Source organism: Vigna umbellata, chromosome 5 (assembly GCF_029865625.1).
Source record: "Vigna umbellata cultivar VRB3 chromosome 5, Vumbellata_1.0, whole genome shotgun sequence".
Taxonomy (NCBI): Eukaryota; Viridiplantae; Streptophyta; class Magnoliopsida; order Fabales; family Fabaceae; genus Vigna; species Vigna umbellata.
Window position 1 is genome coordinate 1,075,984 of NC_142169.1, and position 72,089 is coordinate 1,148,072.

At 37.4% G+C, this 72,089-nt stretch overlaps 2 protein-coding genes, 1 long non-coding RNA gene and 1 pseudogene across 3 annotated transcripts; 1 reads left to right on the top strand and 3 right to left on the bottom strand.

Moving 5' to 3' along the window:
* Positions 1 to 21,765: 21,765 nt before the first annotated feature.
* Positions 21,766 to 24,719, bottom strand: LOC148197497 (uncharacterized). The gene is made up of 3 exons (XR_015786572.1): positions 24,496 to 24,719; positions 24,174 to 24,383; positions 21,766 to 22,241 (listed from the first exon to the last, which is right to left on the bottom strand). It is a non-coding gene; the product is annotated as an uncharacterized LOC148197497 (long non-coding RNA).
* Positions 24,720 to 26,138: 1,419 nt separating this feature from the next.
* Positions 26,139 to 26,633, top strand: LOC148197498 (uncharacterized). The gene has a single exon (XM_088092080.1). It carries the CDS (start codon positions 26,139 to 26,141, stop codon positions 26,631 to 26,633), a length of 495 nt encoding a protein of 164 aa, XP_087948206.1.
* An 11,231-nt stretch (positions 26,634 to 37,864) lies between these two features.
* On the bottom strand, positions 37,865 to 40,373 carry LOC148197499 (uncharacterized; annotated as a pseudogene).
* Positions 40,374 to 62,116: 21,743 nt separating this feature from the next.
* LOC148197500 (uncharacterized) lies at positions 62,117 to 63,064 on the bottom strand. The gene has a single exon (XM_088092086.1). The coding sequence runs from the start codon at positions 63,062 to 63,064 to the stop codon at positions 62,117 to 62,119; it is 948 nt and encodes a 315-aa protein (XP_087948212.1).
* Positions 63,065 to 72,089: the final 9,025 nt, after the last annotated feature.

Genomic DNA, 72,089 nt, shown 5'->3' on the forward strand with positions numbered 1-72,089 from the left:
TCGACAAGTGTGACCGAATCGTATCAAGTAATAAAACTAGGTAAGACCAAGTATCGTTTTCCCAAAGGACTCACGGCCTAGTTAGTTATATGATTTGTTGATTATTTGAGACTTGTAAACAATTGATTGTAGGTTTAAATGCAAAAGACAGTAATTAAACATGTATGCATGAATGTTGATCAATGGAAAAAAACAGAATACAAACACTTCAATGAATTAGATGGATGAGTATATTGTTGGGGTTATCAATTTCATCTTATCCACTCTCATATATTTTTAGGAATTCATCATTCTTTTCATCAATGCTAACGCCACTCTCTAAATCACCTTGCAAGAAGGCCTATCCTTAATTACGAGTTCATACAATTCCTAGCATTCCTAGTAATTAGTTCTAAAGTGCAGGAGCTTAAAGGCAACCAATATGCTATTGGGAGAAATTCCCCGGATCTAGATTTCCCCGTACGTTCCCATATCGACAAAATCAATAATGATGGCAATGAATGAGTTAAACAAAGCAAGCAATAAGCAAAGAGGAAAAACCCTAACTAAAGATGAAAGAAAGCATAAGTCGTAAAATAAGATGTTAAAACAAATTCCATATATGAGAGTTTCACAAGACTACATTGATTCCCCAACAACAATACAAGGTTTAGTTCACCATATTCATGGTGAAACTAGATGAACAATAATGAAAGAATGAAAGATAGAACCCTAGAAAGACGAGGAGGTAGCCTGAGCATCCAAGATCTTCCTTCAAGGGGTGGAAAAGTGAGTGTTTGCTTCGTCTCAGCCAAAGATCCAAATCCTAGGACGTCCTAAAGCTTATATACTATTCTAAAATTACAGAAAATTAGGCCCAAGCCCAAAATAGTGCCGTTCAACGGTAAACTACCACTCAGCGGTAAGTGCGTGAGTTGTTTTTCTCCCCTGAGCGGCCTTTTCACCCCTCAGTGGAGCCAACGTGACTGCCTAAGTGCCGCTCAGCGGTAAACTGCCGCAGCGGCAGTTGCGGCTTCTCCTTTTGCACTTTTTTTATGTCTTTTCTGATTCCATCTCTATCCTTCCTCACTTCTTTCACCAAATTCACCTTAAAACCTGCATAAAACATTGAAATCAAGCATAAACCTATCCAGCTCTCTTATTTCTAAAATTATACCCAAAAGCATGATTTCAAGCTAGTTTCTAAGTGTTACATGTTGCTTTTAGTATCAATTTTAAGCATGATAATAACAGTTTTTCAACTGTTATCAACAGAGTCACTGGTAATGAAGGTAATGATGATGCACCTGCTAAGGTGATGTTGTATTTTCCTATAATACCTAGGTTCGAACGTATGTTCTCTGTTAAAGAAGATGCAAAGAACCTTAAATGGCACTCTAACGAAAGAAATTGCAATAATCTTCTTCGACACCCTGCTGATTCACCACAATGGAAAAAGATTGATGACAAATTCCCTGAATTTGGTGCAGATCCAAGAAACTTAAGGTTTGCACTCTCAACTGATGGTATGAATCCTTATGGAAACTTAAGTAGAAAACACAGTTCATGGCCAGTTATGTTGATGATTTACAATCTTTCTCCTTTGTTGTGTATGAAGAGAAAATATGTGATGTTGTCCATGATGATATCGGGTCCTAGACAACCTGGAAATGACATTGATGTTTACTTAGCACCTTTAATTGATGATTTGAAATTGTTGTGGGAAGAAGGGGTCGACGTGTTTGATTCACATGTTCAGGAATAGTTCTGTTAGCGTGCAATGTTGTTTTGCACTATAAATGATTTCCCAGCGTATGGAAACTTGAGCGGTTATAGTGTTAAAGGTCATTTTGCATGTCCCATATGTGAAGAAAACACTAGTTACCTTCACTTGAAGCATGGTCAGAAGACGATATATACAAGACATCAAAAATTTCTTCCTCGTAATCATCCTTATCGTAGATTGAAAAAAGCATTTAATGGAAGTGCTGAGGATGAGGTTGTGTACAGACCCCGGAATGGTGAAGAGGTGTACAACGAAGTCAAAAACATTGACATTGTGTTTGGAAAACATCATAAAAGTACCATTGCAAAGAACATTTGGAAGAAACGATCAATATTTTTTAAGCTTCCATATTGGTGTGAACTTGATGATTGACATTGTATTGATGTGATGCACGTTGAAAAAAATGTTTGTGACAGTGTCATCGAAACTTTATTAAACGTCAAAGGGAAGAGCAAAGACGGAATAAAAGCAAGACAAAATTTGGATGACATGGGAATCCGATCTGAGTTACATGCACAAATAATAGGAAGACGCACCTATCTACCCCAGCCTGTCACACACTTTCCAAAAAAGAAAAACAAAGTTTTTGTAACTGTTTAAGAAGTGTGAAGGTTCCGCAAGGTTATTCTTCAAATATTAGTAACCTTGTGTCTATGCAAGACTTAAAGCTAGTTGGTTTAAAGTCTCACGATTGTCATGTATTGATGTAACAATTGTTACCTATTGTTATTCGAGGCATATTACCTCCCTCTGTTAGGGGTATTCTGACACGTCTGAGTTTTTTCTTTAATGCCATTTGCAAGAAAGTTGTTGACCCTCGAGGTTTAGATGAATTGCAAAATGAGGGAATAAGACTACTATGTCAATTGGAGATGTATTTTCCACCTTCCTTTTTTGACATCATGGTACATTGGAAGGCCCGAGCACCCAGGACGTGTGCGTGGAGTTCCTGGAGCGATTGGTCTTCGTGACTACTTTGGCCCTACATAGAAAACCCCCCCATCAATGAGTCAGGAGACACTAAGGCAGATGGATCTTCAGTGGGAGGAAAGACTCAACCAAAGCATGAGATCAATGGAGCAACGATTCATGGCGCAGCTACAAGAACAAAAAGAAATACAAAGAGCGCTTGAAGAAAAGCTGCATTCCATGACGCAAGGCAACATAGGGGCCGCTGAAACTCCCACACCACCTCGTGTCAGCACTAGAGGATCATGCTCTGCTGTAGACCCCACTCAGTATAGCGGTCAATATAAGATGTTGGTTGATGGGGATCCCCACGCATTGTGGCTGTCGGACGAGTGCTTGAGGGAGGGCAAACTATTCATGGTGTTGCCATATTACCCTAGCACGTGCGTGTGACCATTGACGAGGTTTAGGATCCCCAGGCTCAGGTGCCTGTACCCACTCCAGAAATTAACTTTGTGGGGGAGGCCATAGGATCATTTATTGCCTGGCCTAGAGCATTGATCATGTCCCACATCGCTACTCCACAGGTATAATGTCTTTTTCCTTAGTATTTCTATGTTTATTCTTCAAATAATTGTTGATAACTCTATGACGTAAATTCTTATCTTTAGTTCACACGTCCTCAGAAGCAGCCAATTCATGATACAGTCATACATGAAGATGATGAGATGGCTGAAGCGGAGGATGATCCTCTATCAAAGCTAATGACAAAATTACCCAGATTGAAGAAAGCACCATTAGAACTATCTTGGGATTTGATATTATTTGGTCTTCCCCCACATGTGCCAGTTTATATCACATTCTCTGATGCATTGGAGGTGATTGGGGGAGATAGGATGTTGAATATTTCCATCATTCAGCTGTGGTGCATGTAAGATAGTCAATTTGGTCTTTCATATTACTTTTATTTACATTGTTATAGTTTCTAACAACTTAACTTTGTTGTTTTGGGTATATGGACACAATCGTTGTAGACCAAGGTCGGTCTTCCATGTACGGATTTGTTACCTGATAACGGTTGAAAAACCGTAATTTTTACGCTTAAATTTGATACCAAAAGCAACCTTTAAGACTTAGAAACTAGCTTGAACTCATATTTTTGCTTTAGTTTTGAGAATAAGAGAGTTGAAAGTGAATTTAATGGTTTTGTGCAAGATTCCCTTGATTTTGTAGGCTAATTGAATGATTTGAAAGAAGAATTGAAATACCAAATGATTAGAGTGCTGAAAAGTCAACCAGAAACCAGAAAAGTCAACCAGTCAACCAGAAAAGTCGACCAGTCAACCAAAAAAGTCAACCAGTCAACCAGAATGCTGAAAAACCAACCAGAACGCAGAAAAAGTCTGACCGAGTGGCGCTGAGCGGAAAAATACCGCTGAGCGGCACTTTTCGGGTGTCGAAATCACCGCTGAGGGGCAAAACAGCAGTTGGGGGGCAAAATGGATCATGCGCTAGTACCGCTCAGCGGTAAAATACCGCTGAGCGCCATTCTAAGTGGGCTTGGACCGGTTTTCTTTTGTTTTTATGGGCTTGAACTAGTTTTATGTTATTTTTATGCCCTATTTAAGGACTTGCACGTCCTAGGGTTTGTATCTTTGGCAAAGACGAAGCAAACACTCTCTCTTCCACCCCTTTGAAGGAGGATCTTGGATGCTCAGGCTACCTCTTCACCTTTCTAGGGTTTTATCCTTCATTCTTTCATTATTGTTCATCTAGGTTCACCATGAATATGGTGAACTAAACCTTGTATGTTTGTTGGGGAATCAATGTAATCTTTTGAAGCTCTCATATATGGAATTTGTGCTTGCATCTTAATCTAAGATTTATGCTTTCTTTCATCATTAGTTAGGGTTTTTCCTCTTTGCTTAATGCTTGCTTTGTTTAACTCATTCAATGCATGATTATTGATTTTGTCGATACGGGAACGTACGGGGATGTCTAGATCCGGGGAATCTCTCCCAATATTATATTGGTTGTCGTTAAGCTCCTGCTAGGAATTGTATGAACTCGTAATTAGGGAGAAGCCTTCTTGAAAGGTATTTTAGAGAGTGGCATTAACAATGATGATTTGAATGTTGAATTCCTAAAATATATGAGAGTGGATAAGATGAAATTGACCCCCAACAACATATTCATATATATATATATTTCATTGAAAGTGCTTGTCATTTGCTTTTGCCATTGATCAAAACCTCATGCATACATGTTTATTTTCTGTTTTGCATATTAAACTTCAATTATTTCGTTCTTAAGTCTTAGCTAATCAACAAACCACATAACTAAACTAGGCCGTGAGTCCTTTGGGAGAACGATACTTGGTCTTACCAAGTTTATTACTTGAATGATTCGGTCATACTTGCCGATTGTAAAACAAGTTTGTGACATCATATTTTGGTGATCATAAATTTGTCCATCATTACCCCAGACCATTTAATCGTCTGGTAACACAGTTCAAAACAAACAACATTATTTGCAAACATGGATGGATGAGTCAAAAAGAGACGTATACCTTGTGCCATACATTAAGGGGTAGGTGTTGTTATATGTGGTCAGTTCATTATTATAGTTTCCTTAATTAGTTAACTAACTATTTGTGATTTGTGATAGGTCGCACTGGCAGCTGATGGTCATCATTCCCAAACAATGTAAAATTTTATGGTTTTGTTCGTTGCACAGGAGGATGAAAAATGACTTGAGAACCATGCTTCAAGGGTAAGTGTTTCTCCAAAAATGAGTTTGAATTTGATGTTCACCTTCAACTTTTATGATAAATATAGTCATATTAATTATACTTTGTGTTTTCTATCTGTACAGAGTTATTGGTAAATCTCGTGGTCAACTGGTTCAAATTTTGTATCCAAAGGTTGTAAGTCATTTATAGTTCTAATTCATTTTCTATGTTATTGAATGATCTAAATTCTTAACTATTTAGTTTGTCATTTTAGTGTAACCAGTAGCTAGATTCATGGGAATGTGGCTTCTATGTGATGTGTTGGATTAAGACTATCATTCGAGCTGTCATTACAGATGACTAGAATGAGGTAATGATGTATACCTTGAATACATTACAAATCAAATTCATCTTCAAACATATATGAACCATAATGAATCTTTCTTGAATTTTGCAGCGCTTCAAGAGTACATCGCCTATTCCAGAGGACACAATTAAACAGATAAGGTAGGAGTGGACTGCTTATCTTCTGCAAAGATGGAGTTAGGAATAGTTTTATTTGTTGTTGACATTGCTTAGTTTTAGTTTAAGTTTTATCTTGATAGTTTTGGTAGTAGATTATAGTTTACATTAAGTAGAACTTTGTTTATATGAAACGCATATTTATATTATTGCCAATTGTTCTGGGAAAATTTTCTGCTTTGGAGGTGTGGTTTTATTGCAAAAATAAATTAATTTTTTAAAAAAATACGCCCAGTAGACGTTGGTTAGTGCACTGTCGGATGTCTACAGATGTCTGGCAGTGCACAAACGGACGTCCAACCCCAGCCCCTACCACAAAACAATTCAGGCAGGTGGTCGTTGGGGGTACACCACGGACGTCTGTGTAGACGTCGGGGGCGGGAGGAGACGGACGTCTAGATACATGTCCGATGGTGTACACCGGACGTCTGGACAGGCGTCGGGCCTGACACATCGGACGTCTATACACACGTCCGATGTGGACCCCCAGACGTCTGAGTAACGTCACCCACAAAGACGTCGGGGGATCATCGGATGTCAAAAGGCCAAAAGAACGGACGTCTAAAGCCCTTTCTGCACTAGTGACAATTCCTAGCGTCCCTAATAATTAATTCTGAAGTGCAGAAGCTTAACGGCAACCAACCCTCCACTAGTGCAGAAAGGGCTTTAGACGTCCGTTCTTTGGGCTTTTTGATGTCCGACCTCCAACGGACGTCTATGCGGGTGACGTCTATGTAGACGTCCGTTGTGTCAGGTCGCACGTCTATATAGACGTCCGTTGTGTCAGGCCGGACGTCTATATAGACGTCCGCTGTGAACATCTCGGACGTCTATACACTACTACAGAAAGGGCTTTATTAGACGGGTTATTTAGGGTTATTTAGGATTACGGGTTTTGGATGTTTGTTTGCGCACTGCAACACGTCTGAAGAGCAGATTCGAAATGAAAATGGAGGGAGATGGAGGAGTAAACAACCTAAAACGTAGGCCAAAAAACGCCGCCCAAGAACACACAACAAACTGCACCAAAATGCACCGAAAACGATTTTTAATCGGTTTAAATGAAAGATATTTCATCACTGAACAATTTAATCGGAATAAAAGTAAGATTAAATGATCCAAAACAGATAAAAACCAACCTGGAAATGCAAGGCGCAGAGAGAACTCTCACGGGTTTTTCAACCGTTATCAGTTCGGCGAAGGAGATGACGGCGAGGATGCGGCATGGAGAAACTGGCAAGAAAGGGATCCGCGATTAGGTTTTCCTATGCTTGAGGTGATTCTGGGATTTCGGTTACTGCAGGTGCGAAGGAGAGCTTTGATGGAGGTTGGGCAACGACGAGAACGTGAGAAAATGGGGTTTTGTTGTGTGGTTGCAGGTTGGTTTGACGGGCTGGCATGGTTGCCGGATGAAGAAACTCGTGCAAGGATGGTGATGAGTGTGGTGCGCGACAGCGGCCTTGCTAGTCCGGGATGGATATCTGCGTGTGAGTGGCAACCTCGCGGCGGTTGCCGGCACGGTAGAGACGACGACAAACGAAGGTTGGGTTGCGCGAGAATGATGGGGGATGTCTGGTGACGGAGCGGTGCGGCGGCACTAGGGTTTTAGTGAGTGGAAGATGATGCTCATGTGTTAGGGCTGAGGTGGCGTGTTCTGATTGGTTCACTAGTGAGTGCAAGGATCAGTGATGTGGCATCATTTGAGTGGTTCAATATGTTAGTGGTGGACTGCCACGTGGCATTATCTGGTGAAGTTTGGCTTAGGAGGGGTATGGGTAGGGAAATTTAGGTGGTGTATTTAGAATAGGGTTACTGTTTGGCTTTGTATTGGGCCTGGTTAAGAGAAGAGGGGTGCATGTTGGGAAATTGGGAGGTGCAAGGGTAAAAGTTGCCTGTTTGGCCCATCTGTACATTATTTTCCAAATAAAACCTGATTTTGGGCCTTGAATTGCCATTTGGACCAATAGAACTTACAATTTCAGCTGCACAAATAAATGTAAGAACATCCAAGAATATTTTATGCGCTAAAACTCACTTTTTACGTCTCTTTAATTCTCAAACCCAACAATTCCAATCACCACAAATCCTCTTTAAATCAATCATTCAAGCACATGAATTTCATCAAAAATTTAATTTTAAAGCATAAATGTGGGCATAAATATATACTCATGACTTCCCTTTGTTGACTTTAGATTCTGGGAAGTACTTGTTTAAAAACTTTGCAACCACAACTTCCCATTCAGTGAAACTATCTTCTGGAAAAGAGTTCAACCATAGCTTAGCATTGCCTCCCAATGAGAAAGGAAACAAGCTAAGCTTGATTGCTTTATCCTGCACCCCATTAATCTTTACAGTGCTGCAAATTTCATTAAAGGTAGTGAGATGCTCATATGGACTTTCATGCGATAGCCCATTAAATTGGTTGCTCTTGACCAACTGTATGAACGCCGATTTCACCTCCATGTTTGCAGCATGGACCCTCGGCCTTGCTATACTGTTAAAATGTTGAGGGCCAACCACAGTGGTATAATCTGCAAGAGTGCGTCTACCATTATTCTCCTCTGCCATATTTTCAGTGCTTTGGTTACACCTTTTTGGTGAAGGTTGTAAAAGTGTTTCTGGAGGAGGGAATAGTTCTCTAGATGTATGGATTCTTGTCCTCCGTCTACTCTCGTTCAAGCCTTCAAGAAGAGGTCTGAATTTTTCTTTCTTCTAGTCCGAATTGCTTCCTGCATACACAAGAAGACAAGTTCCTAGAAACAATTGTTAGCACAAAAAGATATAAAAGATAAAAAAAAAGATAGAAGATATAAAGATAGAAAGATAAAACAAATAAAATAAAAAAAAACAAAAAGATAAACTTACAGATACAAAGATAAAAAGAATAAAACAAAATGATAAAAAAAAATACAAATCAAGTCAAAGTTAATCAATAATCAAACAAATAGACTAGTTAAATCATGAGTCCCCGGCAGCGGCGCCAAAAACTTGTTAACCCTCGGCAAGTGTAACCGAATCGTATCAAGTTATAAAATTGGTAATGATGGAATCCTACTTGACTTAGTTTTCCTTTTGTATTTTTACTTTTCCTAGCTTAGCTCTTAAGGAGTATGGGTTACTATAAATATCCAACTCCTCTCTTGTATTAGGACTTTTGAGATTAATGAGAATTAAGTTTTCTGAAATAGAAACAATTCTCTCTTGAAAGTCAGGTTAGAGAGTCCAAAGACTCCCTCTAGCCACCTTCCTTGCACACTGCCTTATTCTCATTTTCTTTGAATTCCACTGTGCTCCATTTATTTCTCTCGTTTCCTCGCTACTATTCTTCGCTGCTACCTCACATCAGCACTCCAAACTGCCTACACCTTCAGCAGCCACGCGTCCTCTTTCGTATCCTCATCAGCACATCACTCTTCACTTATTTTTTCATTCACGTTTCTCTCTCGAGAATGTTCTTCATCATCACCAACCATTCTTCATCACAGATCCATTTCTTTGCTTCAGTAGGTCTCAGATTCACCAGTTTCTTCATCCTTATTCCACTGTCACCGAATCATCTGCACCTTTGGTTAGGGTTTCTTCATCTTTCATCATTTTCTCTGATTTTAGCCGATTAAAATCACTCTTGATTCGTTCCAAACCTTTTCCACCGTTCAATCTTCATTTTGAACCGATTAATCGGTTAGTATTAGGTTTCCTTCCATTTCTAGGGTTTCTATCGAATTTAACCCTCTAGTTCTTGTTCTTCTTCGAGTTTTTGTTTTTTCCGCTGCGTCATCTCTCTGGAGGAAGCTTCGAGGAGTCCGCGTCGCGCCTTCGTCGGCCTCTCCTCGGGCGTTCGTCCATCAAGTGGTATCAGAGCTCAGGTTCGAGCACGCTTCAGAGGTAAGTATCTCGGTTCGTCTCTGTTTCGAGTTGTCTTCTGTTCTTGCGTTTCGAGTTGTCTCGGTTCATCTTATTTTGTCTCGGTTTGATTCTATTCTTTGAGTTTTGTTTCATTTGATTCAGTCGTGTTTTTGTTTGTCTCGCGTCTCTAATTTCAAATCGTGTTGATCTGTTTAGCTTGTGAGTTGTTCATCATTTTCCTTTAATGTCTTGATTTGTTTTTCTGATTTGAGTTGTTGCAAATCTTGTTTGTGTTTCGTGTTTTGAAGCTCTTCATATCTATTTCGGTTTCCAAGTTGCGTTTCCTGTGCCTTGAGTCTTATTTCATTTTAATTCGGTGAATCTTCTTATTTGAGTCTTTTAAGTTTTAAAATCCATTTCTGTTTTATCTATGTCATGTTACTTTGTTTTAATTGTCAATTAAATCTGAGTTTAACTGATTCAATTGAATTTTTGCTTTGAGTAAGATCTGTCCATCATCATAAGCAGTGACATTCAATTGAATGAGCTTGATGACAGACTTCAACAGCAGTTTTAATGTCATTTCATTTATCTGAAGCTGTTGAGTTTTTGATGCTGACTATTACATGTAATTGTATTGCACTTCTGAAATTCTGTGAGCTGAAAGTTGAATCTGCTTGTGGATAGCAAATGCACACCAATTAAGCTATGAAATGTTGCATTGAGCTTGGGTGCAAGATGCTTACAGCAGCATCAGTCTCTAATTTGGCCAGCTACACCGAACTGGTTTTCTTTGAAGTATGTGTTAATGTTCTTGAGTGTGTGTCTATTCAGCTTAGTATTAGTTCATTGCTAAGCTTCTAGTTTCATCAAATTCTAGAGTCATATTAATTGTTGCTTCCAATCATTGTAATTCTGAATAAATAGAGTTGGTGGTATACTTGAGCTATTCTAATGCACAATTTGCTGTTTAAAAGTGAAATTCCAGTTTCTGTGATAGCTGCTGTTTTTGTGTGCCCTATTCTAGTATAAACCAATTTTATTTGACATATTCAAGGTGTTATAAGGGTCAGATTTGAGAATTGCAGCTAGAACGAATTTCATATTTTCAAAACCACCAGGTTGTGTTTGTTTTGAGCAAAGTTGAATCAGTATAACTGAAATTTGTATATGTTTGGGTTTTATACATCATATTGAACTGTGAAAAGAGCTTAAGGTCTGTGAATTTGTTTAAAAAAAAAAACAGGTTGTGAAAAGTGTAATATACAAGTAAAAGGCAATTGGACCTGTGCAGTTCAATATAAAGGTTCCAAAATCAGAAGTGAAGAATGTTGCAATTTGAGTTGATTTAATTGAGAGTTTTCTTCAAACAGTTTAGAATGTCAATACTAGAATATTGATTTTATATTCTGATTCAACTTGCTTGGTTTTTTTCTTGTGTTTTTAATCTGTTCTAGATCCTTTGGTAGGTTCAGTTTGTGTACTTTCCTCTTAAAAAAAAATTTTTGTTTCTTGCTTGTCCTGATTGGCTATCTTAGTTTTGTCTAATTCATATGTTCATTCTGTTCTGCTGTTCTTTAATTGAGCTTTTGTTTGCTTTTATTCATCTGATCTAGAGTTGTCTTAAGCAATAGATCTGCTGTGCTGTCATTGTTTTGTGGTTGTCCTGTTCTGTTCTGGTTTCTGATTTTGACCTTAGCCTAGCCATTCTTGATTGAGAAGCTTGTTACACTCTGGTTTCTGGAATTTGAAAGAAGGTTTGTGTCCTTCCAAACCTTTCCATTTTGAGTGCTTTAAGCTTTAAGAGAGACTGATTTTTGTGAGTTTTTGTGTGGCTGCATCTAAGAGCCAAATTTCTTGTTGAGAGTGTGTTCTCGTTTAAGTGCTGAAATAAGTTTTGAACTTGAAATGTGCTGACCATTCAGTTGTGCAGTTTTTGTTCTGATTAACATTTACAGGGAGTAAAGTTGTTCAAAAGCAGTTTGTAAGTGTGGGAAGTCTAACACAAGAGTACCTCAAGTGGAGCAAAAGGAGCTTGGCTACCTGCATAAACTACACCAAGCTGAATAGGGAGTCTCTTTATTCTATTGTGCAGTTTCGTGTTAGATTTGTGCATGACTAAAAATAGTAAATCATATTTGCTTGAATATTCTGTTTGGATATCATATGGTTTCATTTTTTTTTCTTAACATGCGCAAACTGTTTCTTTATGTTAATTCAGACTAATAAATTGGAAGTTGTACTTGTTGATTGAAAGCTGACATGATCTTTTAAGGGTTCAGCAACACCAATGCAGGGAGAAAGTCTAGATTAGGGCTGGGATTTGTTTTCTGTGTTGATAATAATCCAATCTGAATTGTGCTGTTATCAATTCTGAATTTTTATTGTTTTTTCTCTAGGATCTTGGTGTATAGATAAACTGCAGCATTGAGTGGGATTTGGGAGTGCAGACCAGAACCTTCACTGATACAACTATAGCACCTCAACAGAGTATAGATTAAGCAACCAGAGGTAGAAACACTTCTTGTGGGAGTGTTGAACTAAAGGGAGTCTTTCACCTTAAATTGCTTCTGTTTTAGTTGAACTATTCCTGTTATAGCTTGTCTTTGATTAGCATAATTTCAAGTGTTGAATCTGAATCTGAATCTGAATCTGAATCTGAATCTGAATCTGAATCTGAATTGGAATTGTTCTGCATTGCATTGGATTAATTTGATTTTGATTAGACTAGGGTGGTTGTTTAATCAGTTTGGTTTCAGCGTAGACTTATATCCTTTTGATTCTGGTATAATGACCATTTGCATGTGTCTAATGAAATCTGGTCTGATTTTGTTGGATTTATGTGTGCAGAGCTGATGTGAATGAATCATTACTTGAGCAGAATATTACTGAAGAAACAGTAGCAGAAACATCTCAGTGTGGAGCTTGAAACAGGCTAGAAACAATCATTCAAATAGGGAAGTTGTCTAACTTACCCTTTGTTGTGAATTGCTATTCTGTTTTAGCTTGTAAGTGATGTAAATGATAATATTGCATGAATATTCTGTTGATTTTGGTTGAAAATTAACTGTGCAGAATACTTGGAACAATTTGAGAGCAAAAACAATTCTATTAGCTGTCAGGATCAACAACTGCACACGTGAAGGCCAGAGAATAAAAGGGAAGTTCTTACTGTTATGTGTTTTCATTGTGCAATTTGTTCTAGTTAATGAAATTTTGATTGCAGCTCTGTGCATTTACTTTTGTAGGATTGAACTGGCCTGGAAAATTCAAGACAAATTGATTCTAGAAGCAACAACAAAGTTGAGCAACAAAATGGAGAAGAGGACCAGGACCGTAGCATAGTTTGCTTTCTTTGTATTTGATTTGTTCAAATTGTTTGTAATAGGCTGGTGTTAGCCACTGTTAGCTTTAGCTTTTGTTTTGTAAAAGGGCCTTTTATAAAGTCCAAGTTCTTTGGAAGAGTCCTTGGTGCTCTTTCAAACTCTTGGCAACTTTACTTGCTTTAATTTTAACATAGTTAGTCAGGTGAGTGTGTCTTGTTAGCCAAAGCTACAAGCCTCACCATAGGAGTAGACTTTAATATTGATGGTGTGATTTGTGTTTCACGTTTAGGGGTGATTTAGGCTAAAAGGGATTAAACTCTAAGCCTTATCACATTAGAGTCCGAGAGTCTAGTCTTTTAATTGTGTTTAATTGTTTGTTTTTGAGTGGTGTCCTTTGATTTTAAAGGTGATTTTAGTTTAAGGGGTAATTAGTTAGTAACCTAAGACATTTCTGGCAAGGCAAGACTTGGTACTTAAGCAGCTCTTTAGCTCACCTCTCTTACCTGGGACTTGTCTAGGTGAAAGTTTTTAACCCTCTAAATTAAGAAAACTCTTAAAAACAAAGATGTCTTCTTATAGTTCATATAGGTCTTCTAGGTTAGATAAAGTTGATGAAATGTTTAAACAAGCTAGGAATCTTCCATCATTTGGTAAAGACATAGGTACATTAACATACCTAGCTTGGGAAAAAGAAATTGATAAAATAAATCCTTGGTTTTGTGAAGAGAGTGAATATTATGTTCTTAGTATATATCTCTCTAAGTTAGAAGTGCATGCAAGAGAGTGGTGGAATGAAAGACAATATCATGTTAGGAAAGGTAGAAAGTCCTCCATACATGATTGGCATGATTTAAAAGCTTGCATGAGAAGAAAGTTTGTGCCTTCAAGCATTAAAAGAAACCTAGAACTAATTAGGGATTGCATTAATGATGGAAAATTATTTCTTGAGAGTTTAAATGATCATGGGTTTCTTCGTAGAGAATTAGAATTTAGGGCAAGACTTAAAGAGATCAAGGATAAGAAAAGAGAAAGAGAGATTGAGAGAAAAGAAAAGGAAGAAAAGAAAGAAGAGAAGAAAGAGAGAGAAGAAATAGAGAAAAGAGAAGAGAGAAGAAGAGAGGAATTAAGAAGAGAAGAAGAAAGAGAGAAGAAGGAAAAGGAGAAATTGTTCCTTATGACAAATCCTATTCTTCCAAAGACCATAAAACTTAAAAGGGAAGGTTTCCAAATCTTTACTTCTTCTCCAATAATTGATTATTTTTCAAAACTTAACTTCTCTTTCAAACAAATTGTCATCTCATATTCTATGCAAACTTTTTCAAAATATAACAATTTAAATCTTGAATTATTCAAATCTTTTAGGAAAGAAATAACTCAAGATGAAAGTGAATTTGGACTTCTAGAATTTCCAAATGTGATAACACAAAATATTAGAAGTCCTTATTTCCTTGTTTTTATAAAAAAATTCTTTCTTGGATTGGTATTAATTGAAAATATATTTGATGTTTATTGTAGATTTGTGTTTGATCCAGGAGGAAGAAAAAGTTAATATAAAAGAATAAGGCCACTCCAAGATGGCCATGCTCCCAAAGATTGTGTGGAGTTTCTTCATAAGGCGATTGCCAGATTTGAGGACAAATCTTTTCTTAAGAGGGAGCGCATGATGGAATCCTACTTGACTTAGTTTTCCTTTTGTATTTTTACTTTTCCTAGCTTAGCTCTTAAGGAGTATGGGTTACTATAAATATCCAACTCCTCTCTTGTATTAGGACTTTTGAGATTAATGAGAATTAAGTTTTCTGAAATAGAAATTATTCTCTCTTGAAAGTCAGGCTAGAGAGTCCAAAGACTCCCTCTAGCCACCTTCCAAGCACACTCTCTCTCCCTTTCATTTTTCATTATCACCGTGCTTCTCTCAACACGCAACATCGCTCCCATCCGCGTCAGTGGCTTAGCACACGCGTCCTCTTTTCCCTCGCGCCTCAAACACGCACATCCACATTTCATTTCTCGTTCCTTCACTCTCGCAGAATCGTGCCTCTCATTTCTTTCTCTCGCGCATCCATCCACGTCTCAGAGCGTCTCACTCTCGCTCTCGAGAGTTCCTCGTCTCCAACCACAGATCCACACTCCATACGCATCTTCGAAGGTATTTTATCTTCGTTCATTACATTACCACATCTTCTTCTAGGGTTTCCACTTCCTTCCACCATTTTCCACCGTTCAAACACCTTAATCCCTTTGACCTTCACTTTTCACCGATCATCCGAATCATTTGAACCGATTAATCGGTTTATATTGAGCCTCATCACCATTTTAGGGTTTCTTCGTGTCCGATTAGTGTTTCCACCGATTAAAACCTAGATCCTAGGTTTTCCAGTGTCCGGTCTCCGTTTTTCCCTTCAATCTCGAGTTTCTTATTCCATTCCGCTGCGTCTTCATTCGTCGGAGAAGCTTCGAGGAGTCTGAATCGAGCTCGCACAACTTCAATCGACCTCTCCTCGGGCGTTCGTCCATCAAGTCCTCTCTTGTATTAGGACTTTTGAGATTAATGAGAATTAAGTTTTCTGAAATAGAAACAATTCTCTCTTGAAAGTCAGGTTAGAGAGTCCAAAGACTCCCTCTAGCCACCTTCCTTGCACACTGCCTTATTCTCATTTTCTTTGAATTCCACTGTGCTCCATTTATTTCTCTCGTTTCCTCGCTACTATTCTTCGCTGCTACCTCACATCAGCACTCCAAACTGCCTACACCTTCAGCAGCCACGCGTCCTCTTTCGTATCCTCATCAGCACATCACTCTTCACTTATTTTTTCATTCACGTTTCTCTCTCGAGAATGTTCTTCATCATCACCAACCATTCTTCATCACAGATCCATTTCTTTGCTTCAGTAAGTCTCAGATTCACCAGTTTCTTCATCCTTATTCCACTGTCACCGAATCATCTGCACCTTTGGTTAGGGTTTCTTCATCTTTCATCATTTTCTCTGATTTTAGCCGATTAAAATCACTCTTGATTCGTTCCAAACCTTTTCCACCGTTCAATCTTCATTTTGAACCGATTAATCGGTTAGTATTAGGTTTCCTTCCATTTTAGGGTTTCTATCGAATTTAACCCTCTAGTTCTTGTTCTTCTTCGAGTTTTTGTTTTTTCCGCTGCGTCATCTCTCTGGAGGAAGCTTCGAGGAGTCCGCGTCGCGCCTTCGTCGGCCTCTCCTCGGGCGTTCGTCCATCAGGTAAAACCAAGTATCGTTCTCCCAAAGGACTCACGACCTAGACAGTTATGTAATTTATTGATTATCTAAGATTTGTAAAACCAATTCTTTGACATTTTAAATGCAAAATACTGAAAAGTAAATATGAATGTATGTATTGATCAATGGGCAAGAAGAAACAAAATACGTAGTTTGAAATATATGAATGAATATGTTGTTGGGGTTTATCAATTTCATCCTATCCACTCTCATGTATTCTAGAATTCATCTTTCCTCATTAATGTTAATGCCACTTTCTAAATTACCTTAAACCCGATGTCTCGGCGAAGAAATCCTATTCATAATCACTAGTTTACAATGTCTTGTCTCCCTAGCAATTACTCATGCATTATAAAGAACAGAAGCTTAAAGGCAACCAACCATCATACTCTTACGTCTAGGTTTATACTAATATTGGGAGAGATTCCCCACATCTAGATTTCCCCGTATGTGTCCATATTGATAAAATCAATAATCATGCAATAGAATGAGTTAATTAAAGCATGCATTAAACAAAGAGGAAAAACCCTAATAATTAATGAAAGAAAGCTTATATCATAAAGAACAAATTCAATACATGAGAGTTTCAAAGGATTACATTGATTCCCCAACAACAATAAAGGTTTAGTTCACCATATTCATGGTGAAACTAGGTGAAAAACAATGGAAGAATGAAAGAATAAACCCTAGAATTTGAATGATGGAGCTTCCACATCCAAAATCCTCCTCCAAGGGGTGAAAAAGTGTGTTTCTGCTTCGTTCCAGCCAAAGATGTCTAACCTAGGTCGACTAAAACCTTATATATTATTCTAAAAATTACAAAAAAGTAAGCCCAAGCCCATAAAAATGGCGCTCAGCGGTAAGCGCGACACTTCAGTTTTGACGCTCAGCTGTATTCGCCCCTCAGCGGTGACTACAAGACTCAAGAACGCAACTCAGCGGTAATTTCCGCTCAGCGGTACTCGTGTCTTCTCTTTTGTGCACTTTTCACTTCCTTTTATGATTCCAACTTCTTCCTTCTTCACTTATTTCATCTAATTCATCTTAAAACCTGCAAAAACAAGGAAAACCAAGTATCAAAACCCATCCAACTCTCTTATTTCAAAAACATAAACAAAAGCATGATTCCAAGCTAGTTTCTAAGTCATAAAGGTTGTCTGTAAGGTCCATTTTAAGTATAAAAATAACAATTTTTCAACTGTTATCACTAAGCCAGTCATCATCAGTAATTCTTTGCTTCCTGAAGAAGAAGAAAAGTTGGTGGAAATATTGAAAGCCAAGAAAGAAGCTATTGGGTGGTCAATTTCAGATCTCAAGGGTATAAGTCCAACTTACTGCATGCATAAAATATTTATGGAGGATGAATATAGACCAAGTTCTCAACCACAGAGAAGGTTAAATCCAGTGATGAAGGAGGTGGTTAGAAAAGAAGTATTGAAGCTTTTGGAAGATGGCATTATATATCCGATCTCTGACAGTGAATGGGTGAGTCGAGTATAGGTAGTGCCAAAGAAAGGTGGGATAACAGTAATCTATAAAGAGAAGAATGAACTTATTCCTACTCAGAATGTTACTGGGTGACAAATGTGCATTGATTATAGGAAGTTAAATAAGGCCACTAGGAAGGATCATTTTCCCCTTCCTCTTATGGATCAGATGCTGGAAAGATTGGCGGGTCAGGCTTTCTATTGCTTCCTAGATGGATATTCTGGATACAATCAAATTGTGGTAGATCCAAAAGACCAGGAGAAGACAACATTTACGTGTCCATTTGGTGTATTTGCTTACAGAAAGATGTCATTTGGGTTATGTAATGCTTCAGCTACATTTCAAAGGTGTATGCAGGCAATTTTTTTGGATCTCATAGAGAAGTGTATTGAAGTCTTCATGGATGATTTTTCAGTATTTGGAGATTCATTCCAAAGGTGTTTGGCGAATCTAGATATTGTCCTCAAGAGATGTGTTCAAACGAATCTTGTGCTTAATTGGGAGAAATGTCATTTCATGGTAACAGAAGGAATTGTGTTAGGTAACAAAATTTTTGCTAGGGGGATTGAAGTGGATAAAGCCAAAGTAGAGGTCATTGAGATACTTCCTCCACCAACAAATTTGAAGGGAATTAGAAGTTTTTTTGGCCATGCTGGGTTTTATAGAAGATTTATTAAAGACTTCTCAAAGATTGTCAAACCGTTGAGTAATTTGCTGGTTAAAGATGTACCATTTGTGATGTGATGAATGAAGAATGTTTAAAAGCTTTTGACATCTTGAAAAGCAAATTGATCTCAGCCCTAGTGATTGTAGCTCCAGATTAGAATCGAAATTTTGAATTGATGTGTGATGCCAGTGGTTATGCAATAGGCGTTGTGTTGGGTCAGAGAAAAGAGAAAGTATTTCATATTATCTATTATGCTAGTAAGGTTTTGAATGAAGCTCAATTAAATTATGCCACCACAGAAAAAGAATTTCTTGCTATTGTGTATGCTTTGGACAAGTTTAGACCTTATCTCATTGGGTCTAAAGTGATAATCTACACAGATCATGCAGCTATAAAGTATTTTCTAACCAAGTTAGATTCTAAGCCGATATTGATTAGACGGGTGCTCTTACTACAATAGTTTGATGTGGAGATTCGTGACAAAAAGGGAAGTGAAAATGTAATAGCTGATCACTTATCTAGGTTGGTTAATAGTGAAGTTACAAGCAAGGAAGCTGAAATCTGGGAATCTTTTTCAGATAAAACACTCATGTATATCCAACAACGGTCGTTGTGTGCTGATATGACTAATTTCAAAGCTGCAGGAGTAATTCTAGAAGATCTTAATTGGCAACAAAGAAAAAAAAATTTACATGATGCCAAGCAGTTTATCTGGGATGATCCTTATTTGTTCAAGATTGAAGCTGATAATCTTATGAGGCTGTGTGACAAATGAAGAAGCAAAACGAATTCTCTGGCACTATCATGATTCACCTTATGGGGGACATTTTAATGGAGAAAGAATAGCAGCAAAAGTTCTCCAGTCAGGATTTTATTGGCCTACCCTGTTTAAAGATGCTCATAATCATGCTAGAAATTGTGATAAATGTCAAAGGACTGGGGCTATTTCAAGATGTCATGAGATGCCATTACAAGGCATTTTAGAGGTTGAAGTCTTTGATTGCTGGAGTATTGATTTTGTGGGACCCATTCCACCATCTTTCAACAATAAATATATATTTGGCAGTGGATTATGTGAGTAAATGGTTGGAAGCTCTGGCTTGTCCCATGAATGATGCTAGCACTATGATTAAATTTCTGAACAGGCAGGTTTTTTCAAGCTTTGGAACTCCAAGAGTACTTATTAGTGATGGAGGATCTCATTTTTGTAACTTTCAGCTTGCAAAAGTACTCAAACATTATGGTGTTAGACATAAGGTGGTTGCACCTTATCTTCCACAGACAAATGGACAAGTTGAGGTGTCTAACAGGGAGATAAAGAGCATTTTAGAGAAAATAGTTGCTCCATCAAGAAAGGATTGGTTATAGAAACTGGATGATGCTTGATGGACAAATTTATGATCACCAAAATATGATGTCACAAACTTGTTGAACAATCGGCAAGTATGACCGAATCGTTTCAAGTAATAAACTCGGTAAGACCAAGTATCGTTCTCCCAAAGGACTCACGGCCTAGTTTAGTTATGTGATTTGTTGATTAGCTAAGACTTAAGAACGAAATATTTGGAGTTTAATATGCAAAATAGAAAATAAACATGTATGCATGAGTTTTGATCAATGGCAAAAGCAAAAGACAAGCACTTTCAATGAAATATATATATGAATATGTTGTTGGGGGTCAATTTCATCTTATCCACTCTCATATATTTTAGGAATTCAACATTCAAATCATCATTGTTAATGCCACTCTCTAAAGTACCTTTCAAGAAGGCTTCTCCCTAATTACGAGTTCATACAATTCCTAGCATTCCTAATAATTAGTTCATCAAGTGTAGGAGCTTAACGACAACCAATATAATATTGGGAGAGATTCCCCGGATCTAGACTTCCCCGTACGTTCCCGTATAGACAAAATCAATAATCATCCATTGAATGAGTTAAACAAAGCAAGCATTAAGCAAAGAGGAAAAACCCTAACTAATGATGAAAGAAAGTATAAATCTTAGATTAAGATGCAAGCACAAATTCCATATATGAGAGCTTCAAAAGATTACATTGATTCCCCAACAAACATACAAGGTTTAGTTCACCATATTCATGGTGAACCTAGATGAACAATAATGAAAGAATGAAGGATAAAACCCTAGAAAGGTGAAGAGGTAGCCTGAGCATCCAAGATCCTCCTTCAAAGGGGTGGAAGAGAGAGTGTTTGCTTCGTTTCTGCCAAAGATACAAAACCCTAAGACATCTAGGTCTTTAAATAGGACATAAAAATAATAGAAAACGGGTCCAAGCCCAAACAGATCATAAAATCGCAGAAAACTGGCCCAAAACTCATATGGTTGACTTTTTCCGTATTCTGGTTGACTTTTTGGTTGACTGGTTGACTTTTCTGGTTGACTGGTTGACTTTTTTGGTTTCTGGTTGACTTTTCTGATTCCATCTCTCTCCTTCTTCACTTCTTTCACTAAATTCACCTTAAAACCTGCACAAAAACACTGAAATCAAGCATAAACCTGTCCAGCTCTCTTATTTTTGAAAATATGGATAAAAGCATGATTTCAAGCTAGTTTCTAAGTGTAAAGGTTGCTTTTTGTGTCAATTTTAAGCATGAAAATAACAGTTTTTCAACTGTTATCACAACCCCAAACTTAGAACTTTGCTTGTCCTCAAGCAAACGAGATGTAACTCAATCTTCAACCAATTCATATGATGGTTCACTCATTCAAAAATCCTCTTTTTCAAGATAAGTAACAACTTCACTCAAACTTATGACCAAGAGTTCAATCAAGATGTGCACATGCTTTAGTGTTCACAAAGTCATTTAAATTCCAACAAATGCTATTTTTCATGAATGATCAATCAATTAAGCATGGATGTTCATGTGCTTATGGAATATTTCCTCACTAGGTAAAGTGTTTCACTCAACACACAAGTGTATAAGAGGTAAAATGTTTCACTCATTCACTCCACTATCACAATGTTACATGAATCAACTTTGCCTTTCATTTTACCACAATCAAAAACATTCACAAGCATGCATCATCACAAGGACTTTTCAATGGCTTATAATGTGGCTGGGCTAACAAGAAAATTGGTTTTTCTGGATCACAAAATCCTTGAGTTAAGAGAATCATAACATCACAAGCATGCATCATCACAAGGACTTTTCAATGGCTTATAATGTGGCTGGGCTAACAAGAAAATTGGTTTTTCTGGATCACAAAATCCTTGAGTTAAGAGAATCATAACAACACAATTATTCTTATTCTTCCCAACTTGCCTTTGCATTTGCATTGAGCTTTGCTTCTTTTTCTTTTCTTTTCTTTTTCTTTTTTTCTTTGCATATTCTTACTTTTTAGCTCTTAGCTCAATGCTTTTCCTTTTTCATGTTTTCCCAACAACCCCAAACTTGAACATTTAACAATACCACACAAGATCTTCTACTTAACTCTAGGGGTGGGCAAAGTATACTGCACTGCACTATACTATAAAAATTTGCAGTTAACTATAAAACAGTTCTCCTAAACTAAACTGAACTAAAAGTAGTTCGGGTGAACTGAACTGCACTGGTTTTTAGTCCACTCATAGTACAGTGCAGTTCAGTAAACTAATTTTTAGTTTACTTATAATGCATGCAGTAATCTTGTTGCACATCACTGCTTTTCATTCCAAACTGAGTAATCCTGTTGCACATCACTGCTTTTCATTCCAAACTGGACCAGCCAACGAACTGTAAAAAGCATTATGTTTTATTAGGCTAATACAAATAAAACATAATAAAACATTATCAATGTAATGTAATCCAAAGAAGAATTTGTTCATCACCTGCAAGCTGATTGCAAAATCAATCATTGGGATTGAGACAAACAAGAACAGTAAACTTCACGTCTACTCTTGACATTCAAAACAAGCTAAACAAATTCAGAAATTCAGAAATCACATCACTACATTGATGAAAGTGTTGTGATAAACTCTGAAAACAAATTCAGAAATTTCCAAGAAGGTGTCTGGAAATGGGATGGCAGAAGTAATTCACTTACTTAAGATCTGGAAGCTACCAGAATGATAAAAAACAACTATTATTTCATTTACTTTAATATTGAACTACAACTAGTTGAACTAAAAGATTAGTGAAATGAAAAATCCTCTGATGGGTTAAATGCTAAAACAGAACTAATGAACTGGACTGCTAAAATTATATTATGCAGAAACTAGAATTTCCAATGCATACTCACAAGCCAAACATAAGGATTTAACAATTGAGCAATGAAGGGTAAGGTGCAACGAATATAATTTAAACTGTAACATATTACTAACATAGCAGTAAAGGTAAAATAAAGAACTATAAACAATGAGAAAAAAATCCTAACCACATCAGGAAATAAAGGAAACATGGATATACTTGAAGAATGATTAAAGTAGGGGTCTAATATTGTTGTATTAGTGTGAGATATATCTAGAATTTTGATAACTTGTCTATTAGTTATTGGTACTACTGTCATTTCATCACAAACATCAACCATTAAAGGGTCTCATCATAGCACATAATTCTCTATATTGTGCAGCATCAAGACAAGCTGTGAATTACATTTTCTAAAAAGTTCTCCTTCCTTATATATATGGTTTTTTAAACTCTAACATCATTTGTGATTTTCCAATTTGTTTTCACATTTTTCTTTCAAATTAGTGTTCCTGTTAAACATTTTTCTTTACCAAGTGAAAAATATAAATAGTTGTGCAGTATTTCTTTCTTATTTGGCTCATGTATATATCATGAGTTTCTTCTCATTTAGTTCCTCTAAATATAAAGATTTTTCTACCTGGTCTCTGGTGTAGAGAGATCAAATGAAATTTTTGTAACATTTAAGAATGATCAAATGAAAAAAAAGAGTTAAATTATATGCATGGAAAGCTTTTCACACATATCTAATAGGAATTTATCCTATTATCACGTCATTCTATTCATTAATATAGTGTTATGACATGCTAAATTCCTACTGAATGCTTATGCTAAAAAATTTACACTAAAAATACAGTTAAACACCAAAAATCAAACATAAGACTATCAGAGGAATCATTTCGGTAACAAAACATGGCTGAATCAAATATGAAATTAGTGATTTTTTAAAGGACCAAATGATATTATTATACAGGATGAAGTTATCCAGAACATGATTGTCAAGATGTCCATTCCTAAACATGTGACATGTTTATATATAAGGAGATATGAAATGTACATATGCCTGTTGTGTTTGTTGTGTTGTGACTTTTCTTGCAAGATTATATATTCCTGTGTGATAACACTGAAAGAGAGAAGTGGGTGTTTACCCCGGTAAAGTTGAAGAAAATGGCTTTATCTATTACCTGCTCCTAACCTCTGAAAGGCCATGTTGGTGTCTGCTAAATCAATGATAAATGATAATGCTCAAATCAATGAATTTTCATTCTACATTGTATCAACAAATCTTGTTAACCATTCCAATATACCACAAAGATTTATTAGCACAAACATTCCAATATAAGCATAATTTTTTAGCTAAAGCAAAGATCATTCACAGATACAATGACTCCACAATAAGGTCTTAAAACAAACACTCCTTTATAATGCAAGAAAGTCATAACATATATCCCTTTTGAAAGGGAAAGGGAAAAACATTATTACCTTTGGGTTGCACAGTTCCAGCTAAAGGAGAAGTGTTACGGCAGAGTGTGGCAAAGCCTTCGACAGTGAACCTTCGACGGCGGTGAGCCTTCGAACGGCGGCGAGCCTTCGAACGGCGGCGAGCCTTCGAACGGCGGCGAGCCTTCAACAGCGGCGAGCCTTCGACTGTTCAAAAACTGAAAACTCTATTATCTTCTAATCACCATCAAACTGAAAAAGAACCTAGAGTAATCAAAACTAACCCCACAGAAAAACTATTATACAACATTTTTTATAGAAAAACTAAAGGAAGGAAAAATGGAAGGGAAAGAAAAACCCAAACCAGCGAAACAGCTCCTCTTCGAGTGACTTCGCACCAGCTTTAAGCAAATGTTTTGTTCGCGCCCCTCAATCATCCCCTTTTGTAGCTTCAATCTTTGTAGGCAACCTCTGGTCCATTGAATCGAGCCTCCTAGTCCATCATCGCGAAGTAACCATGGAACTCTCTTCCAATTTCTCTCAATCCTCTCGAACCCTAGCTTCAAGGATTTCCAATTTGGGAGTGAAAACTGTGGTTCACAGTTAACTGCATAGAGTTCAGTTTGTTTTAACTGAACTGTAAAATAGTTTAATTAGTTTTAGTTAAAATAAGTTTAGTTTTTTTAAGTATAATATAATTCAGTTAATTGTAGTTTCAGTACAGTTTTGTGAATTATGCCCAACCCTACTTAACTCAAGGTAAAGATTTTCAATCAAGGGTTTCAGTGTATGCTCAAGGCTAAGGGTTCAAAGGATAGAACACAAAGTGTTCTCTTTTAGTGGGCTAACTTTATGAATTTGGCCAATAAAAAGGGTTCCAACAAACGGCCTTGATCACATGATGCAAAACAAGCAATTGATTCAATCATAGAAAACCTGGGCAAAGTCATTCATGCTTTCAAAGTAATAGCATTCAATCATACCAAAAACTCTGGAGCTCAAAACCTCACATATAAGCTCATTCACATTTGACATACACATCCTGCTTAATTTCACAATCACAATCATGATAACCTGCATTTGTTCACAAAGCTTGTGAATCACCTGTATAAGCATTTTATGTGCACATCTATCTCAACATCAATCAATCACTAATCATCATCAAGCATTACTTATCACACAATCACAGTTAATAGCAAACCATCATAACAAACCATGTTTCCAATAGAGTACATCAAACCCTAATCTAAAACAAAAAATAAATAAGTTTCGAAAACTTAAACCAACAAAAGCATAAGTCCTGCTCTAGTTATGATAGCATTCATCAGTAAATGCTATCTCAACTCCTCATCAATCTGAGCTGTCCTCTGTATCTTCCTCTTCTTGGATCTTATAGTCTTAATTCTTTTTGCCCGATGAGGAGGCCATCCCTGCATCAAACATAATTCACAAAACCAAAAGATACATTGTTAAGCATTAGTAAACCACAATGAAGAAATCAGCCCCTTCAATGATGCCTGAGCATCCAAGATCCTCCTTCAAAGGGGTGGAAGAGAGAGTGTTTGCTTCGTTTCTGCCAAAGATACAAAACCCTAAGACATCTAGGTCTTTAAATAGGACATAAAAATAATAGAAAACGGGTCCAAGCCCAAACAGATCATAAAATCGCAGAAAACTGGCCCAAAACTCGTATGGTTGACTTTTTCCGTATTCTAGTTGACTGGTTGACTTTTTGGTTGACTGGTTGACTTTTCTGGTTGACTGGTTGACTTTTCTGATTCCATCTCTCTCCTTCTTCACTTCTTTCACTAAATTCACCTTAAAACCTGCACAAAAACACTGAAATCAAGCATAAACCTGTCCAGCTCTCTTATTTCTGAAAATATGGATAAAAGCATGATTTCAAGCCAGTTTCTAAGTGTAAAGGTTGCTTTTTGTGTCAATTTTAAGCATGAAAATAACAGTTTTTCAACTGTTATCAATGCTCTTTGGGCATATAGGACGGCAATGAAGACATTTATGGGTTTATCACCTTTTCAGCTAGTCTATGGGAAAGCATGTCATTTTCTAGTGGAGATGGAGCATAAAGCTTTGTGGGCTATAAAATTTTTGAATTTTGATCCCTCAAATATTCAAAATAAACGCAGAAGGCGGATATTGGAGCTTGAAGAGATGCGGTTGCATGCTTATGATTCATCGAGGAGCTACAAAGAAAAGGTAAAATTTTATCATGATAGGAAGCTGATAAAAAGAGTTTTTACACCAAGGCAGCAGGTGTTGTTGTTCAATTCACATTTGAAGTTGTTTCCTAGGAAGTTGAAGTCAAAGTGGTCAGGACCATTCACAATGAAGGAAGTGTGTCCTCATGGAGCAATTGAATTGGTAGATCCAGCTGCCCGTGATCCACAGAGAAGTTGGGTAGTGAATGGTCAATGTCTCAAGCATAATTTGGGAGGAGAAGTGAAATGTCTCTCAATAGTTATCAAGCTGAGGGATCCATGAGCTTATTGGGTCAAGCTAGTGACGTTAAAGAAGTGCTTACTGGGAGGCAACTGATGAACAAATCTTCAATCCCCGAAAACGGAGTCAAAAACTTGTTAACCCTCGGCAAGTGTAACCGAATCGTATGAAGTAATAAACCTGGTAAGACCAAGTATCGTTCTCCCAAAGGACTCACGACCTAGACAGTTATGTGATTTATTGATTAATTAATACTTGTGAACAAACAGTTGTAAGTTTCAAATGCAAAAGATTGAAAAGTAAATATGTATGCATGTGATGATCAATGGGCAAGGAGAAACAAAACACGTGAATTGAAATATATGGATGAATATATTGTTAGGGTTTATCAATTTCATCCTATCCACATTCTTGTATTTAGGAATTCATCATTCTTTTCATTAATGTTAATGCCACTTTCTAAATTACTTAAAACCCGATGTCTCGGCGAAGAAAGCCTAATCATAATCCACTCTCTTGTATTTAGGAATTCATCATTCTTTGTTGGCTTTCAATATTTCTACCAACTTTTCTTCTTCTTCAGGAAGCAAAGAATTACTAATGATGACTGACTTTGTTCCATCTTCTTCTAGAAAAACATACTTTAAATGTGATGGTAGCATTTTTAATTCTAACTTTTTTGGTTTGACTTCTTCTTTAGTATCAATTGTTTCAAACTTAGCATGTTCCACTGGAATCTCCTTCAATGTCTCCAAATCCATCATACATTCATCAATCAATTTTTCTTCTTCTTCATTTAAATCTTCACAAGCATCAATAAGAATTTTCTCCACTGGAGAAGAATAACGTACCATCCTTTCTTGCACCATGCAAACTTCATCAAGTATATCAAATTGAAAACATGCTTTGTCATCTTTTGGATGTGCCATGGCTTTAAATACATCGAAATTTACTTCTTCATCTTGAACTCTCAATTTGAGCTTACCATTATCCACATCAATTAAAACTCTGGCAGTCTTCATAAATGGTCTCCCAAGAATGAGAGGTACATCTCCATTTTCCTCCATCTCCATAATAAAAAAATCCACTGGAAAAACGAATTTGTCTACCTTGACCAGCACATCTTCAACTACTCCATAAGGATATTTAAGAGACCTGTCCGCCAATTGAAGTGCCATTCTAGTGGGTTTGAGCTCTAAGCCCTCAATTCTTTTAAATACAGAAAGCGGCATCAAACTAATGCTAGCTCCCAAATCAATTAGAGCTCTTCCAACTTCCAAATCTCCTATAGTGCATGGAATAGTGAAACTCCCTGGATCTTTAAACTTGCGAGGTAATTTGATGGGGGAAGTGCATACCTAGAGAGAATATACTAAATGTCATTTAAGAAATGGAAGAGAAACTAAAAATGGAAGAGATTAGAGAAAAGGAAACTTAGGAAATGAAGATGCGCCACTTGAACAAGCTTCCAAGATAAGCATCATGAAGAGGACCACCACTTGCTTGAGCAAGATAAGGCCTGCCCAAATTTGGGACTTTATTGACAAAATTCTATCTCAAAGAAGAATGCAAGATTGCAATTCAACTCAAATTTCATTCAATGCAAAGGTAAGGTGTCTACAAAGAAGAACCCCTAGGTTGCTTATATAGCTTTTGGAATGACTTTGATGATGAGTTTCAAGAGATGTGGGACTTGGAAGGCTCCAAGTTCTGTCCAGCAGCAGCTGCAACGTCCCTAGGTGCATGGGAGCCCCACATTGCTTAATTATCTCATTCCAAAAGGGTTTATAAGCTTCCTAGTTCTCCTAGAGTTCAAAAACTAACACTAGCTATGCTTCCTAACTCCTACACGCCTAAAAATGCTCACTTTCTCTTCTATTCTTTTTAAGACCAAGCTATGGAAAGTCCCACATTGCTTACTCTTAAAGAGAAAGAAGAGTTTATAAGCAATTATTCACATGAACTAAGAGAAAGAAATCAAAAGGCAAATACACGCCCAAAGGAAACCTATACTACTCTTTTTGTGTTTTTGTCACTTTGAAACTCTTCACTACTTGACCCATTTATGATCATATCATCCCCCCCAGGTTGGAGAGGATTCGACCTCGAATCTTGAAAAGCCTGCAACATAGAGAGATTTAGTGACTTATTTCGTGTATAAACCAAAGCAGCTCCTCTTGGATCAAATGTCAATCTGCAAAAATCATTAAACATTTTGTGAATGAATTTATGTTGACCAATCAATGTATATAAACAAGTAATAGTAAAAGAAAGTCTCCTGATATTTTTATTGCATTTAGTGGTGAAAACTAGGAGACCATTTTTAGAGAAAAAATTATTTTTGTCTTGAGTTGAATGGACCCAAAGGGGTAACACTAACTCATGACATGTTTCATAAATGTTTATGGAATAGTTGGAAAGAAGGAAAGAGGGAGGTGAAAAAGTTGTGCAAAATATTTTTGGAACAAAGAAAGAAAACTTAGTAAAAGGAGAAAAGTAGAAGGATTGAAAAACTCCCCTGTCATGGTTTAGATCTATTTGAATGATGGGAGTGGATGGTGCCTTCAGTAACACTTCCTTTTTGACTAAGACGTTGTCCTTCTCTATTTCTCTCACAAGTTCTTCTTTTTCTTTGTTTTCTCCCTCCTCTCTTTCTTTTCTCTCAGTCTCTTCTTTTACTCTCTCCTCTCTTTCTTTTCTGTCGTCATTTAAACAAGTAAGCATGACCTTCTCTTTTTGGTGAAGTTGCTCCAGCAGAAGTGAGGATTGAAGGCAGTGGAATGATGAATGGAATCATGAGCAATGTTGAATATGGCTCACGAGAAGCAGTGGCAGCGGACGAAGACGTGATTTAGCAGCAGCAGTATAGTCAATGCAGTGGAGGCAGATCTGGATGCAGAGATGGATGTAGAGATGGATGCAGAGCTCTATGGTGAGTGGATTATCTAACTCAGAAAGCCTTCACTGGAAGGAAGCTAGAAGGAGAAGGAAAGCTCAATAAGAGGTGACTTTTGGCAGAGTTCTGGTTGCTGGAAAAATGCATCAGCATAGTAAAACTCCATGTATTCAAAAGTGAGCTACAAGCTTTGCTTATGAGATTTTTATAGATCAATCTCAAAGCTTAAGCAAGCCTTTACACGTTTCTTTTTAGATCTGAAATGCTAACCATGTGCTAAATGTGTGGCTTCTAGAAAGCCTTATGAAACACGTGAGTTTTACATGTGGAGAGAAAAACTTTACTAATGCCACCCCTTAGAAGGATAAGCACACCCCTTCTTGTGTGAAAATGTCCATTTTACCCTTCTCCATGTTTTGGCAAATTTGTAACATCTTCTTGTTCTCCAATTTTCCATCCAAAAATAGCAAATAGTATTTGACCTTGGGGAGAATACTCATCTTGGAGCTTTTTGGCCATCCCTCTTGTGATGGGTCCTATGGTGCTAGACCTTCTTGTATCATCCCCTCCCTCTTGAGAAGGATTTGTCCTCAAATCCAAAAGGTCTTCATCTTCACTATCAAATCCTGAAAAAGGTTTAAGATCAGATACATTGAAAGTAGCATGAACACCATATTCAGGAGGAAGATCAAGTTGATAGGCATTGTTATTAATCCTCCTTATCACTCTAAAAGGGCCATCTCCTCTAGGATTGAGTTTGGATTTTCTTAGTTGAGGAAATCTTTCCTTTCTAAGATGAACCCAAACTAGATCACCTTCATTGAAGATTAACTCTTTCTTGCCCTTGTTGTGTTGCTTGGCATATTTCTCATTTTGTTGTTGAATTTGATTTTTAACCTTGTGATGTAATTCTTTGATAAACTTAGATTTAGATACCCCATCTTGATGAACAAAATCAATAGAATTTGGAAGGGGTATTAAATCCATGGGTGTCAAAGGATTAAAACCATAAACAACTTCAAAAGGAGACAATTTAGTAGTTCCATGAACTACTCTATTGTAGGCAAACTCAACATGAGGCAGGTACTCATCCCAAGATTTGTGATTTCCTTTAAGAACTACCCTTAGTAAAGTGGAAAGAGATCTATTGACTACTTCAGTTTGACCATCTGTTTGAGGATGGCAAGTAGTAGAAAAAGATAACTTAGTCCCTAATCTAGACCATAAGGTCCGCCAAAAGTGACTAAGAAATTTTGTATCTCTATCCGAAACTATTACCTTAGGTAACCCATGAAGTTTAACCACATCTCTAAAGAATAACTTTGCAATGTTGCTTGCATCATCTACTTTGTGGCAAGGTATAAAATGAGCCATTTTGCTAAATCTATCTACCACCACAAAGATAGAATCAAAACCCCTAGAAGTTTTGGGAAGACCTAACACAAAATCCATACTTATCTCTTCCCAAGGGGTGGAAGCAACATTCAAAGGAGTATACAGTCCATGAGGCATTGATTTAGATTTAGATTCTAAACAAGTTATACACTTAAAGCAATGCCTTTGAACATCCCTTCTCATGTGAGGCCAAAAGAATTTTTCTTTCAACATGCCAAGGGTCTTTTCTACCCCAAAATGTCCCATTAATCCTCCCTCATGTGTCTCTTTAACAAGGAGTTTTCTATGTGAACCTTGAGGAATGCAAATTTTTCCTTCTTTAAAAAGATATCCTTCTTTCACATAGAATCCTCCTTGAGGTTTATTGAGACATTCCTCATAGATATGAGCAAAATCAAGATCTTGTGAATATAATTCAAGAATGTTATTAAATCCAAGAATTTGAGCTCCCAATGTGGCTAATAGATTAATTTTTCTTGACAAAGCATCAGCCACCACATTGGATTTTCCTTTCTTGTATTTAATAACATAAGTGAATTGTTCAATGAATTCCAACCACTTAGCATGCCTCTTTTGTAACTTGTGTTGACTCTTCAAATACTTAAGTGATTCATGATCACTATGAATGATAAACTCCTTGGCAACAAGGTAATGTTCCCAAGTTTGAAGAGCCCTCACAAGTGCATAGAGTTCTTTGTCATAGGTGGGATAATTACAAGAGGCACCATGAAGTTTTTCACTAAAGTATGCAATTGGGTGTCCTTCTTGTAATAATACTGCACCTATGCCAAATCCTGAAGCATCACATTCTAGCTCAAAAGTTTTGGAAAAATTTGGCAAAGCTAGAATGGGTGCTTGTGTGAGCTTCTCTTTGAGTAGCTCAAAAGCTTTTTGTTGTTTATCCCCCCAATGGAATGTAACATCTTTTTTCACCAACTCATTGAGGGGTGAAGCAAGACTAGAGAAGTTAGGAACAACTCTTCTGTAAAAGCTTGCCAACCCATGGAAGCTCCTTACTTCTCCTACATTCTTTGGAGGAGGCCAATCTTGGATGGCCTTTATTTTTTCTGGGTCCACATGAACCCCATTTTTGGTGACCACAAATCCAAGAAATATGACACTATCAACACAAAAGGTACACTTGTCAAAGTTTGCAAACAATTTGTGTGTTCTAAGAATTGTTAAAACAACTCTTAAATGATTTTCATGAGTTTGCAAATTTTGACTATATACCAAGATGTCATCAAAGTAAACAACTACAAACTTCCCAATGCAATCCCTAAGGACATGATTCATAAGTCTCATGAATGTGCTTGGAGCATTTGTAAGACCAAAAGGCATAACTAGCCATTCATATAATCCAAACTTGGTCTTAAAGGCAGTTTTCCATTCATCACCTTCTTTAATTCTTATTTGGTGATAGCCACTTTTTAAATCTACCTTTGAAAATATTTGTGCTCCATGCAATTCATCCAACATATCATCAAGCCTAGGAATGGGATGTCTATACTTGATTGTGATGTTGTTGATAGCTCTACAATCACAACACATGCGCCACTTCCCATCTTTTTTTGGTACAAGTAACACTGGTACAGCACAGGGACTTAGACTCTTTTGAACTAAGCCTTTATCTAGCAACTCTTGGACTTGTGTCTCAATCTCCTTAGTTTCTTGGGGATTTGTCCTATAGGCTGGCCTATTAGGAAGAACTGCCCCTGGAATGAAATCAATTTGATGTTCAATTCCTCTTATGGGTGGAAGCCCTTTTGGAATTTCTTGTGGGAATAGATCATCAAATTCTTTCAAAAGTTTTTGAATGGATGGAGAAAGAGTTGAAGTCTTTGAATCACTAGATGTGCATGTAAGTGTCCCTTGACAAAGAAGAAGATATGAAGGTTGCTCAACTTGAAGTGTATTGATTAAAGTCTTTTTGTTTAAAAGGACTTCATGTTGAGTGACCTTAGGTGGCACACTTGTTTCTATACCTCCCTTTCTTTTTGACTTTTTCTTTTGATCATGTTCTTGCTTTCATAAAATCTTCATTTGTGATTGATCCTTAGCCACTTGGGTAGGAGTCAAAGGATGAAGCACAAACTTTTTGTCCTTTTGATGGATAGTGATGGTATTGGTTAGACCATGATGGATAGTTTGATGATCAAATTGCCATGGTCTCCCCAATAACACATGACATGCTTCCATGGGAACTATATCACATAAAACTTCATCTTTGAAGTTCCCAATGGAAAATGCCAACTTCACTTGATTCTTGACTATTATATCCCCATCTTCATTTAGCCAATGAAGTTTATAAGGTTTTGGATGGGGTATAATATCAAGTTTCAACTTCTCAACCAACCTTGTGCTACAACAATTGCAACAAGACCCACTATCAACAATGAGAGAACAATGATTTTCCTGAATTTTACATCTTGTGTGAAAGATGTTCTCTCTTTGTGATATATGTTCAAGACTTGGTTGGTTGCTAAGTATCCTTCTCACCATGAGAAGTTGTCCATCATCAGCATATATTTCCTCTTCCCTCTCTTCTTCCTCACTCTCACTTGTACTAGTTGGGGTGTCACTTTCACTACTATAAATGTCCTTGCCTTTCAAAATAATGTTTCTTTTTGTAGGACATTGAGTAGCTACATGACCCCTTCCTAGACATTTGAAGCATTTGATTTCACTTGTTCTTGTGTGTGAGGGTGTCTCTTTCTTGGGTCTCTCTTCTATTTTGGCTAGAGGTTTAAATGGCTCTTTTTCTTTAAAAATTTTCTTTTCAAAAGTAGGTTGAACTTGAATTCTTTTAGAAGAAGATTTTCTCAAGTTTTGTTGTTCTACCTTTATACACATTTGAACAAGATCATTCAAATCTCTATAAGGTAGAAGTTCAACCCTATCTCTTATGTCAAAATTGAGCCCACTTAAAAATCTAGCTAAAGTAGTTTCTGGACCTTCTACTATGCCTGCCCTCATCATATACAACTCCATCTTTTGTCTATATTCCTCAACTGTCATAGACCTTTGTTGTAACCTTTGGAGTTTATCCATGAGTTCTCTATTGTAGTAGGAGGGAATGTGTCTCCTCCTAAGGGCAGACTTGAGATCATTCCAATAGTGGATGGGAGGGGCTTGATGTCTAAGCCTCTCTTGGACCAAGGCGTTCCACCAATACATTGCATACCCTTGAAAACTTAGGGTAGCTAGAGAGACCTTCCTCTCTTCACTCACTTGATGGCATTCAAACAATTGTTCTACCTTCATCTCCCAATCAAGATAAGCCTCTACATTGTCCTTCCCATGGAAGTGAGGCAACACCACATTGACTTCTTTAGGGGGTGGGGGTGCATGAGAATTTCTCCTATGCCTTCTAGAAGTAGAAGGCTGATGAGGGTAATAATCACCCAAACTCATAGACATCCCTCCCTCTTGAGAGTTTTCACTCTGGCTTCCCCTAGACTTACTTTTCCTTATCATTCTCAACTCATCTTGAATAACAGCATTTTGAAGCTCTCTATTGGCTTTCTCTTCATTCATTTCTCTTCTTATTTCCTTGAATTCATTAACTAAAGTTTGAAGAGAAAAATGTTCTTTTTCACTATCACTAATCCTAGGAGAATGCCTTCTAGACATTATGATGGACTTAAATGTTATTCTTGAAGTAAAGACTAGAGCTTTTCACTTGAAAGCAATATTCCAGGTAAGGGAGGTGATTCACTAGGAATGCTTAAGTACCAGGCCTTATCCTTGCCAAATATGCTTCTAGTTACTTACTAGAGTCCTTAGATCAAAATCACTCTTAAATCCACTTAAGTCTTAAAGACAACAAAGAAAACACAAAGCCAAGAAAAGACACAGCCTAACTCTAAATTCGGACCCCTAAGAGAGCTTCCTATTCGCACAAGATATATGCTATCTAGTTGAGAATGGGACAAGCAATTAAAGTGAGGTCTCCTAGGTGAGGCTTAGACTTTGGATCTAAGACACACTCACCGTCTACCAAATTTAAAGTGATGAGACTTTTAGTCAAGTTAGCAAATGAGGGAAGAACACTTATGAGCTCTTCCACTTCACTTGCTTGAAATGGCCAACTTACAAAATTGAAAAAGAAAGTAAACACCAAAAATACAAAGGAAACACAAAATTTGGGAAAACAAGGATGTGGTTGAATGTGGCAGCTTTGGTTGCTCTCAAACAAGTAATGAATCAGCTTGGATTCATGCAATTCTCTCAGCTGCAAGTGAATTATGCTGCTGTTGCAGCAACCAGTTTGATGCAGACCAGTGAAGAATTTGGGTCTGCTGCACCAAAAAAATCAGCCTCAAGGTTGATCTTTCCTTGCTCCAATCCACTCCCTAAAATGCTACCAGTGTTGTAGGACCACCTGAGATAATTCTGCACCCAACAAAGAGCTCATACAGACCACCAATGATCAATTATTAAGCCAGAAAAACAACACTGCTGCTGCCATAAAACTGTTAAACCAGAATGCACAACTGTAGTTTTATCAAACAGCTTATGTGCAGGATTTTCAAACAACTTAAATCAATCAATTAATCGGTTTCCCATGAATGGTGGCACTCAAAATGAACTTAGGAAAGGATCTAGAGTAGATTTGAAAAGCAAGAAACAAAGATAAGTTGCAGCTTTGATCAATTTCGAAACCAAATGTAAACTAGGCAAAGTGTTTGATAAAATGCCTAGAAGAAAGCTGAAAAAAAATGTGCATCAGATTTTAAATTTTGCTTGGCACTGGTTCACACAGCTTTTTACAATGCAGTTTATGGTAAGATTTGAATTGTGCACTTCTTTTAATTCAATTGAACCAAGCTTTTGCTACCAATTCTGAACTAAATTTGATGCAGTAATTCAATCAAGCTTTCAAATTAAAATTCTGCAACTATACCAGAAAAAGATACTTAAAAAATTGGTGGTTTGAATGGTCATTTTGCACAAACAAATCTGGACTCTTAATTTTATGATTTGAGCAAATTTGTTTTACCAAATATGACTTGTGCAAACTGCCAGCAGAGGCTAAATGCTTTTAAATCAAAATTTGACTATTGCAGTTGCTATTTCACACCAAATTTGGCCAATTCACCATCCAATTTTTTAGCAAAAGAATCAAACTGATATGTAATCAATTAAAATGACTCTAGGACAGCAAATCAAACTTAAACAGACTCTAGGAATGACTGAAAAGATATCCAAATATGAATTCTAATCTGGACAGATTCAAAATCAAAAAAAAATTCAGAAACATCAATCAAAGATAGGTGCAGTTCGGTCAAGCTGCTTGAATGAGTTATGGATTCTGCAGAATGGTGCAACCAGATTGATTGTCTTGGACAATTCCTTGTTTATATGGTATGCACACATCACATTACAGTAATTCCATTATCACCAATGTTTAACTTCACACGGTGCATTTCAGAAAACACATTTTAAATCAGATTCAAACCAGATTTAAATTCTGCATTAACGGGAACTGCACTGTGATGGAATTCAAGATGCACAAGCTCATTCATCATTGCTCATCTCATGTGCTTCTATTGAAAATCCAATCAACACAGCAGATTTATCCCAAACCAGTTTCAACTCAGAAATTTGACAAAATAAACCACAACACAGTACTAGACATGACAGAATTGGATTTCTAAATTAAAAGACTCAAAGCAATGGAATGAACCGATTAAAATGATTAACAATAAAGCAATTAAAAGCTGGAACAAAGAAATCAAACATTGGAATCTACTGGAATTAAAATTGCAATGAAACAGTGTGCACAGAATGAAGACACGAAAGGAATGTTGATGACATAAAAAATTGACTTAGCTGGAGCGTGATGCAGAACCTAGGCTCTGAATACCACTTGATGAAGTTGCTCCAGCAGAAGTGAGGATTGAAGGCAGTGGAATGATGAATGGAATCATGAGCAATGTTGAATATGGCTCACGAGAAGCAGTGGCAGCGGACGAAGACGTGATTTAGCAGCAGCAGTATAGTCAATGCAGTGGAGGCAGATCTGGATGCAGAGATGGATGTAGAGATGGATGCAGAGCTCTATGGTGAGTGGATTATCTAACTCAGAAAGCCTTCACTGGAAGGAAGCTAGAAGGAGAAGGAAAGCTCAATAAGAGGTGACTTTTGGCAGAGTTCTGGTTGCTGGAAAAATGCATCAGCATAGTAAAACTCCATGTATTCAAAAGTGAGCTACAAGCTTTGCTTATGAGATTTTTATAGATCAATCTCAAAGCTTAAGCAAGCCTTTACACGTTTCTTTTTAGATCTGAAATGCTAACCATGTGCTAAATGTGTGGCTTCTAGAAAGCCTTATGAAACACGTGAGTTTTACATGTGGAGAGAAAAACTTTACTAATGCCACCCCTTAGAAGGATAAGCACACCCCTTCTTGTGTGAAAATGTCCATTTTACCCTTCTCCATGTTTTGGCAAATTTGTAACATCTTCTTGTTCTCCAATTTTCCATCCAAAAATAGCAAATAGTATTTGACCTTGGGGAGAATACTCATCTTGGAGCTTTTTGGCCATCCCTCTTGTGATGGGTCCTATGGTGCTAGACCTTCTTGTATCATCTTTGGCATCACTTGATGAGGAAGAAGAGCTATAGGTTGGTGAAGTTAAGGAAGAGGTAGACTCATTAGTCATAATTACTTCACCCTCAATGCATGTTGCCTTTTTGGTGGGGCAGGCAGAGGCTATATGACCATGTCCTAAACATTTAGAACATTTAATGTGACTTGGTCTAGAAGGAGATTTAGGTGGGGAAGAGGAATGGTTAGAAGAAAAATGAGAAAACGATTTGTTAGTGGGCTCCTTAGAAACATCCGTGTTTTTATTCTTTGATGATGAGGATTTGTAGAAAACATCTCTTGAAGATTTGGAAAATTTGTTTTGACAAGCTTCTTTTTTCAAGAGTTTCTTCTCTACTTTCATGGCTCTATGAACCACTACATCTAAAGTCTCATCAACATGGAATTCAATTATATCTTGGATGTTGCTATTAAGTCCACTAATAAATCTAACTATTTTTGCATGATCATTTTCTTTAAGGTTAGTATGATGTAGGAGCACTTCGAGCTCGCGAGCATACTCCTCCACACTTCGTCTACCTTGAGTAAGCCATTGGAGCTTAATCAAGAGGTCCCTATGGTAGTATGGAGGTACGAAACGTTGGTACAAAATGTCCCTGCAATGTTCCTATGTACTCGCGGGTGAGGCCATGGTTAAGTATCTCCTATTTAGCCATTGTTTGGTGTATCCCTCTAAAGCTAAACAAGCTAACTTTACACGCAAAGGTCCATTTACACTATATAAATCAAAAATTTGGTCTACTTTAGCTATCCAATCTAAAAAAATAGACGGCTCGACTTCCCCTTTGAAAGTAGGCAAGTTCAACTTTGGTAGTGTAAGGCCTTGGTCCATAGCTTTATCTTCTTGATGCTTCTTTGGCGAGGGAAGGTATACATTTATGGTTCTAGCTTCTTGCTTCTTCTTGTAGGAACCATGATCATGACCATGAGATTGCTTCCCTTTAGCCTTTGTTTCCGCGTTTAACCGTTTGCTCATAGCATCAAGTTGATGTTGCATTTGTTGGAAGGCCTTCATCACATCAAACTTGCTAGAAGGACTTCCATGGGGGCTATCGCCATGAAATGAAGCACGACTGGAACCTGCAGACATGGTAAGGCAACAACCACAAAAAACTAACACCAAAAACAGGTTAGAACCAATGAAAAATCACGGCAATACAGCAGCCACAATTCTGGTCACGGTTTCACTCAAATAAAGCAATGAAATGGTTCAAAACTCACGGCAAGTGTCTCAAAGAAAAAAGGAAAGGGCAGCACCCTTCTTTTAAGATAGTAAAATGTTTCACAAGTCCACTTTGAGAGCACCAACTCAAGTCCAAAGCAAATGGAAAGATGTACAATCCACCCTCAATGCAAAGGAGCCAAATCAAGACAGTCCATGGTAGAAGCCAAAAAAATGAATGAAAACTACAAGACAAATGAGGGAAATGGAACCTAAAAATCAAGAAACTTGGCACACAATAAGGAGGCAGCAATCTAATGAATGTGAAGAGACAAAACAACAAGAAATTGGAGTCAAAACAGTGGCACAAAATGAACAAGACAGCAAAGAAAATTAACACAACTAAGGAGCAAAATCACATCAACATGCTACGCATACATGAAGAGCAAGACCGAATTAATGCTGGAAATAATTTTGGCAAACCTCAAACCAAAATATTCTGTATTGGAAATGAAAAAGAGGCTCTAAATGAAGCAATCAAACACACCAATCAATGAGAAAACTCTCGGCCAAGCACACCAAACAGCAACCAATTTTTTTTTGTTGATTTTATTTTGATACAACAAACAGCACTTGGTAAAATGTCTCGGCCAAGCCACTTTAATGAAGAAAATGTGTTTGATTGGAAGCACATTTGTAATGGTTTATAGCCTCTATTTATACAGAACAAATAAGCAAGGTTCACACGCTTAAATCCAATGATGATCAAGCTCAATTCATCATACAAGCAAGGAGATGTAAAAATACTCTTAGCTATGCAATTTCAGAAAAATACTCTAGAAAACTCCTAAAGAGGAACAAACATATGACTCAATTCAAAGCTAATAAGCAAGAAAAGACACATACAATCCAGCCAAGACAAGAAATTACAGCTGGAACAAACAAACAAAAGGAAATAGGACACCTACTTGTTGAAGACCTCCAATAGCATTGTTGCTGTTTGATGAAAAGTCTACTTGCACAAGGCTCTGGACAGCCACGGTTTAGTCCCTCAAAGCATTGATTTGAAGTGTTGATTCCTTGCTTAAGAGTATTGAGAGGGTGTAGCAACGTCCAGGGAGCAATTACAGCCACCAAAATGTCCAAACAGCCAACAACAAAGCAAAACAGTGGAGTATTAATTCAACAGCAGAAAACTGGATGAACACAGTGGAGAAAAAACTTTACTGGGAACAGTACAGAACGAATTTGAGAAAAGTAAAAATTGTTCATGAAACTAGACATCCATACGAAACTAGGAAAAAAAATTTCATGGAAAACGGACAAGAAATGAAGCTAAACTAAATCATACAAGTTGACTGTAACAGGGACGCAGAAGCTGGGCGAGACAGAAATTGGCTCAGCGAAAATGAACATTTCTAAGCTATTCTACTCTAGCATGCAATTCCTAAGAGATCAAAAACCTAAGGCTCATGATACCACATGATGGGGAAGTGCATACCTAGAGAGAATATACTAAATGTCATTTAAGAAATGGAAGAGATTAGAGAAAAGGAAACTTAGGAAATGAAGATCCGCCACTTGAACAAGCTTCCAAGATAAGCATCATGAAGAGGACCGCCACTTGCTTGAGCAAGATAAGGCCTGCCCAAATTTGGGACTTTAGAGACAGAATTCTATCTCAAAGAAGAATGCAAGATTGCAATTCAACTCAAATTTCATTCAATGCAAAGGTAAGGTGTCTACAAAGAAGAACCCCTAGGTTGCTTATATAGCTTTTGGAATGACTTTGGTGATGAGTTTCAAGAGATGTGGGACTTGGAAGGCTCCAAGTTCTGTCCAGCAGCAGCTGCAACGTCCCTAGGTGCATGGGAGCCCCACATTGCTTAATTCTCTCATTCCAAAAGGGTTTATAAGCTTCCTAGCTCTCCTAGAGTTCAAAAACTAACACTAGCTATGCTTCCTAACTCCTACACGCCTAAAAATGCTCACTTTCTCTTTTATTCTTTTTAAGACCAAGCTATGGAAAGTCCCACATTGCTTACTGATAACAGTTGAAAAACTGTTATTTTCATGCTTAAAATTGATACTAAAAGCAACCTTTATACTTAGAAACTAGCTTGAAATCATGCTTTTCTTCATATTTTTATAAATAAGAGAGTTGGACAGGTTTATGCTTGATTTCAGTGTTTTTGTGCAGGTTTTAAGGTGAATTTGGTGAAAGAAGTGAAGAAGGAGAGAGATGGAATCAGAAAAGACATCAAAAAGTGCAAAAGGAGAAGCCGAAGTCACCGCTCAGCGGCAGTTTACCGCTGAGCGGCAATCAGGAGCTTACGGGAGGTCCGCTGAGGAGCAAAATGGCCGTTGAGGGGAAGAAACGACTCACGCACTTACCGCTGAGCGGTACTTTACCGCTGAGCGGCACTTTTATGGGCTTGGACCTAATTTTCTGTAATTTACGAATAATATATAAGCTTTAGGGTTTCCTAGGGTTAGGTATCTTTGGCCGGAACGAAGAAAACACTCTCTCTTCCACCCCGTTGAAGGAGGATCTTGGATGCTGAGGCTTCCTCTTCACCTTTTTAGGGTTTTATCTTTCATTCTTTCATTGTTATTCATCTAGGTTTACCATGAATATGGTGAACTAAACTCTGTATGTTTGTTGGGGAATCAATGTAATCTTTTGAAGCTCTCATATATGGAATTTGTGTTTACATCTTTTATTTAAGATCTATGCTTTCTTTCATCATTAGTTAGGGTTTTTCCTCTTTGCTTAATGCTTGCATTGTTTAACTCATTCGATGCATGATTATTGGTTTTGTCGATATAGGCGCGTACGGGGAAGTCTAGATCCGGGGAATTTCTCCCAATATCATATTGGTTGTCGTTAAGCTCCTGCACTTATGAACTAATCATTAGGAATGCTAGGAATTGTATGAACTCGTGATTAGGGAGAAGCCTTCTTGAAAGGTACTTTAGAGAGTGGCATTAACAATGATGATTTGAATGTTGAATTCCTAAAATATATGAGAGTGGATAAGATGAAATTGAACCCCAACAACATATTCATACATATATTTCATTGAAAGTGTTTATCTTTTGCTTTTGCCATTGATCAAAACTTCATGCATACATATTTAATTTTCGTCTTTTGCATATAAAATCCAAATATTTCGTCTTTAAGTCTTAGCTAATCAATAAACCACACAACTAAACTAGGCCGTGAGTCCTTTGGGAAGAACGATACTTGGTCTTACCAAGTTTATTACTTGAACGATTCGGTCATACTTGCCGATTGAAAAACAAGTTTGTGACATCATATTTTGGTGTTCATAAATTTGTCCATCATGTATGCCTAGCATGTTGGTGTGATTTACTTCTTAGTTGTGTCAATTTGTTTGCTGTTGTCTTGTTCATTTTGTGCCACTGTTTTGCCTCCATTTTTCTTGTTGTTTTGTCTTCATAAAATCATTAGATTGCTGCCTCCTTATTGTGTGCCAAGTTTCATGATTTTTTAGGTTCCATTTCCATTATTTGTCTTGTAGTTTTCATTCATTTTTCTTGACTTCTACCATGTGCTGTCTTGATTTGGCTCTTTTGCATTAAGGGTGGATTGTACATTTTTCCATTTGCTTTAAACTTGAGTTGGTGCTCTCAAAGCGGACTTTTGAGACACTTTTTTTAGACACTTTGCCGAGAGATTTGAGCTTCTTTTCTTGTTGTTTTGAGTGAAACCGTGTGCTGCTGTTTGGGCCATGATTTTTGGCTGTTTCTAACCAGTTTTGTGTGTTAGCTTTGCTGTTGTTTGCGTTGTTAACATGTCTGCAGGTTCAAGCCGTGTTTCCTCCAATGGAGCTAGTCATCACGGAAGTGCTTCTAGCAAATTTGATTTGATGAAGGCTTTTCCACAAATACAACATCAACTTGACTCCATTAGTAAACGGTTGGACAAGGACGCGAAAGCAAAAGGGGAGCAACCTCATGGTCATGATCATGGTTCCTACAAGAAGAAGCAAGAAGCTAGAACCGTAAATGTATACCTTCCCTCGCCAAAGAAGCATCAAGAAGATAAAGCTATGGACCAAGGCCTTACACTACCAAAGTTGAACTTGCCTACTTTCAAAGGGGAAGTCGAGCCGTCTATTTTTCTAGATTGGATAGCTAAAGTAGACCAAATTTTTTATTTGTATAGTGTAAATGGACCTTTGCGTGTAAAGTTAGCTTGTTTAGCTTTAGAGGGATACGCCAAACAATGGCTAAATAGGAGATACTTAACCATGGCCTCACCCGCGAGTACCTGGGAACATTGCAGGGACATTTTGTACCAACATTTCGTACCTCCATACTACCATAGGGACCTCTTGATTAAGCTCCAACGGCTTACTCAAGGTAGACGAAGTGTGGAGGAGTATGCTCGCGAGCTCGAAGTGCTCCTACATCGTACTAACCTTAAAGAAAATGATCATGCAAAAATAGTTAGATTTATTAGTGGACTTAATAGCAACATCCAAGATATAATTGAATTTCATGATTATGAGACTTTAGATGTAGTGGTTCATAGAGCCATGAAAGTAGAGAAGAAACTCTTGAAAAAAGAAGCTTGTCACAACAAATTTTCCAAATCTTCAAGAGATGTTTTCTACAAATCCTCATCATCAAAGGATAAAACCAAGGATGTTTCTAAGGAGCCCACTAACAAATCTTGTCCTCATTCTTCTTCTAACCATTCCTCTTCCCCACCTAAATGTCCTTCTAGACCAAGTCACATTAAATGTTTTAAATGCTTAGGACATGGTCATACAGCCTCTGCTTGCCCCACCAAAAAGGCAACATGCATTGAGGGTGAAGTTGTAACACCCCAATTAATTTAAAGGGTATTACTGGTAGTAAAGACTAAATTAATTTGTTATCTGATATAAACAATCAAACTTTATTTCAATTCTTCCAAAGTACAATTCAAAACTTACAAACTTTAAACAATATAGTCTTCACCACTTAACATAAATTCGAAATTAAACTTATAAGTCTTACACAACATATTTTTCCAATGCAAATTTATTCTTTTTATAAAAAGCCCTGAAAGTTTTTCCCCGCATCTCTCTCATCATCTCTAAGCTTTTTCAACCGCATCTGCAACATTATCTGCTCACATATAACATGAGTTATATGATCATAGCACAAACAAATAAGGGTAAGCCAACCATATCATACAATCATTAAACTTACTTATAATATAAATGATTCAATCATGTATTTCTGCAATTTATAAATACCATTATCCCGATGTTATTAATTCATTTTTTTTCTTTCTTAACTTCTTCAAAATCATCTTTCTCATTTTCATAAACCTTACAAGTATACCATGCTTACTCACGAAGCCTTATGGTCAGACCGATCTCTGCCTGCTTCCTTAAGCCTTACCTGTATACTATGTCTTACTTTCTGAAGCCTTATGGTTAGGCATCTCTCTGCCTGTTTCTATAAAACTTACGAATCATATGTTTATGTCAAAGCCTTATGGTCACACCACTTTCTGCATGCTTTCATAAAACTTACGAATCATATGTTTATGTCAACGCCTTATGGTCAGACCACTTTCTGCCTGCTTTCATAAAACTTACGAATCATATGTTTATGTCAAAGCCTTATGGTCACACCACTTTCTGCCTGCTTTCATAAACCTCGGGTGTTACTTTACTCATATCAAGCTCTCATGGTATAAACCCAACATACTACAGTAGTAAACATCATTTCATAAGTAATGATTTCTTATATCCACTCCAACATTTAATAAAATCAACAATTCATACCCTCTTATCCACCTAACTCAATCATGTTCATTCTTTAATCATAAATTGACAATAACCCATTTTGGTGTCAATAAATTAAACATATTACCAGATATCATACTTCATATTATAAACTCATTTTTCCCATAACGAGTATAACTCAACAGATTTTCACCAATCAAAGGTCATAGATCAGCCAAAATACATCAACATATCTTAGGAACTACATATTAAAGTTTGGGCTCAATGTAACGGTAAATGAAATATATATGAAGTTTTTACCATGATAACTCAAGAACAAAAATATAGTGTTCATCATACTTTTTAAATTTTCGAAATTTATTTCTCAACACAGACTTCTAATTACAAATCCGAACGGTCAAATTATAGTAATATATCTTAGGAATCATATATCAAATTTTCAGGTTAATCTAACGGTCAAATAGAACAAAATCTATATTTTACCGACAGGACTCAGTAACACAATAACAGGGCTAATTAATTTACTCAAACATGCAGAACTTATTTCTTCAAGTATAGACTCTTAATTAATGATCTGAACGGTCAAAGTGAAGAAATAGGTCTTAGGATTCATATATTAAAATTTTAGCTAAATCAAACGGTAAAAACAATTAAAAGGAATGTTTTACCATAATAACTCGAAAATAAGAAAAAATATAATCATGAAAACTAAATTTACACAAGTGAATAGACTTGCCCCATAGATGTAGTGTCTCCATGTCTTTAATGCAAATATTACTGCTGCAAGTTCTATGTCATGCGTTGGGTAGTTCTTCTCATGCGCCTTCAGTTGCCTAGATGCATAAGCCACAGGTCTCCTTCCTTGCATCAGAACGCACCCCAATCCTTGGTATGACGCATCACAGTACACCTCAAAAGATTTGCTAGAGTCTGGAATGATTAATACTGGTGCTGACGTTAGTCGTTGCTTCATATCTTCAAAACTGGCTTCGCACTTGTCAGTCCACACAAATGGTTGATCTTTGCGAGTTAACTGAGTTAGAGGACCTACAATCTTGGAAAACCCTTCGACAAATCGTCGATAATAACCGGCTAATCCTACAAAACTTTGTACTTCAGTTACAGTTTTCGGCCGCTCCCACTTTAGCACAACTTCCACTTTTGCTGGATCCACTGAGATTCCTTGAGCAGAAATCACATGACCCAAAAATTGTACTTTCTTTAACCAGAACTCACACTTTGACAGTTTCCCATAGAGTTGATGTTTTCTCAAAATTTCCAACGCCACCCTCAAGTGTTCCGCATGCTTTTCCTTATTCTTTGAATAGATAAGAATATCGTCTATAAATACTACCACGAACTTATCTAAACATGACCGAAATATTCTGTTCATGTAGTCCATAAAAATCGCTGGAGCATTCGTCACGCCAAACGGCATTACTACGTACTCAAAGTGTCCGTAGCGAGATCTGAAAGCCGTCTTTTGTACATCTTCCGTCTTGACAAGAATCTGATGGTACAAAGATCTGAGATCAATTTTTGAAAACACCCCTACTCTTCTCAACTGATCTAATAGGTCATCGATTCTTGGCAAAGGATACTTGTTCTTAATTGTAACCTTGTTCTTAATTGTAACCTTGTTCAACTGTCGATAGTCCACATACAACCTTGAACTTCCATCCTTTTTCTTCACCAGCAATACAGGAGCCCCCATGGAGACACACTTGGACGGATAAACTTCTTCTCCAACAGATCTTCGATTTGCTTTTTCAACTTTGCTAGTTCGGCAGGAGCCATTCTGTATGGAGCCATAGAAACCGGGCCAGCTCCGGGCACTAGATCTATTGTGAAATCGATCTCTCGACTAGGTGGTAAACCTGGTACTTCTTTTGGAAAAACATCAACATATTCTTCTACCACAAGTATTCCGATGATTTGTTCTTTAGTATTCTCTCTTTTCTCCTGAGCTAACACCACATAGCAAGTAGCTCCATCTTTGATATCCTTGGCAACGACCCAAGTTGAGCTTAGTTCTAAATCATTCAAATTTAGAAACTCTATCTTTTGTTTCCCGCAGTTAATAAGAACGTGATTGGCAGTCAACCAATCCATTCCCAAAATAATGTATAGATTTTGAAGGGGTAAGCAGATCAAGTTCACTTTGAACTTGCGTCCTGCAATTTGGATCAGGCATCCGACATAGACTGAACTGGTCGTAACTGGTCCCAATGCTGGTGTAGAAACTACTAATTCACACTTTTAACGTCCCCCATATACGTCCGTCCCCCCACAACGGACGTCTATAATACTATAGACGTCCGTGGGAGGGGCCCGGACGTCTAAGAGGCTAAACCAAATGAACGCTTCAACTCCCCTGTCAGCCCATTAAACGTCCGTACAGGAGGGGCACGGACGTCTATAAAATTATAGACGTCCGGCCCCCCATGTTGGACGTTTAGGGTGCTGACAGGGTGGTTGAAGAATTAATTGTCTTCAGCCCCTTAAACGTCCGTGGGGAGGGGGCCGGACGTCTATAATATTATAGACGTCCGTGCCCCTCCTGCACGTACGTTTAATGAGCTGACAGGGGAGTTGAAGCGTTCATTTGTTCTGCCTCGTAGACGTCCGTCCCCTCCCAAGACGGACGTCTAAGGGGCTGAAGACAATTAATTCTTCAACCACCCTGTCAACACCCTAAACGTCCGACATGGGGGGCCGGACGTCTATAATATTATAGACGTCCGTGCCCCTCCTACACGGACGTTTAATGGGCTGACAGGGGAGTTGAAGCGTTCATTTGGTCGTCCTAGGAGGGGACGGACGTCTATAATATTATAGACGTCCGGGCCCCTTCCACGGACGTCTAAAACCCCCCCACGAATACCAATCTTAAATCCGAAAGACATAATATTATAGACGTCCGGGCCCAAGAGTACCGGACGTCTAACAGTATTAATATGGGAAACGCGAACCCGCGAGCAGTTGCTCACTGTTCATCGTCTTCCTCGCGAACGTTGTCTGCGCCAATTCTTCTCTAGGTGCATTTTCTCTCTTTTGGACCGTTTAAATTTACTTTCAATCCGATTACATTGCTCTGTGATGAGATATCTTTGATTTGAACCGATTAAAAATCGTTTTCGGTGCGTTTTGGTGCAGTTTTTTGCGTGTTCTTGGGCGGCTTCTTTGCTTGTTTTTGGGCTACGTTTTAGGCCGTTCCCTCCTCGATTTCCCTCCCTTTCATTTTGAATCAATCTTTTCAGGTTAGCTTATTGGTTGATAAATTTTTGTATGCATGTAATTGGGTTTTGTGTATCCATGTTTTTTACTCTAAGGTATGCATGTGTTATTGGCTTTTGAATATGCATGTATTACTTGTGTTATTATAATTGTGATATGTTAGTATATAAGTATCAAATCATTGAGTGACACTTAGTTCCCATTTGAATTTTAACACAAACGATTAATCTTTTAATCATTTGTGTTAAATTTTGAAATGTCCGATTGGATAGTTTGAGAAAATTAATTTTCATAATTTGTAATAACATGTCAATTTGAGTTTACGGATAAGATTGATAAAATTTTGGTTTAGTATTTGTGTTGTTCTCCGGATGCATATTTGATTGTGGTCATCGTTGACTACTCTCATTTCGTGTATTTCGGAGACCAATGCGAAATGCTGCCGAAATCTTATCAATTTTATGATGTAGACTTCAATGCACGTGTCTTAGCAAATTATGAAAATTAATTTTTTTGAATGGATAGGGCCTAACCTTGTGAGAGTTAAAAAACTTCAATTGTTGATTTTACGAACATAGTATGGATCGAAGCTGGATGAACGAACGTCGCATCAGTGAAGAATATGATAAGGGTGTTTCGAAGTTCTTGCAATACGTTGAACAAAATGCTAAGTCTGTCAACGGGACATATTTTTGTCCTTGTGTCCGTTGCCTTAATCAAATACGGCAAGACTTAGTCAATTTGCGTGACCATCTATTCATGTACGACATAATGAGGACTTATACCGTTTGGACTTGGCATGGAGAAGTACTGGACCAGCCTACCACGTCACGAGGAACGAATTATGTGGAAGAATGGATGAGTGACCATTTAGAGGACATGATACGTGATGTCGGTGAAGATAATTTTTGAAGGGCTAATTTGTATGATTCTCTTATTAATGATTCAAAGCAACCGTTGTTCCCAGGATGCTCGAACTTTACACGTCTGTCTTCAACTTTAAAGTTGTTTAGTTTAAAAGCAAGGAATGGATGGATCGATAAAAGTTTCACCGAGTTGTTGGAGTTGTTGAAGGAGATGCTTCCAGAAAATAATACTCTACCTATTCGTAATTACGAGGCCAAAAAAATTTTATGTCCAATGGGAATTGAATATCAAAAGATACATGCTTGTCTTAATGATTGTGTTTTGTACACAAAGGAGTTTGCTTCGTTAAAGTATTGTCCAACATGTGGTTTATCCCGTTTTAAAAAGAAATCTGACAGAGTCACTGCTAATGAAGGTAATGATGGTGCACCTGCTAAGGTGATGTGGTATTTGCCTATAATACCTAGGTTCAAACGTATGTTCTCTGTTAAAGAAGATGCAAAGAACCTTAAATGGCACTCTGACGAAAGAAAGTGCGATAATCTTCTTCAACACCCTGCTGATTCACCACAATGGAAAAAGATTGATGACAAATTCCCTGAATTTGGTGAAGATCCAAGAAACTTAAGGCTTGCACTTGCAACTGATGGTATGAATCCTTATGGAAACTTAAGTAGCAAACACAATTTGTGGCCAGTTATGTTGACGATTTACAATCTTTCTCCTTCGTTGTGCATGAAGAGAAAATATGTGATGTTGTCCATGATGATATCGGGTCCTAGACAACCTGGAAATGACATTGATGTTTACTTAGCACCTTTAATTGATGATTTGAAATTGTTGTGGGAAGAAGGGGTCAACGTGTTTGATTCACATGTTCAGGAACAGTTATGTTTGCGTGCAATGTTGTTTTGCACTATAAATGATTTCCCAGCGTATGGAAACTTGAGCGGTTATAGTGTTAAAGGTCATTTTGCATGTCCCATATGTGAAGAAAACACTAGTTACCTTCAGTTGAAGCATGGTCAGAAGACGGTATATACAAGACATCGAAAATTTCTTCCTCGTAATCATCCTTATCGTAGATTGAAAAAAGCATTTAATGGAAGTGTTGAGGATGAGGTTGTGTGCAGACCCCGAAATGGTGAAGAGGTGTACAACGAAGTCAAAAACATTGACATTGTGTTTGGAAAACATCATAAAAGTACCTCTACAAAGAACATTTGGAAGAAACGATCAATATTTTTTAAGCTTCCATATTGGTGTGAACTTGATGTTAGACATTGTATTGATGTGATGCACGTTGAAAAAATGTTTGTGACAGTGTCATTGGAACTTTATTAAACGTCAAAGGGAAGAGCAAAGACGGAATAAAAGCAAGACAAGATTTGGCTGACATGGGAATCCGATCTGAGTTACATCCACAGATAATAGGAAGACGCACCTATCTACCCCTAGCATGTCACACACTTTCCAAAAAAGAAAAACAAAGTTTTTGTAACTGTTTAAGAAGTGTGAAGGTTCCGCAAGGTTATTCTTCAAATATCAATAACCTTGTGTTTATGCAAGACTTAAAGCTAGTTGGTTTAAAGTCTCACGATTGTCATGTATTGATGCAACAATTGTTACCTGTTGTTATTCGAGGCATATTACCTCCTTCTGTTAGGGGTATTCTGACACATCTGAGTTTTTTCTTTAATGCCATTTGCAAGAAAGTTGTTGACCCTCGAGGTTTAGATGACTTGGAAAATGAGGGAATAAGACTACTATGTCAATTGGAGATGTATTTTCCACCTTCCTTTTTCGACATCATGGTACATTTGATTGTTCATCTAGTCAGAGAAATTCGAATATGTGGGCCGGTCTTCTTAAGGTGGATGTACCCAGTTGAAAGATACATGAAGATCTTAAAGGGATATGTTAAGAATCAGTATAGACCAGAAGCTTCAATCATAGAGCGATACATTGCAGAAGAAGCCATTGAATTTTGTTCAAGTTATATGCCATCTTGTGAACCCGTCGGTCTTCCCAAGAGCAGAATGAAGGAAAATGTGAAGGTAAGGGTGTTCGAGGTGTGAGAATTCAAAGTGTTAGCAGAAAAGAAATTGACCAAGCTCATTTGTACGTCTTAAACAACACTGTTGATGTGATTCCTTACATTTCTGACCACGTTAATGAAATAAAGGCAGCAAACCCAAAAATGAGTGAAAAATGGCATCTTAATGAACATGTGAAAACCTTCGTGCAATGGTTTAAGCAAAAGATTTATGGAACTCCACATGTTTCTGAAACTTTATTGAGGTTATCTCGTGGGCCGAACACAAATGTCATTACATATGGTGGGTACTATATAAACAATATTTCTTTTCAGACAAAGGTAGAAGATGACAAAAGCAGAGTTCAAAATAGTTGCATCACACTACAAGCTGAGGCTGTGCACTTTGCTAGTTCTAAAGACAAAAATCCAATCACAGCATCCATCAGTTATTTTGGAATAATACAAGAAATATGGGAAGTTGATTACGTCACTTTTAGAGTCCCAGTTTCGTGCATCTAGAGAGTCTGAGGAATGGAAGGTATGTTTCTTAACATCGTCTTTCATTGAGTTTTTATGATTTTACACTTATTTACATACATGGTTTCACAGGGTAAAAGTTTAGCCGCCCAAGAAAGACAAAGGCTAAACGATGCACCCCACTTGTTATCACGAGGTGGATATGCCAAACTGGAGAAGAAACTGAGAAAGTCTAGAGCGGATGCCTTGCGACTTGAGTCGCCGGATCTAGCACCTGCACCTGCTAGGTACGAGCTGTGGAAGGCTGCTCGGACTAAATCTGATGGGAACATGACATCTTCCGCAGCTGCCTTGATCTCACAGAGAATTGTAAGTTCAAATTACAAGCAGTTCTTTGATTGTGTATCTATCACAACATGTCTTCTAAGTAACTTGGTCTTTTTATGTTCAGGATGAGTTGGTTGACCAACAGACTCAGGGCACATTTGTTGGCCAAGGTAGGGACTACATTCTAACAATGGCCATTGGAAGGCCCGAGCACCCAGGACGTGTACGTGGAGTTCCTAGGGCGATTGGTCTTCGTGACTACTTTGGCCCTACACAGAAACCCCCCCCCCCCATCAATTAGTTAGGAGACACTGAGGCAGATGGATCTTCAGTGGGAGGAAAGACTCAACCAAAGCATGAGATCAATGGAGCAACGATTCATGGAGCAGCTACAAGAACAAAAAGAAATACAAAGAGCGCTTGAAGAAAAGCTGCATTCCATGACGCAAGGCAACATGGGGGCCGATGAAACTCCCACACCACCTCGTGTCAGCACTAGAGGATCATGCTCTACTCTAGACCCCACTCAGTATAGCGGTCAATATGAGCTGTTGGTTGATGGGGATCCCCCACGCATTGTGGCTGTGGGACGAGTGCTTGAGGGAGGGCAGACTATTCATGGTGTTCCCATATTACCCCAGCACGTGCGTGTGACCATTGACGAGGTTCGGGATCCCCAGGCTCAGGTGCATGTACCCACTCCAGAAATTAACTTTATGGGGGAGGCCATAGGATCATTTATTGCCTGGCCTAGAGCATTGATCATGTCCCACATTGCTACTCCACAGGTATAATGTCTTTTTCCTTAGTATTTCTATGTTTATTCTTCAAATAATTGTTGATAACGCTTTGACGTAAATTCTTATCTTCAGTTCACAGGTCCTTAGAAGTAGCCAATTCATGATACAGTCATACATGAAGATGATGAGATGGCTGAAGCAGAGGATGATCCTCTATCAAAGCTAATGACAAAATTACCCAGATTGAAGAAAGCATCATTAGAACTATACTGGGATTTGAGAGTATTTGGTCTTCCCCCACATGTGCCAATTTATATCACATTCTCTGATGCATTGAAGGTGATTGGGGGAGACAGGATGTTGAATATTTCCATCATTCAGTTGTGGTGCATGTAAGATAGTCAATTTGGTCTTTCATATTACTTTTATTTACATTGTTATAGTTTCTAACAACTTAACTTTGTTGTTAGGTACATGGACACAATCGTTGTAGACCAAGGTCGATCTTTCATGTACGGATTTGTTGAACCTCAGACCATTCAACCGTCTGGTAACACACTTCAAAACAGACAACATTATTTGCAAACATGGATGGATGAGTCAAAAAGAGACATATACCTTGTGCCATACATTGAGGGGTAGGTGTTGTTATATGTGGTCAGTTCATTATTATAGTTTCCTTAATTAGTTGAATAAGTATCTGTCCTTCGTGATAGGTCGCACTGACAGCTGATGGTCATCATTCCCAAACAATCTAAAATTATATGGTTTTGTTCGTTGCATAGGAGGATGAAAAATGACTTGAGAACCATGCTTCAAGGGTAAGTGTTTCAATTTCATGTTCACCTTCAACTTTTATGATAAATATAGTCATATTAATTATACTTTGTGTTTTCAATCTGTACAGAGTTATTGGTAAATCTCGTGGTCAACTGGTTCAAATTTTGTATCCAAAGGTTGTAAGTCATTTATAGTTTCTAATTCATTTTCTATGTTATTGAATGATCTAAATTCTTAACTATTTAGTTTGTCATCTTAGTGTAACCAGCAGCTTGATTCATGGGAATGTGGCTTCTATGTGATGTGTTGGATTAAGACCATCATTCGAGCTGTCATTACAGATGACTGGAATGAGGTAATGATGTATACCTTGAATACATTACAAATCAAATTCATCTTCAAACATATATGAAACCATAATGAATCTTTCTTGAATTTTGCAGCGCTTCAAGAGTACATCGCCTATTCCAGACGATACAATTAAACAAATAAGGCAGGAGTGGACCGCTTATCTTCTGCAAAGATGGAGTTAGGAATAGTTTTATTTGTTGTTGAACATTCCTTAGTTTTAGTTTAAGTTTTATGTTGATAGTTTTGGTAGTGGATTATAGTTTACATTAAGTAGAACTTTGTTTATATGAAACAATTATTTATATTATTGCAAAATTGTTCTGGGATAATTTTCTGCTTTTCAGGTGTGGTTTTATTGCAAAAATAAATTAATTTAAAAAAAAACGACCAGTAGACGTCGGTTAGTGCACTATCAGACGTCTATAGACGACTGGCAGTGCACAAACGGACGTCCAACCCCAGCCCCTACCACAAAACAATTCAGGCAGGTAGACGTCGGGGGAGGGAGGAGACGGACGTCTATGGGGACGTCCGACGGGCACGTGGGGATGTCTGAGGGTGTAAACCGGACGATGATAACAGTTGAAAAACTGTTATTTTCATGCTTAAAATTGATACTAAAAGCAACCTTTATACTTAGAAACTAGCTTGAAATCATGCTTTTCTTCATATTTTTATAAATAAGAGAGCTGGACAGGTTTATGCTTGATTTCAGTGTTTTTGTGCAGGTTTTAAGGTGAATTTGGTGAAAGAAGTGAAGAAGGAGAGAGATGAAATCAGAAAAGACATCAAAAAGTGCAAAAGGAGAAGCCGAAGTCACCGCTCAGCGGCAGTTTACCGCTGAGCGGCACTCAGGCACTCACGGGAGATCCGCTGAGGGGCAAAATGGCCGCTGAGGGGAGAAAACAAGACACGCACTTACCGCTGAGCGGCACTTTAATGGGCTTGGACCTAAGTTTTTGTAATTTACGAATGGTATTTAAGCTTTAGGGTTTCCTAGGGTTAGGTATCTTTGGCTGGAACGAAGCAAACACTCTCTCTTCCACCCCTTTGAAGGAGGATCTTGGATGCTGAGGCTTCCTCTTCACCTTTTTAGGGTTTATTCTTTCATTCTTTCATTGTAATTCATCTAGGTTCACCATGAATATGGTGAACTAAACTCTGTATGTTTGTTGGGGAATCAATGTAATCTTGTGAAACTCTCATATATGGAATCTGTTTTTACATCTTTTAATTAAGACTTATGCTTTCTTTTCATCATTAGTTAGGGTTTTTCCTCTTTGCTTAATGCTTGCATTGTTTAACTCATTCGATGCATGATTATTGGTTTTGTCGATACGGGCACGTACGGGGAAGTCTAGATCCGGGGAATTTCTCCCAATATGATATTGGTTGTCGTTAAGCTCCTGCACTTATGAACTGATCATTAGGAATGCTAGGAATTGTATGAACTCGTGATTAGGGAGAAGCCTTCTAGAAAGGTACTTTAGAGAGTGGCATTAACAATGATGATTTGAATGTTGAATTCCTAAAATATATGAGAGTGGATAAGATGAAATTGACCCCCAACAACATATTCATACATTAATATCATTGAAAGTGTTTATCTTTTGCTTTTTGCCATTGATCAAAACTTCATGCATACATGTTTATTTTTTTGTCTTGCATATTAAACTCCAAATATTTTATCTGTAAGTCTTAGCTAATTAAGAAATCACATAACTAAACTAGGTCGTGAGTCCTTTGGGAAGAACGATACTTGGTCTTACCAAGTTTATTACTTGAACGATTCGGTCATACTTGTCGATTGAAAAACAAGTTTGTGACATCATAAATTGGTGTTCATAAATTTGTCCATCAAGTTTTTGGCGCCGTTGCCGGGGACTCGTGGTTTAACTGGTTAATTTGTGTGATTATTTATTATCTTTGACTTATTTTTTTTATTTTTAATTTAAATTTCGAATTTTTTTTATTTTATTTTATTTTTCTGTTTTCTGTTTTTCTGTTTTTCTGTTTGTATTTTATTTTATTTTATTTTATTTTTTCTGTTTTCTGTTTTTCTGTTTTCTGTTTTTTATTTTCTGAATCTTATAAAAAACATGGCTACTAGTGATAATGAGCTGCACAGTGAGAGAGGAGCTCCTATGCAACAAAAAGGGGTTCTCCAATTACAGACACATGATGCCTTGCTAGCTCAAAATAAAATTCTGACTCAACAGCTGGAGACTCTGACTAAAACTCTTGCACAATTACCTAAAGAGTTGAAAACTGTTGCACAGGTACAAACCCAGTTGTGCGAATTATGTGGAGGTGATCATATCAATGGTCAATGTGCTTTTCCAGTGGAAGCCGTGGAGGATGTTAATTTCATGGCTAATCAATTTCCATACCGTCAAGGGAATTACAATCAAGGGTGGAAACCACATCCAAGCATTGGTCAAGGACAAACTGGGCAAGCTAATCAATATAATAAGCAGCAGCAACAACCAACCTTTTGGCAACAGTTATCTATGCTTAATGAAAGATCAATAAGGTTGGAAGAAACTCTTCAGCAATTCATACAGAAAACTGAATCTTCTCAAAAGAGCACTGAAGCTGCTATAAAGAATTTGGAGATTCAAATGGGTCAGATTACCAAGCAATTGGAAGAAAGGCCAAATAGAAATTTTGGGGCTAATACTGAGGTTAACCCCAGAGAAGAGTGCAAAGTGGTAAAGAGTGTGAATGAAGAGATAATTGAGTTAGAAGAAGGAGAAACAGAGGAAAGAAGAGAAATAGAGAGCAAAAATACTTTTCCTTTTCCAATAAATCAAGAGAAACAAATGGACTTCACAGAATTATTCAGAATGGTGGATAATGAAGCACCTTGGGAACAGATTCTACAGAAAATTGCAGTTTACACAAAATCTGATGAAGAAATCTCTACAAAGAAGAGACGTAGAGATGATGAGGCAAAAGAGTGTATAATTGTTAAGAAAGAGTCATTCCCTCCTAAAGCATCAGATCCAGGCAGTTTTTCTATCCCTTGTTCTATAGGGAAGAAAAAGGTAAAGAAAGCTCCCCTTGATTTAGGATCAAGTGTTAACTTGATGCCTTATTCTTTACTGGAGCAAATCGGCAATGTTAAAGTGAAACTTGCAAAGGTTAAAATAGTAATGGCCGATGGATCTTCAAAGGAGCCATGTGGGATTGTAGAGGACATTATAGTTTGTGTTGGCAAACTTCAGTTCTTGGCAGACTTTGTGGTGATGAAGATGGAGACCGAGAAGATACCTATCATACTTGGAAGACCGTTTATGAAAACGGCCAGGGCTATCATAGATGTAAATGAAGGTATAGTGATGCTCCAGGACAGAGAGGAGAGAGTGGTGGTAGATGTCTTCAAAGATGAGACGCAAGCAAAGGAGGAAGAAGCTAGTTATAAAGCTGCATTTCGAGATGCACCCATGACTAGCCGTAAAGATGAAAATCTTGAGGTTTCAGGTAACCATTGTTTGTTGTTTCAGGTACCCCAGGAAGAAGAGATTGGAAGAGGAGAAGAAATTCCTAGAGACTGGAAGAAAAGAAGACTCCAACTTGGCACACCTGTTAGAATTAAGAACAAGTTGTGGGTTGTGAAGGGCTTTAAAGAGAAGGAGATGATAGAGATAGAGTCTCCATATTCTAGAAGAACCAAAACAGTTCAAAGGAAACAGCTGAGGAGTTGGTGGAATGACAACATCAACTATAAAGAAGATGGAACTTGAACTTTATTGGGTCAAGCTAATGACATTAAAAGAGCGCTTGCTGGGAGGCAACCCAGTGAATTTAAAAACTTTTGATTTGGTTTTGTAATTTTTAATTAGTGAACATTATTTTTGTATTTATTTTGTTGGATATAGCATCTACTGAAGGATGCTAGGTGGTTAAGTATTTACTGAAGGATACAATGGCTGTAATACCTACTGATGGGTGTTGGTAAGAAAATTTTGCACCTACTGAAGGGTGTTGGTGGATTTTGGGTCAGGCTCGTGACGTTAAACAAGCGCTACCTGGGAGGCAACCCAGTTGATTGAATATTTTTTTGATTTGTTTTAGTTAGGGTTTCCATAAGCATTTTGAACATTGAATTGCAGGGAGCCAGTGAGGGGCATGTCTAGGAGGCACGTAGGTTAAGAAAAGAAGGAGAAGAACACGTCACGAAAGTGCCGCTGAGCGGTACTTTACCGCTGAGCGGTACTCTCGCAGATTGGGTTTTAGTTCCCCTTAGCGGGACCCGAGCCCATTAGGGTATTTTTAAACCCTAAGCTGAGTATTCTTTCACACTTTCAGACTTTTCTCTGCACAAACACTCCCACATACCTTCTCCAAGGTTTTCCACATCTTTTCACTCTTCCCTCTTAAGAAAATTTCTCTTCCACTCACTTTTTCACTAGTGTGCCATCAAAGTTTGGGGTTGGAAGAGAGCATTCTAGCTTGGAAGCATTCTCATTGCATCTAGTATCTCCACCCAAGTAAGTAAAATGCATTTTGTTCATTCTAGGGTTTTTGATTTTGAATATTATTGTCAAAGCATGAAGATTTAGGGGTTTTGATTTCTTTGCATGATTTGATGATATATTTAATGTTTGAACCGATTAAACTGCATGATTATGAACTGGAAAACTGAAAAATGCATTTGGGTGGAGTTAGGAAAGCTTTAAAACAGGTTTTTCAAAAATCTGCAGAGTTACCGCTGAGGGGTAAACTGCCGCTGAGCGGCACTCTGCCAAATTTGGTTTTTCTGGTTTTTTGTGTTATGGAATGTGGTACTGGTGGCGCTGAGGGGGAATTCTGGCCCTCAGCGGTGGTTTAGCTTCGAAAGGAGTTGTGTTCTGTGTTTTACTAATGATTAACATCATGTTCTGTGGTTTTGTATTTGTGTTTTGAATGTAGGAATGGCATCATCTTCAGGAAAAAGATTGAAAACCATGGCATCCAAGAGAAAGGAAAAGGAACCAGAGCAACCCCACTCTAGCAGGTTCCTCTCTAGGAAACATGAGAAGCACTTTAAAGTGGTTCAGGATAGGAGACTTCTGATGGAGAGAAAGGTTGGAATGATACCTAACCTTGCTCCTCAATTTGGAGAGCAAGTTTTAGGGAATGACTGGGGAAAGCTAGCCACTTATCCTGCACCTGCTAACATAGCTGTGGTTAAGGAATTTTACACCAATGCAAAGAAGATGGGTGATTATCCAGCTGAGAATTATTTGGGTTATGTCAGAGGCCATGCTATCAGGTATGATCCTGATTCTATTAATAACTTTCTGGACACTGTATGGGCTGGTGAGCAGTGCCAGTTTGCTCTTTGCATGGAGGAAGGTGCTGATTATGAGGATGTGGAGAGAGTACTGTGTATACCTGGAGGACACTTCCAAAGGAATCGATCTGGCTCAGTGGTTAACATTAGGAGGACAAATTTGACTCCTCTTGCAAAGTATTGGATGGCGTTTTCTCATGCCAACATTCAACCATGTTCACATGTGTCAGATATTACTCTCAGCAGGGCATTCTTCATCTACTGTGCTATCAGAAACTTGAATGTTAATATTGGGCAGGTGATAGCTGATGAGATTAGTGTGTGCGCCAATACTTCAAACAACAAAGCACCACTAGGACATCCTTCTTTGATCACGCACCTTTGCAAGATAGCTGGGGTGGACACTTCTGCTCCACCTTTTGAGAGGCCAAGAAAAGCTATTGATGAGGCCTACTACAGACTTGGAGGTGAGGATGCAGCTCAGCCAGTTCCACCACGCCGGGCTCGTAGAGAGAGAGGGCCAGCACAGAGCCAGACATCTGCTGATACACATGAAGCAGAACCATTCCAGATGAGGGACATGTATATGTCTCTTATAGGAGCTCAGTTGCAGTCCATTCACAGAGGGCAGGTGGCCACTGCTGAGATGATTGTGGGGATGTATGATATACCTCCAGCCCACAGGTGGACTATGGATGAATTCCATAATGTGGTAGCTTGGCCAGAGGAGCCAGTGCATGGAGGAGGAGCTGAAGCAGCTGAAGCTTCAGCTAGAGAGATGGAAGAAGATGAAGCTGATGATGATGATGCATTTGAAGATGATGAAGATGAAGAGGAAGAGGAAGATACAGAGGACAGCTCAGACTGATGAGGAGCTGAGATAGCATTTACTGATAAATGTTATCATATGATTATGCTTTTGTGGTTTAAGTTTTCTGAACTTATTTGTTTTTGTTTTTAGATTAGGGTTTGATGTACTCTATTTGAAACCTGGTTTCTTATGATGGTTTGCTATTAACTGTGATTGTGTGATAAGTAATACTGAATGATGCTTATGATTAATTGATGTTGAGATGATGTGCACATTAAAATGCTTATACAGGTGATTCACAAGCTTTGTGAACAAATGCATGATATCATGATTGTGATTGTGAAATTAAGCAGGATGTGTATGTCAAATGTGAATGAGCTTATATGTGAGATTTTGAGCTCTAGAGTTGTTATTGTTGAATGCTATTACTTTGAAAGCATGAATGATTTTGCCCAGGTTTTCTATGATTAAATCAATTGCTTGTTTTGCATCATATGATCAAGGCCGTTTGTTGGAAACCTTTTTATTGGCCAAATTTGTAAAAGTTAGCCCACTAAAAGAGAACACTTTGTGTTCAATCCTTTTGAACCCTTAGCCTTGAACATACACTGAAACCTTTGATTGAAAAATCTTTACCTTGAGTTAAGATCTTGTGTGGTATTGTTAAATGTTCAAGTTTGGGGTTGTTGGGAAAACATGAAAAGCATTGAGCTAAGAGCTAAAAAGTAAGAATATGCATAGAAAAAGAAAAGAAAAGAAAAAGAAGCAAAGCTCAATGCAAAGGAAAAAGAAAGTTGGGAAAGAATAAGATGATTGTGTTGTATGATTCTCTTAACTCAAGGATTTTGTGATCCAGAAAAACCAATTTTCTTGTTAGCCCAGCCACATTATAAGCCATAGAAAATTCCTTGTGATGATGCATGCTTGTGAATGTTTTTGATTGTGGTAAAATGAAAGGCAAAGTTGATTCATCTGACATTGTAATAGTAGAGTGAATGAGTGAATATCTCTTATACACTTGAGTGTGAGTGAAACACTTGACTTAGTGAGGAAATATTCCATGAACACATGAACATCCATGCTTAATTGATTGATCATTCATGAAAATAGCATTTGTTGGAATTTAAATGACTTTGTGAACACTAAAGCATGTGCACATCTTGATTGAATTATTGGTCATAAGTTTGATTGAAGTTTTTACTTATCATTGAAAAAAAAAAAAAGATTTTGAATGAAGTGAATCATCATATGAATTGGTTGGAGATTGAGTTACATCTTGTTTGCTTGAGGACAAGCAAAGTTCTACGTTTGGGGTTGTGATAACAGTTGAAAAACTGTTATTTTCATGCTTAAAATTGATACTAAAAGCAACCTTTATACTTAGAAACTAGCTTGAAATCATGCTTTTCTTCATATTTTTATAAATAAGAGAGCTGGACAGGTTTATGCTTGATTTCAGTGTTTTTGTGCAGGTTTTAAGGTGAATTTGGTGAAAGAAGTGAAGAAGGAGAGAGATGAAATCAGAAAAGACATCAAAAAGTGCAAAAGGAGAAGCCGAAGTCACCGCTCAGCGGCAGTTTACCGCTGAGCGGCACTCAGGCACTCACGGGAGATCCGCTGAGGGGCAAAATGGCCGCTGAGGGGAGAAAACAAGACACGCACTTACCGCTGAGCGGTAATTTACCGCTGAGCGGCACTTTAATGGGCTTGGACCTAAGTTTTTGTAATTTACGAATGGTATTTAAGCTTTAGGGTTTCCTAGGGTTAGGTATCTTTGGCTGGAACGAAGCAAACACTCTCTCTTCCACCCCTTTGAAGGAGGATCTTGGATGCTGAGGCTTCCTCTTCACCTTTTTAGGGTTTATTCTTTCATTCTTTCATTGTAATTCATCTAGGTTCACCATGAATATGGTGAACTAAACTCTGTATGTTTGTTGGGGAATCAATGTAATCTTATGAAACTCTCATATATGGAATCTGTTTTTACATCTTTTAATTAAGACTTATGCTTTCTTTTCATCATTAGTTAGGGTTTTTCCTCTTTGCTTAATGCTTGCATTGTTTAACTCATTCGATGCATGATTATTGGTTTTGTCGATACGGGCACGTACGGGGAAGTCTAGATCCGGGGAATTTCTCCCAATATGATATTGGTTGTCGTTAAGCTCCTGCACTTATGAACTGATCATTAGGAATGCTAGGAATTGTATGAACTCGTGATTAGGGAGAAGCCTTCTAGAAAGGTACTTTAGAGAGTGGCATTAACAATGATGATTTGAATGTTGAATTCCTAAAATATGAGAGTGGATAAGATGAAATTGACCCCCAACAACATATTCATACATTAATATCATTGAAAGTGTTTATCTTTTGCTTTTTGCCATTGATCAAAACTTCATGCATACATGTTTATTTTTTTGTCTTGCATATTAAACTCCAAATATTTTATCTGTAAGTCTTAGCTAATTAAGAAATCACATAACTAAACTAGGCCGTGAGTCCTTTGGTAAGAACGATACTTGGTCTTACCAAGTTTATTACTTGAACGATTCGGTCATACTTGCCGATTGAAAAACAAGTTTGTGACATCATAAATTGGTGTTCATAAATTTGTCCATCTATGCACGTCCGGCCTGGAACACCGGACGTCTATATACACGTCCGGCCTGACACACCGGACGTCTATATACACGTTCGATGTGAACCCCCCGACGTTTGAGTAACGTCACCCACAAAGACGCCGGGGGAAGTTAGGATGTCAAAAGGCTAAAAGAACGGACGTCTAAAGCCCTTTCTGCACTAGTGACCCTAGATCACGCATCGGTAATCCAAGTCTTTCTAAACATGCTAGGGATATAAAGGAGTGTGTGGCTCCAAAATCAAACAAAACATATACGCATTCTTCTAACAATGTACAGGTGTGTAAGATTAATGTACCTGGCTTAGTAGCCTCTTCTGCAGACATTGCGAATACTCTTCCTGTTGCCCAGGGCTTTATTTCAGCAAAATCTATTTGTTGTGGTTCACCCACTTTCTTTTTCTTTGGACAAACCTTCGCAAAGTGTCCCGGATCGTTGCAGATGAAACATCTCTTCCCTTCAACTTTTTCCCCAATATGTTTAGGGCAGTCACATTTGAATTGTGCTCCTCCACACTCAAAACACTTCACTGTTCCTCGATAGGATAATTGTGGTTTTTCATAAGGCTTTCTGTTGAATTTCATTGAAGATTCTCGCTTTGCAAGTCTGGAAACTCTATTTGGATCAAACCCCAACAATTTTATGATTCTGGCTTTATCTACCAATGCTGGAAACTCTTGTATTTCCAATGGCATAAGTACCTTCTTCAGTTCATGCCTTAGTCCTCCCTCGAATTTTCGACATCTCCATTCTTCTGTAATATTCTGAGTATAAAATCTTGAGAGATAGCTAAAGTTTACCATGTACTCTTGTACTGATAGCCTTCTTTGTTGTAAGGTCAGAAACTCCGCCTCCCTTGCAAATTTTGCACTGTTTGGAAAATATTTTTCCAAGAACCTTATCTTAAAGTTCTCCCAATTCACAGCCTCACCACGAACCGTCATCAATCGAAAAATCTTCTCATTCTGCCTTAGCCAGGAGTCGGCCTCATCAGCAGTAGCCTCCCCGTTAAATTTAGTAGGATCATGCCTTAAGAAGTCATTCAAGCTAGAATGATTTTGAGGTACTTGATCAACTTGTTGTTGTTGCATTTTTGTCAAGATTCAAGTGATTTCTTTAAAAAAAAAATAATAAAATTTAGCATATGAAATGAACTTCTTAAAATAGTCATTCTCACCATTAACAATAAAACAAGTTCACTTCCAATAGCCCCAAAAGATTTTCGGAAACCATTGCTCTGATACCACAATGTAACACCCCAATTAATTTAAAGGGTATTACTGGTAGTAAAGACTAAATTAATTTGTTATCTGATATAAACAATCAAACTTTATTTCAATTCTTCCAAAGTACAATTCCAAACTTACAAACTTTAAACAATATAGTCTTCACCACATAACATAAATTTGAAATTAAACTTATAAGTCTTACACAACATATTTTTCCAATGCAAATTTATTCTTTTTATAAAAAGCCCCGAAAGTTTTTCCCCGCATCTCTCTCATCATCTCTAAGCTTTTTCAACCGTATCTGCAACATTATCTGCTCACATATAACATGAGTTATATGATCATAGCACAAACAAATAAGGGTAAGCCAACCATATCATACAATCATTAAACTTACTTATAATATAAATGATTCAATCATGTATTTCTGCAATTTATAAATACCATTATCCCGATGTTATTAATTCATTTTTTTCTTTCTTAACTTCTTCAAAATCATCTTTCTCATTTTCATAAACCTTACAAGTATACCATGCTTACTCACAAAGCCTTATGGTCAGACCGCTCTCTGCCTGCTTCCTTAAGCCTTACCTGTATACTATGTCTTACTTTCTGAAGCCTTATGGTCAGGCCTCTCTCTGCCTACTTCTATAAAACTTACGAATCATATGTTTATGTCAAAGCCTTATGGTCACACCACTTTCTGCCTGCTTTGATAAAACTTAGGAATCATATGTTTATGTCAACGCCTTATGGTCAGACCACTTTCTGCCTGCTTTCATAAAACTTACGAATCATATGTTTATGTCAAAGCCTTATGGTCAGACCACTTTCTGCCTGCTTTCATAAACCTCGGGTGTTACTTTACTCATATCAAGCTCTCATGGTATAAACCGAACATACTACTCCCAGTAGTAAACATCATTTCATAAGTAATGATTTCTTATATCCACTCCAACATTTAATAAAATCAACAATTCATACCCTCTTATCCACCTAACTCAATCATGTTCATTCTTTAATCATAAATTGACAATAACCCATTTTGGTGTCAATAAATTAAACATATTGCCAGATATCATACTTCATATTATAAACTCATTTTTCCCATAACGAGTATAACTCAACAGATTTTCACCAATAAAAGGTCATAGATCAGCCAAAATACATCAACATATCTTAGGAACTACATATTAAAGTTTGGGCTCAATGTAACGGTAAATGAAATATATATGAAGTTTTTACTATGATAACTCAAGAACAAAAATATAGTGTTCATCATACTTTTCAAATTTTCGAAATTTATTTCTCAACACATAGACTTCTAATTACAAATCCGAACGGTAAAATTATAGTAATATATCTTAGGAATCATATATCAAATTTTCAGGTTAATCTAACGGTCAAATAGAACAGAATCTATATTTTACCGAGAGGACTCAGTAACACAATAACAGGGCTAATTAATTTACTCAAACATGCAGAACTTATTTCTCCAAGTATATACTCTTATTTAATGATCCTAATGGTCAAAGTGAAGAAATAGGTCTTAGGATTCATATATTAAAATTTTAGCAAAATCCAACGGTAAAAACAGTTAAAAGGAATGTTTTACCACAGTAACTCAAAAATAAGAAAAATATAATCATGAAAACTAAATTTACACAAGTGAATAGATAACTACCATTACCAAAATTTTAACATGTTCATAACTCATATTCATGATCATAACATGTATAAATATCATATGTAAGAAAGGATTAGCTCCCTTGCCATCAAAATAATCTTAATATAAAAATTCAGGGGAAACAAGAAGTTGAATCTGGCAAAGCCGGTTAGACAACTTCCCATCCTTCCAGAAAGATGCAATAAAAAAAATAGATAAAACAATACAATTTCTAGGGAAACTAAGAAGTTGAATCTAGCAGAGCTGGTTAGACAACTTCTCATCCTTCCAAAAATACAATATAAATAAATAAGAAATAAAAGGTCTGGGGAAATAAGAAGTTGAATCTGGCAGAGCCGGTTAGACAACTTCTCGTCCTTCCAAAAATACAATATAAAGAGATAAGAAACAATAAAAGGTTTGGTGAAACAAGAAGTTGAATCTGGCAGAGCCGGTTAGACAACTTCTCATCCTTCCAAAATTGCAAAAGAAATGACTAAATGTTCTAAGTAATAATAACGTACAATTAGCATAACAGAATCAATATCATGTTTTACAACCATCAAACTTGGGTCTCATCACAGAAGCATGTTCTCATTCAAAATTCAAGATCATCCAGAAACAAAATACTCCATATTCAAGATTTAGGATTAGACAAAAGCAAAGTATTGTATACTCAAGATTCAAGAGTAGCTTCCCTTACCTCTATTACAGACTTAATATCCTCGTTCCCCGAAAAGTTCCAGAATGTCCCCTTTGCAACTAGAAATTCTTCCAACTCTCTTCTCTCAAAATTTTTCTAAGTTTTTGGTGTAAATTTTCAGCCTTCCCCCCTTGGCTATTTATAGCAAAAAAATTTACTATTCATTTTTACTATTCATTTTGACTATTCATTTTTCGATTCATTTTATTATTACAAAAATAATTTTTTATTCACAATTTGATGAATTCTGGTCTCTTATGACTCAAGACAACGTGGAAAACTTATCCCTTCCACAAATTAATTTTTTTTTTTACGATGCACTTTTTACTATTTACATTTTACTATTCACTTTTTACTATTTTTTTTAGGTTTAATAGGTTCGGAGGTCCCTATATTTGAGGGTTCGTTTCAATTGGGTCCTCCAATTTTGAAAGTGATCAATTAGGTCCCTAATTTGGTAAATGTGATTCAATAATAGGATCTCCGTTAAATTGAGTTAACTCTGTTAACTTTGTTATGAAGTGGCAGGCTGAGGATAATTGTTATCCTCGAAAAACATGATATGGTAAGGTTTGCAGATATTAATTATCCTCGAAAAACATGATTTTGAGAGTGATCAATTTAATGGAGATCCTATTATTGAATCACATTTACCAAATTAGGGACCTAATTGATCACTTTCAAAATTGGAGGACCCAATTGAAACGAACCCCCAAATATAGGGACCTCCGAACCTATTAAACCTTTTTTTTATAATCTAGTATCTGAATTACAAATATTTTCAAGGGTCTTACAGAAGTAATTATGACTATTGAGTCTACCTCTTCCTTACTTTCACCAACCTATAGCTCTTCTTCCTCATCAAGTGATTCCAAAGAGAAGGTCATTCTTACTTGTTTAAATAAAGCAAGAAAAGAAAGAGAGGAGAGAGTAAAAGAAGAGACTGAGAGGAAAGAAAGAAAGGAGAGAGAAAAGAAAGGACGAGAGGACCTTGTGAGAGAAAAGGAGAAGGAAAACGTCCTGCATACACAGGAAGTGCTATTGAAGGCACCTTCCACTCCCATCATTGTACAGGATTCAAGCAAATTTAGGGGAGTTTTTCCATCCTTCCACTTTTCTCCAATTATTAAGCTTTCTTCTTTTCCTCAAAACTTTTGTGAAAATATCCTACCTTTCTCATCTCTTATTCCCACTTCTTCACACACATTTCCAAACCACATCTTGAGTTAATGTTTTCTTTTTTAAACTTAACCCAAGACAAAAATAAAAAGTTCTTCTAAAGAAGGATTTTTAGTTTTCACTAAAAAAATAAATCCAATTTCAAAGACCCATTCTTTCAATATTCCTTTTCTATATACATTGTTTGGTAAACATCAATTCATTCACCAAATGTTTGATGTTTTTTGCAGGTTAACTTTTGATGCAGGAGGAGTTCGTTTGGATTATCAACCAAATAAGTCACTCATCTCTCTTTTTTGCAGCTTTTTCAAAGATTCGAGGTCGAATCCTCTCCAACCTGGGGGGGATGATATGATCATACATAGGTCAAGAATGAAGAGTTTCAAAGTGACAAAAAGCACATAAAAAGTAGAATAGGTTTCATAGGCGTGTATTTGCCTCTTTGATTTCTTTCTCTTAGTTCTTGTGAATAAACGCTTATAAACTCTTCTTTCTCTTCAAGAACAAGCAATGTGGGAATCTCCATGGCTTGGTTTTAAAAAGAAAAGAAGAGGAAATGGGCGTCCTAGGCATGTAGCATTAGATAGCAAAACTAGTTTTCATGTTTTGAACTATAGGAGAACTAGTTGCCTTATAAACCCTTTGGAGTGGAGAGAATATAGCAATGTGGGACTCAAAAGTCCCTAGATGAACTACAGCAGCTGCTGGACGACCTCCACACTCATAAGTCCCACATCTCGTTGATCTTGCATCCTAGCTCACTCCAAAGGTTATATAAGAAGGCTTAGGGGTCTCCTTTTTGTACCTTACCTTGAATCAATTGAATTTTGAGTTGATTTGCACTTTTGCAATCTTCTTTGAGATAGTATTCTGTCTCCAAAGTCCCTATTTTGGGTAGACCTTATCTTGCTCAAGCAAGTGGCGGTACTCCTTTGATGCTTATCTTGGAGATTCCTTCAAGTGGCGCATCTTCAAATCATAAGTTTCCTCTTCCTTAATCTCTTCCATTTTTAATTTCTTTCCCATTCTCTTAAATGTCATTTACTATATTCTCTCTAGGTATGCACTTCCCCATCACCAAGCCCAAAAAAGTAACGCTCAGCGGTACTAGCATTTACTATCATTTTATCTTTTTATCTTTTTATCTTTTCATCTATGCATCTTTCTATCTTTTCTTATTTTCATCTTTTCATCATTTTATCTTTTTATCTTTTTGTGTTAACAAATTTTTTTTAGGGTTTTGTGCCTAATGCTTGCAGGATGCAATTCAGACAAGAATTTAACTATATGGGCACTCAATTCTACCAAGGTAATCTGATAAAACTCCTAATAAGGATCATAAGGTGGGAAGTGCACATGGGCCTGTTACTCAACAAGGAACACTTATATAAGGAACAATTAGGCCAAAAATATGGAAGGTTTATGTTAGAAGAAAGAAAATGGGGTTAGAAAAGGAAAGAGAAGTTAGTTAGGATGGGGAATGACGTGTCTAGAATCGAGGGAAGGGAGAATTCTGTTATAGCATAGAGAAGGGAGAGTGTGGAGGAAGGAAGAGGTTGTGAGTTGGTTAGGAGGAGAATAATCCTCTAGAGGAGTCTAGGACTCTGGGTTTTCCTTGTGGCTGTAGAGCTTTCAGCTCAATCATCTTTTTACTGCATAACACTCTAAATAATACAACTTTGATATTTAGTAATTGTTTGGTTTCTATCATTGGTCCGACTTGTCGGATATCGAGAAGAGCTAGCATTGTTGTCCATGCCACCCAAAATGTCTGACCGAGTTGAAGCATTGGAGGAGAGATTGTTAGCGATGGAAGTGTCAGTACGGGAGACGTTGGGGGAATTTTGCCAATTAATGTTGGAAGAGTTTACTAAGTTGCATAATGAGCAAGTGGGAGATTGTCGAGAATCTCCATTTTCAAATAAGGATTCAGGGGCAAAGTATATAATGGCAGCAAATAGGGTGGAATTGCCATCATTTGATGGTACTGACCCAGAGGGATGGATTACGAGGGTAGAGACATATTTTGAAGTACAAGGATCAACAGAGGAGGTCAAGGTCCGATTAGCCAAATTAAGTATGGAAGGTGCAACCATTCATTGGTTCAATCTTCTACAAGAAGCAGAAGTGGGGTTGTCGTGGACCAATTTAAAAAGGGAGTTGATCGGTCGTTATGGTGGTCGTACTAGCGATAATCCTTTCAAGGAGTTGAAAGATTTGTCCCAGACGGGTAACGTAGATGAGTATCTGGCAGAGTTTGAGTATATCTCCTCTCAAGTATCTCGTTTACCAGAGGAGCAATATCTGGGCTATTTTATTGGAGGATTGCGATCGGAGATTCGACGGAGGGTTCGCACCTTCAACCATGTGAATCGTCTCCAAGCCATGCGCTTGGCTCGAGATGTGGAAGCAAAATTGCAAGGATAGGGATTTCAGCGTGGAAGAGGAGTACGAGGTTGGAAAAGCAATCAAGATTGGGGTACGAGTCAAGGAGAGAAGTTTGGATCCGGGTCGGGTCAAGGCCCAAATATGGGGAAATTAGGATGATGGAATCCTACCTGATGTGTTTTCTCAGTGTCATCTTTTTGTAGTTGTCACATTTTATTGTGTACGTATTTTAGCTTGTAAGGAGCATGGGTTACTATAAATACCCAACTCCTGTCTTGTATTAGCACTTTTGAGCTTAATGAGAATTTGATTTTCTGACCTTCAGAAATAATTCTCTCTTGAAAGTCACATGCCAAAGACTCCCTCTAGCCACCTTCGAAGCACCTCTCTCACTTCCATTTTCCAAATTTCACGGTGCTTCTCATTCCTCCATGCTACCTCTCCTCCACTGCCACATCTCGTGCACGCGTCAGCTCCTCTTTACATCACCGCTCCAACGCATCATCCTCGTCTTGATCGTGTCTCATTCATTCTTCCTCTCACGCATCCATCCACATCTCAGAGCGTCTCACTCTCACTCTCGAGAGCTCCATTGTCTCCAACCATAGATCCGCACTCCATACGCGTCTTCTAAGGTATCTTCTCTTCGTTCACCACACTTCCTCATCTTCTTCTAGGGTTTCCACTCACTTCCATCATTTTCCACCGATTGAAACTTTATCCTTCACCATTTGAACCTTTACCATCGTTCAATCTCCATTTATCACCGTTTAATCGGTCCAAATCGAGTCTATCCCCACTCCTAAGGTTTCATTCGTGCCTCTCAGGTTTCCACAGATTAAATCCTAGATCCTAAGGTTCCATGTGTTCGACCCCAGTTTTCCCTTCGATCTCTAACTTCTATTCTATTCTCCTGCATCTTTACTCGTCGGATAAGCCTCGAGGACTCCGAATCGTTTTCCCACAACTTCTATCATCATCTCCTCGAGCGTTCTTCCATCAGTTGGTATCAGAGCCAGGTTTCGTCCACGCTTCACGCGTCAAAGGTAAGTATCTCTGTTTCGATTCTTGTTTCAATTTGATTCACGTCTTTGTCTTTGTTCTAGTTTTGTGTTTTGATTTTTTCTTGATTATGAGTTTGTTCTTCCATTTCCGCGTTGTTTCGATTAATATCACGTTATCTGTTTCTAGTTTTATTATGTTCTTGCGTTGTTTCAACTTTTCTTGTGTTCATTCATCTTGTTTTGTCTCGGTTTGATTTTGATTCTGAGTATTTTGTGCTGTTTCTTTTCATTTCTGAGTTGTTCATCATTTTCCTTCATTGTCTTGAGTGTTATGACTTGTTCTGTGCCTTGAGTCATTACTTTGAGTTTTATTTTCATTTTATTCGATGATTTCACTTTATTTGAGTTTTTAATTTCTAAATTCATTTCTGTCATATTTTAGTCTTGTGCTTTGTTTTATTTTGTCATTTTTAATCTGAGTTTAACCTTTCAAATTTCCAATTCATGATTTGATTTGATATCTGCCTTGTTTGAATCTTGTCAATCATCAAGAGCCGTGACATTCAATTGAATGAGTTCGATGACAAATTTCTGTGGCAGCATTGGTTGATGTATCCTAGGCTAATTGTGCGATTCATGATCTGAAATGTGTTTGAATGTGAATGTCATTGCACAACAAATGAGTGATGAATTTCAATATTGAGCTCGGGTGCAATTGGATAACATCAACACTGTTTTTCACCAATTACACCGAAATTGGAAGTTGCTTTGAAGAGTCTGTGAGTCATTCATACTTGGTTTTAAATTCTTTGCCAAGTTCTGAGTCAATTTTTTTTCCACTATTGTCTTTATTTCTTTGGCATCTATTGAGGTATATGAATCTGAAGAATTGCATTAAAACTGTTTACAACAGTGATTGAACTTAGTTTGAACTTTTGAGTTTGTGATCCATAGTGTGCATTCACTGTTTTCACTTTGCTATCAATTCTGCAATTGAGAATAAATTTTTGGTCACTCAAGGAAGCCTAAACCAGTGGTATTTGAAACTATAACTGTGGCTGAGAGTGATTAACTTCTTATTTTCCTTTGGATTTTTTTTTCTGAGTTGAACCACGTTCACTTTCCTTTGGCAACAATCTGATTAAGTTGAAAAAAAAACTGATTAGGTGATCTGTTGTGAACTGTGACTGAAAATAGCAAGTTCTAAAGTGTTATCCAACTCAGATTTGGCTATCAAATTGTGATAAAAAAAAAAAGAGAGCAAAGAGAACTGGTGCAATTCACAATATTGTTCACTGTTTCAGTAAACTATCTCTGCCAAAATCAAATCACATATAACTTTCTTCAATCATAATTGGTTCAACTTAAGTTCTTTTTTTATTGCTTTAATAATTTGTTCTAGTTCTATTCATTAGGATCCTGTTTGAGTGCCTTGTGTTTTAAATAGCCTTATTTCTTGTTTGTCATTATTGGTTGTTCTGGTTTTGTCTCAGTGCACGTGTAAAATCTGATCTACTGTTCATAATTGTGCTTTTGTTGCTTTTATTAATCTGGTCTAGAGTTGATCTTGAGTTAGTTTCATTATCTGGTGCTTACATTGTTGGTGGTTGTCCTGTATTGTCCATTACTTTGCTTAGCCTAACCTTTTCTGAAATGAGAAGCTTTTATACTTTGGTTTCTGGAATTTGAAAGAAGGTTTGTGTGCTTGGTAGCATCTAAGGTGGTGGTGGTCTAAAAGACTCTCCAGCTTTGTACTGCCAAGGGAGAATCTCCCTTCCAAACCTTTTAATTTTAGTGCTTTAAGCTTCTAGAGAGAAACCTGAGTTTGTGAGCTTTGTGTGGCTACATCTAAAGCCAAATATCCTTGTTGAGAGTGTCTTCTTACTTCAGTTCTGAATCTGAATTTTGCTTACCATTAGATTTGTGCAGTTTTTTGTTTTGATTGCC

What these genes read in the sequence shown, in the direction of transcription:
- LOC148197498 (XM_088092080.1), top strand. Translation starts at nt 26,139, where the DNA reads ATGAAGACATTTATGGGTTTATCACCTTTTCAGCTAGTCTATGGGAAA.
- LOC148197500 (XM_088092086.1), bottom strand. Translation starts at nt 63,064, where the DNA reads ATGCAACAACAACAAGTTGATCAAGTACCTCAAAATCATTCTAGCTTG.